The sequence below is a fragment of the Colossoma macropomum genome, unplaced genomic scaffold (genome assembly GCF_904425465.1).
Source record: "Colossoma macropomum unplaced genomic scaffold, Colossoma_macropomum, whole genome shotgun sequence".
Classification (NCBI taxonomy): Eukaryota; Metazoa; Chordata; class Actinopteri; order Characiformes; family Serrasalmidae; genus Colossoma; species Colossoma macropomum.
This window is the reverse complement of record NW_023494798.1, coordinates 4,060,154-4,131,940: the sequence shown is the minus strand read 5'-3', so window position 1 is coordinate 4,131,940 and position 71,787 is coordinate 4,060,154. Positions and strand designations below refer to the sequence as shown.

The window sequence follows — 71,787 nt, the reverse complement described above, 5'->3', positions numbered from 1 at the left end:
CGCGGTAACTGAGTTTATTATGCGTCATTTTTTAGTGAAATTTGATCTGTGAGCGCTGTTACTCTATTATGGCCAATCAAAATCTGCCAAGCTCCGCCTTATTATTATCCTCAACCGTCGCTATTCACAGTTGCCTCAGTAATCATCGCCTGTGATGTGCGTGACTAGCGTTGGGACTCTGAGGTTCGCAGAAGTTTTTGAAGCGTTTTTGAGATTCAGTGTGGGGAAAAAAGTGACGAAACTACCCAATGGACCCTTTTCACAAAGAGTCGCGATTACTTCCGGTTTAAGCGTTAGCAGGGTAAACTCACTTCCGTTCCATATAACTACTGCAGAAGCGATGACAAAATGTTAGAGTAGTGAACTATAATGCTCCAATACTGCGGTACAACAGCTATATTTTAGTTTTCCACTGTCATGACAAACAGTGAGAATAAGAAGTGGATGGAAGCTCTGATTTAACTGTAAACAGAGCTAAAATGCTGTATGTGTGGGACAGCCTTGTTTTTGCTGCAGCTGCTTCACAGCAAGCAGCGTCTGTGTCTTTCTACAACATGCCAGTGATTTCGCTAATATTTCTGTTTTCAAAAGAAAGAAGAACTTATATATGTGGCACGAATTTGATGGACTCCGTTTATATTAAGCTAGCTATGCTGGCTAGAAGCTACTGCTAACAGTAATGTTAGCTATTATCCCAAACTAACGCTAGATTACCCGGCTAACATAAAGCAGCACCACCAGTTCATTTTGCACGTATCTTTCAAAAGCTAACGCAAGCAATAAACCGTCAACGAAATAATTCTTACATGATCAGCTTGGTACGAACAGCTAACGTTAGCTGGCACATTATGTCAGAAACCTTACGTGGCTCTTCCCAGATCACATACTAGCTAACCTGGCTATGTCAGGAAATGGAAATCAAAATGTCACCGCATAACCGCGATGCTAAGATAGACGTTAGCTTAGCTAGGAATCGCGTTTTTGATTGAGCAGTGAAAGGCGGATGTTTTCCGAAGTACTTCTTCAAAAATCGCCATGAAACTAAAATAAAGATGCTGTTTGGCAGATCGCTAACATAGCTAGCCAGCAAGCTTTAAAGTTTGCTACTGATATGAAATTAGTGTTCCTTAAACTGTTAATGGTAGGCTAGCTAATTAGCGCCTGTAGCCTGCTAGCCTACCATGAGCTAAAAGAGAGTTTAAACGAGGTCTGTCAAACAGACTTTACATATAAAAGTTTTGGTTTGCGTTTATAATATTAGAGAAATCGCTGCTTTAAATATGTCACAGAACCTGCTCCACGTTAGCCGGCTGGTGCCAGCAGCTAATGAAAGCTAGCTTCCTTGTTTGGGAATACAGCTACAGTTAGCAGTGGCCTCTAGCGCAGCTAGATAGCTAACTACAGCTAAACGATGTCTAACAAATTCATACTATATATAAAGCTTCTTCTTTCTTTTGAAAACATTACAGAAATATTACAGAAATCACACATACAGATACACACAGTTTAGCTCTGTTTACAGTTAAATCAGTGCTTCCATCCACTTTCTCATTGTTTGTCATGACCGTGCACGAAAACTAAAATACAGCTGTTGTAGCTCAGTGTTCGAGCATTATGGTTCACTACAATAACATTTTGTCATCGCTAATGCAGTAGCTGTATGGAGTGGAAGTTAGTTTTACCCTGCTAACGCGTAAACCGGAAGTAATAGCACTCTCTGTGAAAAGGGCCCATGAGCAGTGTCAGGTTCTCAGCTGACCTCAGAACAGCCGTGGTTCGGCCCTAGATTTAACTGCCCGCTCTGTTTATCTCTGTACATATTGGGCTACGCTGCCCTGAGAACCACAGTAACTTGACTTCTAGAGATGGTCAGGTATTCAGCACACCTCCTATAGGCTAACATACATCATCGCTGTGGTAAAAATGTAACTAGCTAAGAGTTTATGAGCGCAATTAGCACATTAAGGTTGTAAAATGCAAACCCATATTTCCATTTTGTTTTGATTGCTCGTAATGAGCATGCTTTAGCCTAGCTCCAGTAGCTGCCCTGTTTAGGCATAGATATACATACCTAGATGCCGCGTTGTCTGTTGTTCTCTGTCTGAGGCGATACGTCTGCACGTCCGCCATGTTGGAGAGGTCAAGATCCGCTTGTGAACAAATTCAGTTGTATTGAGAGGCGATGAGTCTCAGGATGAAATCAGCCACGACTTTCTTATTTCTCAACCGATTTTCACTAAATTTGTTATAATCCTCAGGCATATGCTAATTAGCCCTCTGGACCAGCAGATATTCAGTCTGCACCTGATGGTGAAAACCGAGTTTAGCGCTGAACTCCAGTAGAAACACAATCTCACACACTTCAGCAAGTCCGTCAATGTGTGAATCACTCCTAATCTTATTACACATAAAAATATCACCCCCCCCAAAAAAGAAACACAGCAAGAAGGACGAATCTAATGTTGGCTTCCTATTCGCCAGCTTTTTGTTCAAGTTTTCCTGTTCCACCTCAAATGGTGCAGCATCCCACTTTCTGAGTGCAATATTCTTGAAATAGTACAATTTTGGACAGTATCTTTCTTAAACTGCTGCTCTGTAATGGTACTGAATGCAGTCCAGCAGCATGTTGACTGCCCTAAAATGGCGGCGCCGTTGACGTGCCTATCTGCACCCAACTGTACAGGCATCTATGTATGTATTTCTATGGTTGGCTCCCACTGACCGAACTGTTAGCTCGCTAAGCTAAAAGCACAGCCTCTCTTAGCTTGAAGCTAAAAACACACCTAGCTTTCCTCCTAAAGAAAACCCCACCACTCCAGTCGTACTAGTGCACTTCAAAAAAAAAATCCGTCTGAACTTAAAACACTCATTTTTTTTAACTGAACTACAGACAGTGGCATGTATTAACATTAATATTAATTACTATTTAATTACTTTAATTATTTTAATTTTTGAGTCAGTACAGGCGAGTCTCAAGTTGAGTCCCAAGTCAGTAGTCCTAATCTTCGAGTCCTAAATAAGTCAGTCTGCATTTTTCAGCTAATTTAAGGCTACAACACTGAATAAAGGTAACAGTAATACAGCCTTTTAATGCCAGCATGTTAGCAGTGTATGGCTGTATATTTGTTAATTTATTAATAAAAAAAAATTAATATATTTATCTGTCCTTTGAACAAAATCCATGGTACACAGATAACCACACTCTTAAAAAGGATGGTTGTTCAATCCTTTTTGAAAACAATTCTATATAGCATCCAAAGGGTCTTCTATTGTTATTCTTTGAGTGTTTATGGTTCTTTTTAGAACTATTTTCTTTACCAAAGAACCTATGAGGAACCATCCTTTTTAAGAGTGCCTGACAGACATACTGGTACACACAGAGTAGTGCACTACACATGAAGAGAATTTTACTATGAAGAAGAAAGTAAACTATAAAGAAGAAAGTATTATTGAACTTTATTAAATATATATATATACATATAAATAAATATAATATATATATTTATAAAATCATCAAAAATTATCCTCAAAACAAAAAAAAAATATATATATATATATATATATATAATTTTTTTTTTTTTGAGGATAATTTTTGATGATTTTTAGGAACACTGGACTAACTAAAAATAACGGCGTTTAAATTGAATTTAAACAACAGCAGAAACCAAAACGACAGAGCTGAACAAAGTTTACAGAACAGACAGCACAATGATAGTAAATCTACAAAGCTAAAGTTGACTTTTTTTCACCAGCAGCTTCTTATGGAGACGATCTTGAACTCTAAACGCTTCGCTTGTCTTCCAAAATAAAATAAGCCGAGAATAAGCACAGTGACAGACATCTGATGACGCTACTGTGTATTCAGTTTTACGGTAGGAAACGAATCCATTCACATGAAAAACAATCGACTGTGTAGAAGTCTTCAGTCAGACTCTTTCCACGTTTCTTCCACTTTCTCGAGTCTTACCAAGTCTTAATGTTGGAAGTCCGAGCCATTGGTGTTGAAGTCAAAGTCGAGACGCAAGTCTTTCTCGATTTCCTTGGACTCCAGTCCGACTCGAGTCACAAATCTGATGACTTTGGACTCGACTCGGACTGGATACCAGGTCATATGACTCAAGTCCACACCTCTATACTGCATGCTGCTTTTCTTAATAATGTTAATATTACTGATGGGACGTCCATTCAAAAGAGCATGTCTGGAAGTCAGGGCTGACTCTTGGCCAGTGACTCTGGGGGGGGGTCAAAATGCTTGGAGTCTTCAACTGTCTTGACTGTTTTAGTTGTGATTGCCTGAAGGGACATTCTGATGGAAGCATGTGTTGAGTTTGAGTAGCGCGAGTTTGTTTACCAGCTTTATGATAATCCAGCGCATTAAATTCTGATGGTAAGTTGTGTTGAAACATTATTCAGCCATAATCTTGTGTCAGTCTACCCAATATTACTTGGTACAGAATATGCATCATATCTCTATAATCTGCAGCTTCTCAAAAAATGGGGAACATTTATTATTTATAATAAAGTTTGGTTATCCAGTACGTATGTTAACTACAGGCTATAATGTATATACCATATATACACCATTACGTAGGGTGTTTTATACACTCATTTGGGGCCTGCAGACATGCGTGCATTTGTGAGAGTTTGCGGGTGGGTTCATACCCCTTTTCCTTTTCAAATGGTTTGTACCAAAACTATTTGAGTGCTACTTCTGCCCTCTGGTGGACAAACTGTTAAACTAAACTACAGATGCATGGATGTACATTTCCTACAATTCTTTAAACATCTAGGCTGTGGTTATATTTTAGAAATCAACAAAAATAAGTTACATCCTTAATTTTTTTTATGTTTTCCTAAAGGAAAACTAATGAAAACCTAAAAATGTAAAAAATATAATACTAAAATGGAATTTGTGAAAAAATATAACAGATTTCATAGGGCCTTAGTATTATCACAGTTTTCTTAAAATGTGCTGAAAATGTTCAGAAAGTACTGATAAACAAACTGAAATAATTTCTTTCATATAGAAAACTACAAATAAAAGTGCAAAAATTAGACAAAATTTGTGTTTTTAGATGCAGAAGTTAAGCTACCTGGTCCCACATTACCATGCATGACACCAGTTGCTTAAATGAGCTTGTAAGGAAGATGTGACTTTCCTGAGTGAGGATGCCAAGGATGCGGTAATTGCATCATTAAGGCAAGAGTCGAGTCTGCTTGTGCATGTTGTTTTCAAAAGGTTTTGGTATAATACACAATTTGTGTGTCATTACAGAATATCACAATAATGCTGAAGAGCCTAAATTAAATAGCAGTGTTTTCGATGGACTCGCGACCTGTCCAGGGTGTTTCCTTCTGACACTGGGATAGGCTACAGCATCCTCCGCGACCAGGAGGATAAGTGACTTAGATGGTAAGTTATAAGTGTTTTCCTATGTTCAGGCAGCCAAGTAGGCACATTGACTCAAGACTTCATAAGAGTTCAGCTATTTACTAAATGTCAGTACAAATAATGCTGTCACATTGTAATAACGCTGGAAAATCCATACAGAAGAAGGAAATAGCCAGGTTGAAACAGTCTTGTTTCAAGAATATGCATATGCAAATGAACACAGAATTCATTCTTAATGGGCATTCAGCTACCTCTGAGGCTGAGGCAAAAAAGTGACAGTGTTCTAACAGTTTATACCACCCCTCGAGTGGTCCTGCTGAGCATGTGTATGTCATTAATATAGTGTAGTAAGTCAGCATTTTAAACATTTTATTGTGTTTTTAATTGTCATCCAGTAACTAATAATTCAGACGTAGCTTAATATTACTACTTACTTCCTAATAAGCTTATTTATGCAGAGAAAATATCCTAATTATTCTTTTCATGTTAGTGACGTTTTCTGATAAGGACATTTGCCAGCTTCTTGCACGGATTTGGTGCAACATTTACATTCTGGCGCCTGAGGCATTCTAATAATAACTGCTACACTATTTAAAGTGGAAGAGGAAAATTAAAAAGAAGCCAACTTCAGATTTGTAGTTGTAATATTAGTAGTGTTATGCTATCACTGGTTTCCTCAGTATTTCTCCTGATACAAAACAAACCCACATTGCGTGCTGCGCATCTCCGTCTGGGACTTTTGCTAACTTTGGTTGATGCTGGGCAGTATTTAATTTGAGTTTTTCAATCAAATCACAGTAATCAAATGGTAATACTAACCTTGGGGAATTTCACTATTGTTTACTATGAAACCGGTAAGCGTTCCATCCATTCGACCCAAGCCGTGTGCCACACTACAGGACAGAGGTGCGACCAGATTGCCAGATCAGGCACTGAGCCAGTCAGAACAATTTCAAGACCTGCCTCATTTTCCTTAGCCTGCCAATCAGTGCTTAGTAATGCTTTTTTAGTAATGCTTTTTTCAGTGTCCGTTTACATTTTGGTCAAGATTTGTGTCTGTGTGACTTTTAAAGGACACCCCATATGATGAAAGGTGACGGGACGCTGTTTTTCCCATATTCAAAGCCAAAAATAAACTATAAAAGACACCAGCTTTGGATTGGTCTGGGTGTTAAACCTGTGTGATTTGCAGACACACTTGTTGCCCTACGTTTGTTAAAAGACAAGAAATTTCACTTTTGTTACAGTCATAATTGGTAACATGAGCTAGTTTGACTGACTAAGAAGCAGTGTGACTCAACATATAAGTTGTTTGGCTGAGACTAACTTCAGTAAGTTAGTATCTATTCATAGTATCTACCCAGTAATTTAACTTTATGGGGTAGATGAAGTAGGCAAACCCATCTCAAGACCAGCAGAGAGAGAGCTGGTATGGCTCTACAACAGGGGTACACAACTCCAGTCGTGAAGGGCCGGTGTCCAGCACGGTTTGGTGATTTACCTGCTCCAACACAACTGATTACACTTGTCTTTTATTTGCCAGGCTTAGTGGGTGTGTTTGAACGGGGGGAACCTCCGAACCGTGCTGGATTTTTCTATCACTCTGTATTATTCCTACTTTTTACATTTTGCTTGCGTTGTTAGGAATCAAACTTCAAGATGTATAGAATTACTTGTTAACACTGAGGTATTTTAAATAACTGCAGATAATAGCACAGCTACAGGTATCCTTGGTCTTAGTGGGCCCTATTTCTGTTTTGTAATGCCAGTATGTTGGCCACATTTTTATGAAGTTTTTTAGGGGAAAATCTTTAATTTTGTCCACCTATTTGGCCATCATATTCTTTTTTGTATTCTTCTCTGGTCTGAGCAGAATGATGTAACACTTTGGGGCAAATATACACAGTAGAAGGCCGTAACTAGAGGCCAGGATGGCAAAGACCTCCACTGCCACAGTGTACTTCCCTGGAGAGCTGACATATGCCGGCACAAAGGCAATCCACACTGCACAGAAGATCAGCATGCTGAAGGTGATGAATTTAGCCTCATTGAAATTATCTGGAAGCTTCCGGGCGAAGAAGGCCAGCAGGAAACAGATGGCAGCCAGCAGACCGATGTAGCCCAACACCAGGGAGAAGCCTATGACTGATCCCACTGCACAGAGTAGCACCACCCGGGCTCCAAGCTCACCTCCTGCACTTTCTGTGGGCAGAGGAGGTGCCAGCACCAGCCACAGCACACAGATTCCCACCTGCACAAGTGTACAGACAAAGATGCCTGCCCTCTGCTGAACAGGGCCAAAGTACCTCATTATGTTTGAGCCAGGCAGAGTCGCCCTGAAGGCAACCAGGACCACCACTGTCTTACTGAGAACACAGGCCAGGCACACCACAAAACTGATCCCAAACAGTGAATGGCGCAGCATGCAGGACCAAGGCGCTGGCTGGCCAATGAAAGCCAGTGCACACAGGAAGCAGAGTTTGAGTGACAGCAGCAGCAGGAAGCTCAGCTCCGAGTTGTTGGCGCGAACCAGGGGCGTATCTCGATGATAGAAGAAGGCAGTGAGGACAGTCCCTGTAAGTGTTGCCCCAGCTACTGACAGCACAGAGAGGATGATGCCCATGTCATCTTGAAAGGAGAGGAATTCAACTAACATTGGGATGCACTCTGTGCGGTCAGTGTTGGACCAGAACCGCTCTGGACATTTGGTGCACTCTGTGGAGTCTGGAGAGAAGCATGGTAAATACAGTTAAATTAATCAGCCACATAAAAATTTTTTTAGCTTTGGAGGTGTTTAGATGAGCCTGCCATATTTTGCATATGTCAAGAAATGTTTATTATTTGATGCTAAATTGTTGGACTGAGCTTTGGCTTGCTAATATTCCTTTACTTCTCACACACTGTTGCATTAAGGAAGGTCATATGAACACTATTATACCAACACTGGTGAGGTGGAGTATTACCACGAAAAAACAAATTTCAAGAAAAAAAGCATTCCAAGCATTGAATAATAAACGTAACTTGTATGCAGCATAGTTGTCAAGTACCACTAGCATTGCTGATCTCCCCTGTTGCACATTGTATACAGTCATAGCAGCAGACAGGTTTTCCTTTCTGCACAGCCTTCCTGGTCCCTGGGGGACAGCTCTCACTGCACACAGACACTGGCACCTGTATGATAGAAAGACAGCTCTCCATATTAACTTTGCAGAGACATTGTAGAGGAAAGGAAAAAGGGACATACTGCATCCTTTACCTTAAAATATGTAAACCAGACTATCTAGCAGTGTAATATAATGAATGTGTTACACAGGCTGGTAACAGAGGCTCATAACACTCAGATGTCTCTCACTCACTACACGGCATTATGGCATTATCTGTCTATTTCCCCCACAGAGATGGGAAGTTCAAACTACTATTTCAGTGCAAATGTTTTGTAATTCCAAATTTGTGCCTTTGTGCTCTCACCTTGTCACTCCAGCTTCCTCCCCACACCACTTTACTAAGGTCCAGTTGAAAGTCTTGCTGTGGTCCTCTTGCTGCATCAAACTGCCCCACTTTGACAAACTCCACTTTCCCCTCAGCCCCCATGTGCCAGTTAATGATGTCGTATGAGGCAGATGGATCACCATTGTTGTTGAAATGTACTAGCTCGCCCACTGGTGTTGTGAACTTTACTGTCTTTAGGTAGTGCAGAAGCTGCCAACAAAAGTAAATGTATTCAAAGTGTCCTTACAATTACACAATGTAACTTAAACACCAGGCTTGAGCCTCCAGAAATCTAATTTTCTTTTGATTGTCCATACTTCATATATGTTAGGAAAAAGAAAAAAGTTTTCAGCCAGTGTTTTTTCTTTACCTGTTCAGGTCTTATGGGGTTGATATCAGGACACTCTCCATCCTTGAAGGGCCCTTTGCCAGGCTGACAGTCCAGCATGTCCTGAATAGCATTTGCAATAGCATACACAGCTTTATATACGTTATACATAACATCGAAGTATGCTTCTCCTTGTACTTCCACTTTTTCCAAGCCTGTGCAGTGTGGTCCAGAATACATTTCCTCCCCAAATTTGCACCCAAACACCTCCTCCCAAACATTCTGTACCAGCTGCTCCTTTGTGTGCTCCTCTGGACTCAGCTGAGTCAGATATGAGCCCAAACCCTGGATATCAACCCTTCGCAGGGCAAAGCCAAGGGTGCCTGCCAAAGAGATGCCGCTCCATGAAGAATAGTGGGTGGAGGTGCTCCAGGCTTCAGTGGCAATCCACTGCCTGTCAGTCACATTCTGCCTCACCACTTCCTTTAGCAAGACTTCCATATCTGGGCTGATGGCGAAGGTCGCCACAATCTGAGCCTTGGAGCTCTGTATTCTCTCCACAATTCGCTTAATTCTGCCCAGTGCATGGGATTTGGGAATGACCTCAATGTAGTCCACGCAAACACCTGATCCTTCCAGTTCCTGTATCAACAGCTGCACGCCACTTTTCCCATATGCATCATCTCCATAAACAACCCCCACCCAGGACCAGTCCATCTGCCGTAGCAGGCGGGCCATGGCTTTAGCCTGGAAGGCATCACTAGGAACTGTGCGTAAGAAGGTGGGGTACCTGGTGCGGTCACTGAGACATGCACAGGAAGCAAAGTAACTAACCTGGAGATGTGGAGCACAGAAATAGAAAGTGAATAATAATGCGAAATTTAACAAATGGGGATTAAACACTACATATATCATTGTTCAAACAGGAGTAGTATTGTTATGGTATGGAAGTCTTACCATGGGGATGCCAAAAACACCCAGTGTATCAGCCACCACTATAGAGGCTGAGGAACGGGCATCGCCAATGATGACGGGCACGTTGGGAGCCTTGGTACACTGTTCTGTCACAGCCTCCTCTTGTCCTGTCACTATCGACAGCGCGGCACTCAGGGTGCTACCCTCACTCAGGCAGGTGTCTGTTGCCAGGTAGCCAAGTGTGAGGTTAGGCAACAGTACTGGGTTCCGGTTGATTTCCTCCACAGTGAAAATCATGGTTTGAAGCCAGCGATATGAGCGCAATTCAACACTGAGACAGAGAGAGAGAGATGTTCAGAGGATTGTTAATGAAACACCAAATAAAACATAATTAAAAGGAAGATAGAAACTCAGGATGTTTTTGTGATATGTTGAAATCAGATATTAGAAATTCACTTTAAATTTTCAGTGAAAATATATTTATAGATTTGTCTGATTTCCAAGACTTCTGCACATTTCTTGCCGTGATGAAAGTTTTATTATACTCACCTTCGACAGCGGCCGGCCTGTATTCGTTGTGTGAATGTGTGGTCAGGTTCAGGGGCTTCAATGTGAACAGGAAATAGACCCCCAATAATCACATCTCCCTCCTTATACAGGCTCCCTGAGATGGACCTGCTCTGGAAAGCACAGTAAAGTCCCAGAGAGCGCACCCAGATTGGCCCAGCCAGGAGCCCCAGTGCCCACAGCCATGCATCTACAGCCATCGGTTGACGAGGAAGGGAGAGAGATAGTGAGTGAATGGAAGAGGACTGCAGGGCCTAACATATGCAGACAGCGAGAGGAGGACCCTGTTTAGTAGAGGTAAAATTGCCCAGAGCAAAAATCATTTGGGGCAATTGAGGGAAGTCCTGGTGGATCTAGAGTAATTTTCTGGCTCACAAAAAAAAGAAAAAACAACTGAACAAAGTGTTATTTTATGTACTCTTACTTTATATAGCAGTGAGTAGCATAAACATCTGTTTAATCATTTTCACAAAGCATTTATTTGCCTTCTTAGTTACGGTGAGTGTATTGAGTTTATAATTATTTGTGCTTCTGTACGTTTCTAGAATGTCAGTTTAATGCATGAATTGCATTATCTCATTAAGAGTTCCACACACCAATATATGGGCTGTGTGTATGTCACTATGTTTTTGTTCAGTGAGAGTGCTCCTTTGTCTGTTGATCCCACAGGGAAAATAGGGACAATTAAACCAAATTAAGCAATTACTGTGACATCAGGGTTAATTGCTGTTTTTCCAGGGAACATTTTTTTTAGCTTTGTTTTTACCTTCAGTTCTTTTGCAGTTTGACTTTGAAGGGCAGTCCAAGGCCAGAGTTTCCCAGTCCTGGATTCTTCCCATTCTGCAATTTTTTTCTAATTTAAATATTGCTTGCATAACCTTATTTAATGTTCAGCATTGATATTATATAATAAAATATGCTTTATTAATGTGTGTAAGAAGCCCTTTGAGAAGATAGAGGTTGTGCTTTTGGTCACAAGTATGTCTTTTATAAATAATCCTAGAATAACCACTGATGATGCTACAAAGTTAAATTTCTCAGTGGTCATCTACTTAATTGTTTGAAGTAATTTTCAGCAATGTAGAAAAGCCAATCAGAAACTCTCAGTAAACTAATCAAAAGAGGGAGTAGTTTGAGCATGTTATAGATGATGGGCCACTGCATTTTTTACCTGCATGTCTGTTGTTAGCACTTTCTAAAGAAAAGTTATATTCTGTGCCAGTTTCTTTACCAGCTTTACCAGTAAGGATTATATAATGTACTTAAAATGAGTGCCAAACCTTTCAACAATATGTTTTGAATGATCAGCATTTTGTTAATGTTACAAAGGATGGAGTATAGGGCGGCACGGTGGCGCAGTGGGTAGCGCTGTCGCCTCACAGCAAGAATGGCCTGGGTTCAATTCCCGGCCGGGTGACCAGGGTCCTTTCTGTGTGGAGTTTTCCTGTTCTCCCCGTGTCTGCGTGGGTTTCCTCCGGGTACTCCAGTTTCCTCCCACAGTCCAAAAACATGCAGTCAGGCCGATTGGACATGCTAGATTGCCCCTAGGTGTGTGTGTGTGTGAATGTGTATGTCTGTCTGTTTGCCCTGTGATGGACTGGCGACCTGTCCAGGGTGTATCCTGCCTTCCGCCCAATGACAGCTGGGATAGGCTCCAGCACCCCACCGCGACCCAGAAGGATAAGCAGTTTAGATGATGGATGGATGGATGGAGTATACTAGCTATACATCATGTGCAGGTCCACAGGCAAGATCTGCAAAAGAGGGAAAAGTTTAAAATTAGAACTTCCAATGCTGGAACAAAGAACACCCTAGAAAGAAAATAGAAAAACACAATTCAGTGCTATACTTACGTAATTTTGCAATACAGAAACACCAGCAGGGCTGTGGTGATGCAACACTGGGGAGCTGGCTTGCCACAGACTTTCCAGCATGGGCATATAGACACTGGGCTGGGGCCTGAGAAGGAAGCTCAGCAGGCTGCAAGGATGGATGCATAGGCCCTGTGAAGCATGATTAGCAGCAAAGCAGGCTGCAGGAGGATCGGGCCAATAGCATTAAAGACAGCAGATGAGTGAAAAACAAGAACTCCAGACATGGTGGTAAGAGGACACGGCAGTATTTGAGGCGGGTGGTGCAGATGGAAAAAAGAATAAAGAAATAAGTGTTGAAACAGAACGGATTCCCAAGTGGGCACTCTTTTAGATCTGTGCAAGACATCTGCAGAGGAGGATTCGACCCTTTCTCACTCGAGAGGCCACCCAGGTGCTAGTTCAGTCTCTTGTCATCCCAAGGCTTGACTACTGCAGCTCGCTCTTGGCTGGTCATTCTATGCAAACCATCAAGCCTCTGCAACTCATCCAGAATGCAGCACCACTGCTTGTCTTCAATCTTCCTGAGTTCAGTCATGTCACTCCACTGCTGCGCTCCCTTCATTGGCTTCCTATAGCTGCACACATCAGATTTAAAACCTTGATGCTTGCTTACAAAGCCAAAAACGGAGCAGTCCTTCCATACCTGATGGCAAAGGTCAAAAGTCGAACTGTACCTTGAGCCCTTTGTGCTTCAAGCACAGCTCCGCTCAACCCGCCATCTTTCAAGATGTGTGGAAGACAAGCATCAAGACTCTTCTCTGTCCTGGCACCCAGGTGGTGGAACGAACTCCCACTAGCTGTCCGTACAGCAGAGACTCTCGTGGTCCTCAAACGCAGACTGAAGACACATCTCTTTATACAGCACTTAAGTGAGCACTGAGTTAAGTATTTATTGTAATGTATTGTACTGCGCTTATTGAAATGTATTTGCAATGTGCTGTGTTTAATTCTGTTCCTTTTTCTCTGGATATCAACAAGGGCTTTTGTTTCTAGCAATATCTGAGCTCTGGACTAGTTTAACCTATTTGTAACTAGCAAAGATACTTTCTCTAGGTAGACAAAGCACTTTTTGTAAGTCCCTCTGGATAAGAGTGTCTGCTGAATGCTATAAATGTAAATGTGTGACTTGGCCAATATTGAATTCCGCCCTTAAGACATACGTTGCTGTTGGTTTTGGTGCATTGAAGAGGCTACAAACCTTGTTAGCAGCACACAGGGGGCTGGAGACACTGGAGCCACCACTAGTAAACAAGTGCTGTTAGATCAGATGACAGTGCTGATAAGGGGCTGGAATAGCTGGGACTGGCAAATGACTTTCCAGTAAGGGAGATAAATGAATGACTTCAGTGTGACAAGGTGATTGAGATTGGACTGGAACAGGCTTTTCCCCAGATTTTGACTCAGAGACTCGATTCAGCTGGCTGGCCTTTGTTTTGCTGCTGTCTTTCCCAGTCCAGGAGCTGAGAGAACAGCTTGAACCATAGCATTGGCATTGCTTACACCCCATTTGTTTAAAAAGTGAAAGTATTCTATCCAATCCAAAGGTGTATTTTCTTGCACACCACATGCAGACCTACTCCTTCTGTGTCAAATCGGCACATTGTTGCATCAGCATTGTAAACAAAAACCCTTCTACTCTGCTGACTGAGCTTTGCTTCTTGATCAGATATCTTTCACACTGAGAGATGGAGGTCCCACTTAAAAATAGGCTTTACTTCATTTTGCATTACTTTCAACTGAATTCTAGAGTGGTTTGTTGGCAGACAAAGCATGTGAATGTTTGGCTGTGACTGGTAAATGTACAAATACTTCCCAGTTTGTATTGTGTGTTGAAAACTGGCCAGTGTTTTTTCAGTTGCAATTCGGAGCCAGTCTGTTTTTGTAGTTCCTTGCTTGTTTCCTTTCTGGTGTTAGGTTAGCTTGTGTCATTATGTTGGTAATCTGCTAAGAATGCAGTGATTTGCATGTCACTGCATTGTGTGTCCTGACTTTGTCATTTGTTCAAAATGTTATTGATTTTGTCTGAAAGCAAATGACGTATATTTAGTTGATATTCATTTAGGAACTGCTTGTAGTGTTGCCTCATCTCATGTTGTAATGTGTGTTTATTGCTATGCAGTGTGTTTTTAGTGGTGTATCTGGAATTATTGGAGTTTGAGTTAGAATGAATACATTATTAACAGGTATGATTAAGCATGCGGCAGCAGTATTGAGTTAACCTAGCTCATCTAAAACTGTGTGAGTGTGACCTTGTCCTAAACGCAGAGTTTGATTATCGCTGGACTGATCATCCTCATAGACTTTACACTGATATTCTAGTGAAGAAAAATAACTGACAAGCTGACATAACCTAGAATAAATGCATTTTGTCTTCTCTCTGTTTGTATTTTTTAATCACTTGTGAACACTTCAAGAAAGAGCTTTTATTTTGGCTGATTTTCTAAGATGAACTGTATAATATCTTAAATCAGTAAACCACAAGAGGTCATGAATTACAATGATACAGTAGTTAACCCCTTAAAACAACTAACATGCAGCGTTGATTGGTTTGTTTCTTTTGCAAAATGGTGACAGATTACAGTGATAATAATAATTACAGTAGATAGGCGTATATTTGATGTTCAGTGTTATTTTTGATATTCAGTGTTATTTTTTTCTTATTAATGAATAAAATAATTCAGTCAGTTTTATTTCGCTAGTAATTGTGTCAAAAGAGATTATATACATGATATGAACTTACAAAAACCACTTTCTAAGAAATACGACAGAAGTTTACATGAAGTTAGGAAATAACTTTTTACCCTTGCATCTGTGCTGAGGGTGAGATTATAAATGTCACACATCACCCACATCAGTGCCGGTGCATTCAATTCTGACTATGAAAATAGCCCGATTAAACTAGCATTATACTAGCCTTTTCACTAAGCTCTGCTTGCACCTCCTCAACAACAGCCTTCTAGGTTTTGTATGTGAACTTTGTAATTGTAAGATCCATTTATTGTAATGGTCATTCTTAGTGGCGTTCACATGTTTATATAAAGTTATGACAATTTATGTATGCGCGCTATTTGCTGTGCATTGTAAAAATGGCTGTGAATTGATACAAGTAAAGTTAGCAATTTTGCCTCTGCAGTAGACCTGTTTTATTGGCCGGCATGTACTTATTTCATTGATGAGACCCAAGTTCGTTACTGGTCTTTGGCCTGGAATTTCTGCGTGCTGATTTGTTGTAACCATAGTAAGAGTCTTTCATGAAGTCAGTTCATGTGAAATCTGTCCTGCAGATGGCAGTGCTAGACCTGGTCTTGCACCGACTATTCATCCAAAGTCTGAATCTGAGACTCACATGAGTCTCTAACTCCTGCAAAATGCTATTGGCAGAAGTGGTGTACTTAATGTACTACAGAAAACATGCACTGCTTTATGTTTTTTTACAGTTGGCAAACTAAATCAAATACAGTATGTAAAGAGATGCACAAAATCTGTCTTGCTTTGAAGCAAATTCTGCATGTGTTTTCCCTGGAGACTTACATGAGCATGAGTCATTTTTTAATGAAATAGCAGCTTTTCGAGCATTAATAGGTGAGTTAGTTGATCAGTTCATCAGAGCCTTCTTTTAAAAGATTTCCCAGTGTAATAGACTGCACAGATATACATAGTGACTATTTTCTATGGCCCGTCCCCCTTGGTTACTGTTGCTGCCACACCAAGCTCTCAAGCCATGGTGGTTTCAGTAGCAAAGGAAGACTGTTTAGCCCAGAAAAGTCTGTTTTGTCGCAGTATATACATTTTTTCACAAAGGACCGACCAGAAGGACTGCAGCATGCTTTTGAAAGCTGTGTACATAATGTGATTTTTTGTTGGCCTAACGACACTAAAAGAGACGCTAAAGAGGGAGGCCAATGGCTAGTCACAGTAAAAAGTCACAGTAAAAAGTAAAAATGTGTAATCATTCACGAAATTCAGAGCTTTGTTTGATACGATACGTCTTGATTCGATGCTTTTTTCGATACAGCAAAAATAACGAGTGGCAAAAAATGTTGATTTGTTAATGTTTCCATTTCCATTTTATTAAGAGTTTACAGTAGATGTTTTATCACGATCTGAAGCTTTAGTCTTAAGCTAATATGTTAGTCCCCAGCTAAAACTCTAGCCACAATCTAGCATGCTAGTCATGATTCAGCGAAACAGTACAACACGCTGCAGTACAATTTGATGCAATCTAAGCTGTATTGTTACATCTGTACTATTTAAATAGGTTATAGTCCTAACCATTGATCGGGGGGTGAAGATGGGGGCTAACAAATTATGTAGAGAAGCAGATAGGCTATATAATTGAGAACAGTAGTCCTGGGGCAACATTCAGAGGCAGAGTGGAGGTCATTAATGATAGAACGTCCTTTTTTAGGGTCTGTTTTTTATGGAATAAAGCCAGTAACCTCAGTGGAAGACCAGTGGATGATTTCTGGCATACCTAGTCTGCAGGTGTGTGCATGTGGGCAGTTTGGTGCACATGATATGCTTGTCAGGACTGTGGAATCTGGACATAAAATAATACTAGTTAAAAAAAACTACTTGAATTGAATAGTATTTACAGTTATATAAAGTTTTTTTTCCTCTTTTTTTAAACCATAAAAACTCTTTTACATACAGTGCCTGAATCTTTAACCATAGATAACAGGATTTAAACTAGCATTGTTAGTCATATACTCTTTACTGATAGCTGATAGTCTATACATGGACTAAATACTTTTTATTTTTCTTTTATTTTCTTTTTATTCTTTTGATAATGCTTCCATAATCTGTTTTCCTTCTATAAACTTTTTCTGTAAAGCTGCTTTGAGACAACACTGGTTGTAAAAAGTGCCTTACAAATAAAGGTGTTTCAGGATATGTTGTTTTGTAAATGCAGGCAATTCAGTCATGAAACATTAGTGTACACACATATGGGTGCTCATTCGACATAACACACACCCCGTGAGGATTTTGCAGGCATGTTCAGAGTCTGCTTTATTCAATGTATAATCCTGCTTCTTCTCATTGTTCATGTAGCTCATTTCTTTCACAGCATGGCAATGTGGAAGTGTTTGGACTATGTTAGTTTAAAACAAACTGTTTAAAACAAATGTTTACTTACTTTCTTACATAATTTGTTACGGTATACATAATAAAGAAAGGTGAACTTGCTTTCTTTTTATTTTTGACATTGCTTTTTTATGATAAAGAATTTTGTTTTCATGCCCATATTGGTTAGAAAACAAATTCAAAGTACTTGATAGCCTTATGTTTTTTTTTTTAAATCATTTTACACAAAAGCACTAAAGAAATTATATATATAATATAACATTCAGAGAAATCCACACTGTAACCCTCTGAGATGCTTTCTGTTTATAAACCTGTGTTTTTATGAAGTCTCTTCAGTAAAGTGTTATGTTTTATTGACCTATTTGGCCATCATATTCTTTTTTGTATTCCTTTCTGGTCGGAGTAAGATTATGTAACACTTTGGGGCAAATATACACAGTAGAAGGCCGTAACTGGAGGCCAGGATGGCAAAGACCTCCACAGCCACAGTGTACTTCCCTGGAGAGCTGATGTATGCTGGCACAAAGGCGATCCACACTGCACAGAAGATCAGCATGCTGAAGGTGATGAATTTGGCCTCATTGAAATTATCTGGAAGCTTCCGTGCGAAGAAGGCCAGCAGGAAACAGATGGCAGCCAGCAGACCGATGTAGCCCAGCACCAGGGAGAAGCCTATGACTGATCCCACTGCACAGAGCAGCACCACCCGAGCTCCACGCTCACCTCCTGCACTTTCTGTGGGCAGAGGAGGTGCCAGCACCAGCCACAGCACACAGATTCCCACCTGCACCAGTGTACAGAAGAAGATACCTGCCCTCTGCTGAACAGGGCCAAAGTACTTCATTACATCTGAGCCAGGCAGAGTCGCCCTGAAGGCAAAAAGGACCACCACTGTCTTACTGAGAACACAGGCCAGGCACACCACAAAAGTAATCCCAAATAGTGTATGGCGCAGCATGCAGGACCAAGGCGCTGGTCGGCCAATGAAAGCCAGTGCGCACAGGAAGCAGAGTTTGAGTGACAGCAGCAGCAGGAAGCTCAGCTCTGAGTTGTTGGCGCGGACGAAGACAGTCCCTGTAAGTGTTGCCCCAGCTACTGACAGCACAGAGAGGATGATGCCCATGTCATCTTGAAAGGAGAGGAATTCAACTAACATTGGGATGCACTCTGTGCGGTCAGTGTTGGACCAGAACCGTTTTGGACACTTAATGCACTCTGTGGAGTCTGAAGAGGAACACAGTAAAAAGAACGAATATCGTTAGTAAGGGAAGCACAGTGACATTTCAGCTTTGCAGATGTTTGGCGTGAGGTCATTTTTTTGTTTTGGTCAGGAGGCAGTTTTTTGGGTTGACATTTAGCTTGCTGTTAAAACAGTATCTATGAATACATTTTGATCATTTGTTCGAATCCCCAAGAAGGATTAAATATTAAAGTAGTGCTGGTGAACAGATTGTTCAGAAAGGGAATGATGCTTGGTGAAGTTCAACATTTTGAGCGTTGAACAATTAATATATTCTGTATTCAGCATGATTATACTGTACCAGTAGCATTGCTGATCTCCCCTGCTGCACATGGTATGCAGTCATAGCAGCAGACAGGCTTTCCTTTTTGCACAGCCTTCCTGGTTCCCAAGGGACAGCTCTCACTGCACACAGACACGGGCACCTGTACAGAAATGTTTAGGGGAAAAGGGAAATGTTGTGTTCTTTTCCTTATACATTAGCCACATATGAGATTTTCTTATTCCTTTTTAAGATAAGTGTAAGATACATAAATGCACACACATGCTTGTAAAACAGCCTTTTAGTCTATTCCCCCCACTTAGTACCTTAAGATACTATTTCCCACAGAGTCAGTAATACGTTTTACAAATTCACACAAAGTACCAGTTCAGTATAAACCCTTCTTTTGTTATATTAGTTGCTGTTAGGCCCTCTTCATGACCATCCATAGCACAGCTCTGTGTTTATTGTCTACGAAAAATGTGTCTGGATAAATATTAGGCAAGAAAGACTAAGTGACATCATTGAGGTCCCAAGCATTTTTGTCACTTTATCTCATCTTTAAAGGGAAATGTATCACACCGATTCAGCCAGACCATTCTTACCTTGTCACCCCAGCCTCCTCCCCAGATCACTTTCTTTAGGTCCAACTGCAAGTCTTGGTCTGGTGCTCTTGCTTCGTCAAACTGCCCCACTTTTACAAAATCTAATTTTCCTTCAGATCCTATATGCCAGTTAATGATGTCATATGAGGCGGGTGGATCCCCGTTTTTGTCGAAGTAGACAAGCTCACCTACTGGTGTTGTGAACTGTACTGCCTTTAGGTAGTGCAGAAGCTGAAAACAAAATACAGTTACACAGTGTAACCTTAAAATTAATTAAATCCGTAGAAAAACATTTTTTTCTTTGCCTATATATGTATTTTAGTATGAAAACAAAAAAGTGTTTTGCCCTGTCTGTGGAGCTTTTCTTTACCTGTTCAGGATTTATTGGCTTGATATCAGGACACCTTCCATCCTTGAAGGGCCCTTTTCCAGGCTGACAGTCCAGCATGTCCTGAATAGCATTTGCAATAGCATACACAGCTTTATACACATTGTACATGCCATCAAACATGGCCTCCTGTACTTGTATCTGCATTTTCTCCAAGCCTGTGCATTGTGGTTGTGGAGGTCCTGACTGGATTTCCTCTCCAAATCTGCACCCAAACAGTTCCTCCCAAACGTTCTGTACCAGCTGCTCCTTTGGGAGCTCCTCTGGGCTCAGCTGCATTAGATAAGAGCTCAAACCTTTGACTTCAATGCTTCGTAGAGCTAAGCCAATGGTGCCTGCTAAGGAGTGGCCACTCCATAGAGAGAAGTAACCCGACGTGCTCCAGGCTGTTGTGGCAATCCACTGCCTATTTGTTACATTTTGCTTCACCACTTCCCTCAGTAAGACCTCCGTATCTGGGCTGATGGCAAAGATCACCACCACCTGAGCCTTGGAGATCTGTATTCTCTCTACAATTCGCCTGATCCTGCTTAGTGTGTAGGATTTGGGAATGACCTCTAAGTAGTCTATGCACACATCTGAGCCCTCCAATTCCTGCTGCAACAGCTGCACACTACTTTCCCCATAGGCGTCATCTCCATAGACAACTCCCACCCAGGACCACCCCATGAGGCGTAGCAGGCGTGCCATGACTTTAGCTTGGAAGGCATTGCTGGGAACTGTGCGCAAGAAAGTGGGGAATCTTTTACGGTCACTGAGACATGCACAGGAAGCATAGTAGCTGACCTGGTTGCAAAGAACACAGAGAATCATGAGAGCAGAGTCCTAGAAATCACATTTTATCAGTTAGTATTAATATCTTTTCCTTTTAACATCATTTTGTGGTAAATAGTGTATTGTTACAGATAATATTATTGAATAAATTTAAGAAATAAACCCTTTACCATGGGGATACCAAAAACTCCCAGTGTATCAGCTACCACTATGGAAGCAGAGGAACGGGCATCACCAATAATGACAGGCACAGTGGGGGCCCTGGAACACTGTTCTCCAGAAATGGCCTCCTCCTGCCCCGACACTAGTGACAGTGCAGTACTCAGGGTGGTCCCCTCACTCAGGCAGGTGTCTGCTGCCAGGTAGCCGAGTGTGAAGTTGGGCAAAAGGACCGGGTCCCGATTGATTTCCTCCACAGTGAAGATCATGGTCTGAAGCCAGTGATATGAGCGTAGATCAACACTGAGACAGAGATTGAGATGTTTGTAGTAGTGTTTATGGTCGGGGAAAACTTGGGTAAACTCAGCAAATAAAAGTGGAACAAAAGAGAAAAAAAAGGAAAATCTCACACATTTTTTGTGACATGTTGGAATCCATTATTCTCCACAATTGCAAAACTGTAGAATCACCCAAAAGATAAAACAAATACATACAATTTTTTGATTCTTACACATATTTTGCCTTAAGAGAAGTCATACTATACTCACCTTTGACAACGACCTCTTTGTCTTTGAGTGAATACATAATCGGGTGCAGGAGCTATAGTGTGAACAGGAAACAGACCTCCAAGAATCACATCTCCTTCCTTATACAGGCTCCCTGAGATGGACCTGCTCTGAAGAGTACATGAGAGTCCCAGAGAGTGCACCCAGACAGGCCCAGCCAAGAGTCCCAGTGCCCACAGCCATGCATCCACAGCCATTACCTGAAAGGAGAGAGACAGAGAGAGAGACAGAGGGAGTGAAAAGAGGCAGAAAGCAGGACCTCACATATGCACAGAGAGAGAGAGAGAGAGGAGGACCCTGTTTAATAGAGGTAATTTTGCCGCGAGCGAAAAGCATTTGTGGTAATTGGGAAACTCCTGGTGGATCTAGAGCAATTTTCTGGCCCACAAAAAAAACAACTAAATAAAGTGTTATTTAATATGCTCTAATGTCAAACAAGGGTTAGTGAACATATGTACACCGATCAGGCATAACATTATGACCACCTCCTTGTTTCTATGCTCATTGTCCATTTTGATCACCTCTTACTATATAGGTGCACTTTGTAGTTCTACAGTTACAGACTGTAGTCCATCTGTTTCTCTGCATACTTTGTTAGCCCTCTTTTACCTTGTTCTTCCGTGGTCAAGACCCCTGTGGACCCTCACAGAGCAGGTACTATTTGGGTGGTGGGCTATTCTCAGCACTGCAGTAATACTGATGTGGTGGTGTGTTAGTGTGTGTTGCGCTGGTCTGAGTGGATCAGACACAGCAGTGCTGCTGGAGTTTTTAAACACTGTGTCCACTCACTGTCCACTCTATTAGACACTCCTACCTTGTCAGTCCACCTTGTAGATGTAAAGTCAGAGACGATAGCTCATCTGCTGCTGCACAGTTTGTGCTGGTCATCCTCTAGTCCTTCATCAGTGGTCACAGGACGCTGTTGGCTGGATATTTTTGGATCTGTGTCTGACTGTTGTGTGTTTAAAAACTAAATAGATAATAAATAAATAAATAAATAAATACTGATACACAAACTGAAATTTGTTTCACCAACTTTTATATTAACACAAATAGAATTGGCAGCAATATGCACTTTTTGTTTGCATAAACATTAAAAAAATATAGTCAATACATTTGCAATACTACTTTTGTATTACTTATAATACTCTGTAAACAAAAGAATAACAAATGTATTATTATTACTGTTATTACTATTATTATTATTATTATTATTATTACGGTTGTAAATTATTATTATTATTATTATTATTGTTGTAGTTGTTATTATTACCATTATTATTATTATTATTATTATTAATTACAATAATTAGGGATTTCCCTGCATAGAGAATTAAATCTCGACCAACTCTGAGGTGGGTCTTAATGGAAAATTACTACTTCTAAGAAGTGCTGCACTCGGGGGATTTCTGTCCGAACTGTAATTGCAGCATTATTGTGCCGTTGTGGCGCTGAACCCCTAATCAACACAGTGCACCAGGAAAAACAGCCAAAATCACAGAGGAACTGCGTGACCGCGCTGTGAGCTGCAGACAGTGTAGAACTCACACAGCGTGTCTTCACCTGTGGAGCTGCTTCTCTAAAAGCATTTTAAAACTAAAACATAACTTAAAATTAACATGCATCTCAGCTGTGGCAGCAACACTCCTACAGTTTAATCTCTGAAACTCTGCTTTTCCTAAAAGCAGCACACATCGTTTACTCGCGAGGTCCTGTCTCAAAGCACACTATCTTCCCTATGTAGTGCACTTAGTGGATCATGAAATAGCAAATCCTTCACCCAAAGAGTGCAGGAAACGTTCGACTAAGTCATCTATAATCAACATTAACAACAGGTTACAAAGTCCCTATTTAAAACTCAACTGCTTGTTAATGATGGTCATGTTTGTTTGAACAGTAGCGCACTATGTAGGGGACACTGAGTGATTTGAGACGGTGTTATTCTCTTCTCAGAAAGTAAACACTACAAGCGAGACGAGAAAGGGGAGCTGTGCAGATTGAACTTTTGCAGCGTCTCGTTCCAGAGCTTGTGTGACTGTTAACTAAGAGCTCATTTTGGAGACTCTGCTCCACAGAAATATGTGTTAAAAGCTTTAGTTTCGATTCACAGTTGATTCACCGATTGTTTGACGCTAAAAGCTTCATTTTATATTATTAATGAACCATAAGCATAAGTTAAACCACACAAACCATGACATTTCTTCTATTTTGAAGTCCCCACAGACTTCTCCGTTAAAGTTAACCTTGCATTCTCTAAAAAGTAGCGGGTGGTGGTTGCGAAGATGACTCGTAAGGTTTGATGTGTTGCCCCCTTTCACCGCTATTTTCTTTTCGCCTGTTCTGCAGACAGGGTGGTCATCTTCAATTAACTTTCCTTCTGCATTCTTATAAAACCCGAAATATGACCAAACGTCAGACTTGGTCTTCTTAGAAGGCTGAAATATGTCCACATCTCTGTCACTACATTCCGCCATGTTCTCCCTTCTCTCCCTCTCACTCTCTCCTCCCCCCCCTCCCCTCTACACACACACAGAGCTGCATCTGAGAGATGATTCTGCCTTTGTTTGACTCTGTACAGCGAGTTTTTCACACTGCGGTAATCAACCGCGGTTTTAACGATACTTTAAAGTTCAAACGGTACAACTAACCGTCATTAATTTTACCGCGGTTTACCATGAAACCGGTCACTGTTTCATCTCTAATATATGTGTATATATATATATATAATATAGATATATATATATATATATATATATATTTACGATGTTTATACAGTATATACAGTGGACTTGACCAAAAGGACTGCAGCATACTTTTGAAAGCTGTGTACATAATGTGATTTTTTGTTGGCCGAACGACACTAAAAGAGATGCTAAAGAGGGAGGCCAATTAGGGCTGAGCGACTAATTGAAAAGTAATCAAAACCAACATTCAGAACCTCTAACTGATGTAATTTTGCCCATGTGGGTTATTTTGATTTTTTTTTAGTTCTGTTAATGCTTTCTCCACTCTGTGTGTTCATGAACTGTCCCCTTAAAAACTTACTACTGCGTGTGTGTTCACGTGACTCCACCACGTCCAGTCTGCTACATGGAAGCTAAGGCTACGTTCACACAGCAGATAAAAAGTGCCCCAAATCTAATTTTCTTACCATAAAAAGGGCTCGGTCACTTCTTTGGTTCGTGTCCTCAGATTCTTGTAACTTTGCTTTCAGACTTTTAACTGTTCTTTGACGCTGCAGCCTCGTTCTCCTACGGCTGCGTTCGGCCATTTCTTTCAAAATCTCTTCAAACACAGAGGTTTTTTGGATAATTCTCCAGTAAGTTTTGTACAGAAATATCACCCCAAATGGTTATTAGGTCTCAGCAGCGTGAAATTATGACGAATCTCGCGTTGGATTGACGTAAAAGCCGCGTGAATTCCGATCTGGCTGTTTACATTAAGATATGCAGAGCATATTTACCGTACAGACCTTGTCAGTTAACTGTAAAGGCAAAATAACAAACAAAAAAAAACACAAACAAATTAATTGTTTATTAATCATAAGCGAGGTAAAACATTTAATTAATCGTGATATTGATTTGAGGTCATATCGCCCAGCACTAAGGCCAATGGCTAGTCACAGTAAAAAGTCTCATCAAGTAGCTTTCTGACCAATGCTAAAAAAAAAAAGCAAAGTTCCTTCACTGCAAGGTGCAGTTGATTCTGTGCATTTTAGCTCATTTTCCCCACATTTTTTCCCTGTGATTAATGTTCATAAGTGTACTGACTGCAACATATTTAATAGATGTGTAATCATTTACAAAATTCAGAGCTTTGTTTGATACGATACGTCTTGATTCAATGCATTTTTCGATACAGCAAAAATAATGAGTGACAGAAAATATTTATTTGTAAACGTTTTCATTTTCATTTTATTAGAGTTTACAATAGATGCTTTATCCTGATGTGAAGCTTTAGTCACATGCTTATATGTTAGGCCCCAGCTAGGATGCTAGTCATAATTCAGTGATACAGTACGACACGCTGCAATGCAATTTGTTGCAGTCTAAACTGTATTGTTACATCCCTACTGTTTAAATAGGTTATAGTCCTAACCATTGATGGGGGGTGAAGATGGGGCTTACAAATTAGGTTGAGAAGCATATAGTGGAGGACATATGAATGGTCATTAATGATAGAATCCATGATCTGTTGTTCATGGAATTAAGCCAGTGACCTCAGTGGAAGACCAGTGGATGCTTTCTGGCATGCCTAGTCCGCAGGTGTGTGCATGTGGGCATTTTGGTGCACATGATATGCTTGTCAGGACTGTGGAATCTGGACATAAAATAATACTAGTTAATTGACTAATTTGAATTAAATAATATTCATAGTTATATCAAGTTTTTTTTTTCTTTTTTAAACCATAAAAACTCATTATTAATGAAAGCAAATTGTGGAATCCAAAATGTAACTGGATATATGTCCCTATACATACAGTGCCTGAAGCTTTAACCATAGATAACAGGAGTTAAACAAGCATTGTTAGTCGTATACTCTTTACTGATAGCTGATAGTGCTAAGTAAGGGGAAAATGTCTCAGGATATGTTGTTTTGTAAATGCAGACATTTCATTCATGAAACAGTGTACACACATATGGGTGCTCATCCGTCATAACACACACCCCGTGAGGATTTTGCAGGCATGCTCTGCTCTGCTTTATGTAGTGCATAATCCTGCTTCTTCTCATTGTTAATCTCTCTCATTTCTTTCACAGCATGGCAATGTGGAAGTGTTTGGACTATGTTAGTTTAAAACTAATTGTTTAAAACAAATGGTCGCTCACTTTCTTACATTATTTGTTGTGATTTACGTAATAAAGAAAGGTGAACTTGCTTTTTTTATTTTTGACATTGTTTTTATGATGGAGAACCTGCCTATATTGGTTAGAAAACAAATTCAAAGTACTTGATAGCCTTGTGTTTGTTTTTTAAATAATTTCACACAAAAGCACTAAAGAAATTATATATATAATATAACATTTAGATAAATCCACACTGTAATCCCTCTGAGATGCTTTCAGTTTATAGGCCTGTGTTTTTATGAAGTCTTTTCAGTAAAGTGTTATGTTTTATTGACCTATTTGGCCATCATGTTCTTTTTTGTATTCCTTTCTGGTCGGAGTAAGATTATGTAACACTTTGGGGCAAATATACACAGTAGGAGGCCGTAACTGGAGGCCAAGATGGCAAAGACCTCCACAGCCACAGTGTACTTCCCTGGAGAGCTGATGTATGCTGGCACAAAAGTGATCCACACTGCACAGAAGATCAGCATGCTGAAGGTGATGAATTTGGCCTCATTGAAATTATCTGGAAGCTTCCGGGCAAAGAAGGCCAGCAGGAAACAGATGGCAGCCAGCAGACCGATGTAGCCCAGCACCAGGGAGAAGCCTATGACTGAGCCTACTGCACAGAGTAGCACCACCCGGGCTCCAAGCTCACCTCCTGCACTTTCTGTGGGCAGAGGAGGTGCCAGCACCAGCCACAGCACACAGATTCCCACCTGCACCAGTGTACAGAAGAAGATACCTGCCCTCTGCTGAACAGGGCCAAAGTACTTCATTACATCTGAGCCAGGCAGAGTCGCCCTGAAGGCAAAAAGGACCACCACTGTCTTACTGAGAACACAGGCCAGGCACACCACAAAAGTGATCCCAAATAGTGTATGGCGCAGCATGCAGGACCAAGGCGCTGGTCGGCCAATGAAAGCCAGTGCACACAGGAAGCAGAGTTTGAGTGACAGCAGCAGCAGGAAGCTCAGCTCTGAGTTGTTGGCGCGGACCAGGGGTGTATCTCGATGATGGAAGAAGGCGATGAAGACAGTCCCTGTAAGTGTTGCTCCAGCTACTGACAGCACAGAGAGGATGATGCCCATGTTATCTTGAAAGGAGAGGAATTCAACTAACATTGGGATGCACTCTGTCCGGTCAGTGTTGGACCAGAACCGTTCTGGGCACTTAATGCACTCTGTGGAGTCTGGAGAGGAACACAGTAAAAAGATAAATTTTGATCATTTGTTTGAATCCTGTTTAACTTTTTCCAAGAAATTAAAATGGGAACCAAATGTAGATTAAATATAAAATTAGTGCTGGTGAACATATTGTTTAGAAAGAGATTGATGCAGGGTGAAGCTCAACTATTCTGTATTCAGCATGATTATACTGTACCAGTAGCATTGCTGATCTCCCCTGCTGCACATGGTATGCAGTCATAGCAGCAGACAGGCTTTCCTTTTTGCACAGCCTTCCGGGTTCCCAAGGGACAGCTCTCACTGCACACAGACACGGGCACCTGTGCAGAAATGTTTAGGGGAAAGGGGAAGAGGGAAACATGTTCTTTTCCTTATACATTAGCAACATATTAGATTTTCTTATTCTTATATATGTGTAAGTTGCATAAATATGCACTTACATGCTTGTAAAACAGCCTTTTACTTAACCCCGACTACATTAGGATGCTATTTCCCACCGAGTAATACATAGTAATACATAGGTTCTACAAATTCACACAAACTAGGAGTTTAGTATAAACCATTATTTTTGTTATATTGGTTGCTGTTTACCCTCTCCATGACCATCCATAGCACAGCTCTGTGTTTTTTTGTCTAAGAAAAACTGGATAAATACTGGGCAAGACCATTCTTACCTTGTCACCCCAGCCTCCTCCCCAGATCACTTTCTTTAGGTCTAACTGCAAGTCTTGGTCTGGTTCTCTTGCTGCATCAAACTGCCCCACTTTTACAAAATCTAATTTTCCTTCAGATCCTATATGCCAGTTAATGATGTCATATGAGGCGGGTGGATCCCCGTTTTTGTCAAAATAAACAAGGTCGCCCACTGGTGTTGTGAACGTTACTGCCTTTAGGTAGTGCAGGAGCTGACAACAGAATATAGTTACATAGCGTAACCTAAAAATTAATTAAACTCATGGAAATGCATTTTCTTTTTTTGTTACCTATGTATATATTTAAGTAGGAAAACAAAAAAAGTGTTTTGCCCTGTCTGTGGAGCTTTTCTTTACCTGTTCAGGATTTATTGGCTTGATATCAGGACACCTTCCACCCTTGAAGGGCCCTTTTCCAGGCTGACAGTCCAGCATGTCCTGAATAGCATTTGCAATAGCATACACAGCTTTATACACATTGTACATGCCATCAAACATGGCCTCCTGTACTTGTATCTGCATTTTCTCCAAGCCTGTGCATTGTGGTTGTGGAGGTTCTGACTGGATTTCCTCTCCAAATCTGCACCCAAACAGTTCCTCCCAAACGTTCTGTACCAGCTGCTCCTTTGGGAGCTCCTCTGGGCTCAGCTGCATTAGATAAGAGCTCAAACCTTTGACTTCAATGCTTCGTAGAGCTAAGCCAATGGTGCCTGCTAAGGAGTGGCCACTCCATAGAGAGAAGTAACCTGACGTGCTCCAGGCTGTTGTGGCAATCCACTGCCTATTTGTTACATTCTGCTTCACCACTTCCCTCAGCAAGACCTCCGTATCTGGGCCGATGGCAAAGATCACCACCACCTGAGGCTTGGAGATCTGTATTCTCTCTACAATTCGCCTGATCCTGCTTAGTGTGTAGGATTTGGGAATGACTTCTAAGTAGTCTATGCACACATCTGAGCCCTCCAATTCCTGCTGCAACAGCTGCACACTACTTTCCCCATAGGCGTCATCTCCATAGACAACTCCCACCCAGGACCAGCCCATGAGGCGTAGCAGGCGTGCCATGACTTTAGCTTGGAAGGCATTGCTGGGAACTGTGCGCAAGAAAGTGGGGAATCTTTTACGATCACTGAGACATGCACAGGAAGCATAGTAGCTGACCTGGTTGCAAAGAACACAGAGAATCATGAGAGCAGAGTCCTAGAAATCACATTTTATCAGTTAGTATTAATATCTTTTCCTTTTAACATCATTTTGTGGTAAATAGTGTATTGTTACAGATAATGTCATTGAATAAATTTAAGAAATAAACCCTTTACCATGGGGATACCAAAAACTCCCAGTGTATCAGCTACCACTATGGAAGCAGAGGAACGGGCATCACCAATAATGACAGGCACAGTGGGGGCCCTGGAACACTGTTCTCCAGAAATGGCCTCCTCCTGCCCCGACACTAGTGACAGTGCAGTACTCAGGGTGGTCCCCTCACTCAGGCAGGTGTCTGCTGCCAGGTAGCCGAGTGTGAAGTTGGGCAAAAGGACCGGGTCCCGATTGATTTCCTCCACAGTGAAGATCATGGTCTGAAGCCAGTGATATGAGCGTAGATCAACACTGAGACAGAGATTGAGATGTTTGTAGTAGTGTTTATGGTCAGGGGAAAACTTGGGTAAACTCAGCAAATAAAAGTGGAACAAAAGAGGAAAAAAAGGAAAATCTCACACATTTTTTGTGACATGTTAGAATCCATTATTCTCCACAATTGCAAAACTGTACAATTTCCCATAAGATAAAATATTTAAATACACATTTTTGACTCTTACACATATTTTGCCTTAAGAGAAGTCATACTGTACTCACCTTTGACAACGACCTGTTTGTCTTTGAATGAATACATAATCGGGTGCAGGAGCTATACTGTGAATGGGAAACAGACCTCCAAGAATCACATCTCCCTCCTTATACAGGCTCCCTGAGATGGACCCACTCTGAAGAGTACATGAGAGTCCCAGAGAGTGCACCCAGACAGGGCCCAGCCAAGAGTCCCAGTGCCCACAGCCATGCATCCACAGCCATTACCTGAAAAGAGAGGGAGAGAGAGAGAGAGACAGAGGGAGTGAAAAGAAGAGGAAAGCAGGACCTCACATATGCACAGAGAGAGAGGAGGACTCTGTTTAATAGAGGTAATTTTGCCGCGAGCGAAAAGCATTTGTGGTAATTGGGAAACTCCTGGTGGATCTAGAGCAATTTTCTGGCCCACAAAAAAACAACTAAATAAAGTGTTATTTAATATGCTCTAACGTCAAACAAGGGTTAGTGAACATAAACAACAGATTAATGCTGTTGTGTTCTTGGGGCCGTGGTCTTTGTTTCTTTATGTGTATACAGGGACATTCACTCAAAAGAGGCCCCGAATATTCTTTTGTAACTCCCATTAGGATGAAGCAGACTGAAGCAAAAAAATACGCTACATACCTTGCACTGCTCAATACTGTACACCACCATCCTGCTGAGAAGTTGAGTGAATGAGTGAAGGGGTACAGGGGTATGTACCCGGAAGTTGCAAACGGAAGTTCAGCTTGTTTCGTCCTAGCGAGGGTTATTACAGAATATTCGGGGCCTCTTTCGAGTGAATCTCCCTATAGAATATATGTATACGACAAATTGAAAGACAAACCATCATAAAGTGTTTGGAATGGTGTTGAGCCATCACAGGCTGCCAGAACAACTTCAGTAAGCCTTGCCTGTAGATTCTGTATGTGTCTGGAACTGTGCTGGAAGAGTGGTGTAGGTGTTCAGTTTGGCTATTAAGGCCATTCATGTACATCATTTTCAAACCATTCAGTGACCCCTCATGCCCTATGGATGGGGGAGTTGTTATCCTGAAAGATCTTATCCCACAGGAAAATAGGACAATTAAGCCAAATTAAAGAATCATGATGGCATCAATGTTAATTGTTGCATTTACAGTGTGTCTTTGAATGCACTGCATATTTAGAAGACTTTACATATATTTTGTATACCTTATAGAAGAAATACTGTTGACATTGTGTAAGTTTTATTAATATATGCAAGATGCTTTTTCACTGGTTCATAGGAACAGAACTTAACCATCTAGTAAACTAGGATGTGTTTTTGGTCAACAGTAACCCTTAATCTTTAAACAGCTGCTGATGGTTTTCCATTGTTTTTTTTTCACAACACAGCTAACTTAAATGGCTGTTTGGAGATAAGTTAGGTCCACATGTTAGACACGTATTACAACCATGCAGAATTACACTACTCACCACCATAAGTATACATTTTCTTGAAAAGCCAATGATATTTTTGAAACTAATTAGTTTAGTAATTAGTAAAAATAATTAGTTGAAGAGGTTGTTTGAGCATGTTAGTTATCGTAGGCTACAGCATCTCATACTTGTCTATTGATAGTGTTTCCCTGAACCTGTACTGAAGGAAGATTTTTGCCCTGAAATGTTATATTACTTTAGATGAATACAAGAAGAAATTTCTAATGGAGAAGACTTCCTCATCAGTAATGAAACGAGACGTGGCTCCGTCTGCATTTTTTATTCTTCCAGTTCTCATTAGGTCACTAGTAATCATGCATGAAACACATAAATAATTTAAGAGAGAGTTTCTAAGTGGTATTAAATTTAAGTGTGCATATTTTTATGCTTTATGAATTTGTGTGTTACGTTTTCTCTATGTAATGTTCACTTGGTGAATCACTGACAGTTTCTGTGATGAAATGAAACTTAAATTAACCACAATTAAAGAGATGTTACATCTCTGTTCAATACTGTACAATCCAAATATTTATCATACAAGAATACATACAACTTCCACTGTACAGTGCCCCAATGTTTTAGACACACACAGGTATCACCTCTTCCCAAGGGAAGTGTTTACATGTGAGCGTGCAGAGCAAGACACAGATACTGAGAAAGAGCTTTTTAAGTTTGTTTAGCAGTCCCTGATAATTATGGACTGTGCATAAAAACAATGCTAACAGTGAAAGTGAGGGGTGTCACTGAACATTAGTTGTTGCAGGCAATTCAGTCCTGAAATATCCAGATGTTGCATTGCAAGCAAGATACAGAAATGTGATGATGTGCAGTCAACATTTTACTTCTGAGAGCTGGTAAGAGGTATTAGAATAAATTCTACCTGGCAAAACGTGCTGCACCAAACCACTTCCCAAGACGCTGGTGTTAGCCTGTGGCTTTCTCTGAGCTGACTACTGCTTCCTGCTAGTTCCCTTGTATTTGGTGAAGTTTGTAACACTGTATTCTGGGTTAAACAGAACACAGTATTACAAACTCGTTACACTTTTGGATGAGTCTTGAAAGCTTAGCGAACATTACATAAGTTGTCGACCACATATTGTTCTTCTGGAATTCGGTCTGGGGCCGTAACAAGTTGGCAACTAGTGTGCTCCGGGTCTGCATGTATTTGTGTCCTTTTTTTACCTTTTGGGACATAAATCACCTGTTTTTGAGAACACCACCTCCCTGTTGAACAGCAGCATATGAGATACCCAAGGCCTCACTGGTAAACCACTGCCTGGCAGTCATGTTCCTAAGAGTTACTTCATTCATGAGCAGCAATAATTTGGCCTCAGTGAAATTCACTGCCACCATTTTGCTTCTGCAGGCTATAATTACATCCCTGCATTGTTATCTCCAGTGTTAGTGGTAACGTGGTACAGAGTAAAGTTACAGTAATGTTACAGTAAAGTTTGTAATATGTTTTACCTTTGATGAAATGGTGTAATAGGCAATATTAATTACATTTGATACATTTAAATCATAAATTTTTTCTACATTAATTATCTGTGTCTATGTATGTAATTTACATGCTAGATGCGACAGCTGACTGTGCAACTTTGATTGCGACTTTGTACTTATGACTAGCTCAGCCCAAATCTCCATAAACTCAATCTGTCAATCTGTCAAAGTATCTAATCCTGCTAATATGAAGCTGATGAATCAAGATTCACAGGCTAAAGAAGAGAGAGGGCCAACCTACATAGGCCAAACTGGGTTTGCGTTAAGGAACTGCTCTATATACAACCCTATTTCCAAAATAGTTGGGATGCTGTGCAGGATGTAAATAAAAATAGAATGCAATGATATGCAAATCATGTAAACCATATTTTTAAAAGAAAATACTACGAAGACAACATTTTTAATGTTGAAACTGAGAAATTTTATTGTTTTTTGAAAAATACATGCCCATTTTGAATTTGATGCCAACAACACGTTCCCAAAAAGTTGGTCATGTTTACCACTGTGTTTCATCACCTCTTCTTTTAACAACACTCTGTAAGCGTTTGGGAACTGAGGAGACACTGCTGTAGTTGTGAAAGTGAAATGTTTTCCCATTCTTGTTTGAAACAGGATTTCAGCTGCTTAACAGTTCGGGGTCTCTTTTGTTGTATTTTTAATTTCATAATGCACCAAATATTTCGGTGGGTGACAGATCTGGACTGCAGGCAGGCTAGTTTAGCACTCGGACTCTTGTAATACAGAGCAGTGCTGTTGTAATACATGCAGAATGTGGTTTTTGACATTGTCTTTTTGAAATAATCAAGGCCTTCCCTGAAAAAGATGTCGTGTGGATGGCAGCAGTTGTTGCCAAAACATGTATATATCGTTCAGCATTAATGGTGCCTTCACAGATGTGCATGTCATCCATGCCATGTGCACTAAGGCACCCCTATACCATCATGAATACTGGCTTTTGGACTGTACACTGATAACAAGCCGAGTGGTCTTTAGCCCGGAAGACACAGTGTCCTTGATTTCCAAAAAGAATTTCAAATGTTGATTTGTCAGACCACAGGACACTTTTCCACTTCACCTCAGTCCATTTTAAATGAGCTTGGGCCCAGAGAAGGTGGCAGCATTTCTGGATCCTGTTTATATATGGTTTCTTCTTTGCATTTTAGAGTTTTAACTTGCATTTGTGGAGGCTGCGACAAACTGTTTTAACAGACAGTGGTTTTCAGAAGTGTTTCTGAGCCCTACAGTAATTTCCTTTACAGAATGATGTCTTTTTTAATGCAGTGCCACCTGAGGGCCCAAAGATCACGGCCAGCAAATACCGGTTTATGGCCTTGTCCCTTGCATACAGAGATTTCTACAGATTCTCTGAATCTTTTAATGATGTTATGTTCCGTAGATGATGAAAAGCAGAAGTTCTTTGCTATTTTACATTGGGAAATGTTATTCTTGAATTGTTGCACTATTTGATTGTGCTGTCTTTCACAGAGTGGTGAACTCCTCATCTTTACTTGAAAGACTCAGCCTCTCTGGGATGCTTTTTTATACCCAATCATGTTACTGACCTGTTGGCAATTAACCACCAGGTGTTTTTTTTAGCATTACACATTTTACCAGCCTTTATTTGCCCCGGTCCCAACTTTTTTGGAATGTGTTGCTGGCATCAAATTCAATATGGGCAAATATTTTTTAAAAAACAAAAACATGTCTCACTTTCAACATTTGATGTGTTGTCTTTGTACTATTTTCAATAAAATATACGGTTAAAATGATTTGCACATCATTGCATTTTGTTTTTATTTACATTTTGCACAGTGTCCCAACTTTTTTGCAGATGGGGTTGTAGTTGTATAAGCTTTACATTTTATTCATAGAGATTTTATTTTATGGCAGATATTTTTTAACTGTTTCTGCCAGTTTCCTGGTTTCAAAGAACATCCATTCATCATTTTTATCAAGAAAGGTGTCTGTGTCTTGTTCTAACTGTATATTCACACTAGCAGGCAACAAAACGCCAGGCGCCAGTCATTTCCTATGGCAGCACGAGATTTGTAGCTGAGATTTCGTGACAAGCGTCAAGTAACAAGGCGGCAGAGTTGACATTTTCTCAACTTTATGCAAATGAACTATGATATGGTGAAGTTTCGAACTAGGCCACACAGCTTAAAGGGCACTGGGCTATTGTTTTACACAGCAGGTGAGGTCATCGAGGCCTCTGTGTCGATAATGGCATTGTTGGTTTTGTGGGGTCTCTTTGTTTTTCTCACTTTTCGTTTCTGTTTCTTGTATGAAATATTTGTAATTGTAAGACTGAGAATTGATAGTGCGAATTCTTCAACAAGACAATATTATAGACATCGCCCAGGCCTAACTACTGTATGCTTTTTTATGTTTTTTAATAAATATAATGAACCAGATCTATTACTAGGCTTGCTCTCCAATGTTTCAGCCTGCTGTTTCATTTGGATTACTGTGGATTTCAGGCCATACACAGTGAGAAATATCCTCCCGCAAATCCTCTTTATCTCCCTGTGGCCCTAGCTGTCTCTCTCTCAGTCTGTCTTTCTGCCTCTCTTCCCCTTTCTGTCCTCTACTAATCAGGGAATGAATTACAAACCCAGTACCTGTGATATCTGGGGTAGTCCTGCAGATGGCAGTGGTAGACCTGGCAATGCAAGACCATTCACTTGTGCACATTAAATTTTATTTCACGTGACAGTTTTACTTTAATAGCTTGAACAAGAGCACAGACTGATTTTTGTAGGGGAGAAAAACTAAGCAAAGACAAGAAAACTGGCTTTGCCTTTACCCTGTTTGTTCCTCCTTCAGATTATCTCTCCTGTTCCCTTACTTTCTCTCCTGTTTCTTTCTCTATTTCTCTCTGTCTCTCTGTACTACTAACTCTTAGTTCTTGCTTTTTTCTCCCTCCCCCTACATATCTGCCTCATACATACAGACCTGCAGCTAATTTTTGATGTTATTGTTTAATTGAGTGTGGAGGTGTTTAGTCTGTGTTAGCCAAGACTAATGAGACAAGAGAATCAACTTTCACACAGTGATTTGCTAAAATGTTATTGTTCTTGAATTCCTCTGTCGTCTGAGGGGATTGTATTTGTACATTGATCAGACAGAGTGAGTTTAAAAAAAGATTTGTAACTGTAAAAAAGTCATTCAATTCCCAATTCCCTTGTTATTTATTATGGGATAAATCATAAAAAGATGAAGTTGCTTGCCGTACATTTTTACTGGTAATCTCTTGATATTGTAAATCATTGTGCAGAATAGTATATGGACAGGAAACCTTGGTGTTAGTGGACTTTCTTCTTGTGTGAATAAAAGTATGACAGTCAGAAGTCATGTTAGAGGAGGATCTATACTGTAACTCTGTCATGCTTTTGGTTTGTGCCTACATACAAGTCCCTTGTGTAAAATCTTCCAAAAGTCTTTCATTTGGTTCACCTATTTGGCATATTCTTTTTTGTATTCCTCTCTGTTCTGAACAGGATTATGTAACACTTTGGGGCAAAGATACATAGTAGAAGGCCATTACTGGAGGCTAGGATGGCAAAAACCTCCACATCCACAGGGGACAAAAGATGCACGGAAGATCAGCATGCTGAAGGTGATGAATCAGAATCAGAATCAAAGTTTATTTGCCAGATGTGCTTACACATACAAAGAAATTGGTTTTGGTTACAGGAGCTCACAGTGCACAGTATCTGAAAAACATTTACATGTAGTAAATAAAATAAAGTAAAATAAAACGTGTACTCCTACCATCACTCACTCACACACACACACACACACACCCAGTCATACCTGTAAACCTTACATTGTGCAAAGTGTTTGTCTTATATTAAAGTGCTGAGTGCAGCAGCAGTTAAAGGGTGTATAGTGGCAAAGAAAGGGATAAGTGAAGTAATAAGGCAGGTAAGATGCTAGAAGAAACACTGGTCTTTGGTAGTTTCAGAGGATGGAATGTTGAGTGTGATACTATATACCAGTATCTTTAGAAGTCCGGTTTAGAAGTCGAAATATTGTGCGTGTGGAATAATTAACTGTTCAAGAGAGTGATGACTTGTGGGAAGAAGCTTCCAGTAGCCTGATTGTCCTGATCATTATTTGGCTGAAGCGCCGCTGAGTCAGCGGAGATTTTCTCTGCACGCTTCCTGGTTCTGGAGGCATGCAATTCCAGCAATGTGGGCAGCTTAATGCCAGTTGTCCTCTCTGCAGACCTGATGACGCGCTGCAGTCTGTGGAGGTCATGCTTGGTGGGTGAGCTACAGCTGTCCTCAACTGACACAGGAAGTTCATCCTCTGCTGGGCTCTCTTGATGATGGAGCTGATGTTGCTGTCCCATCTCAGGTCCCTGGTGATTGTTATGCCCAGGAACTTGCAGGACTCCACTGCCATCACAGTTCTGTTCAGGATGGTGAGTGCTGGCAGGGTTGGAGGGCTCCTCCTGAAGTCTGCTATCACACTTTAAGTCTACTATCATCTATAATGAATTTGGTCTTCTGGGCGAACAAGGCCAGCAGGAAACAGATGGCAGCCAGCACCAGGGAGACTGCTGCCACTAAATCCACCATAGAGAGCAGTACCACCCAAACTCCGCTTTAATGAATTCCACTTTTCCCTCTGAAGTGCCAGTTAATGATGTCGAATGAGTGTTAAAATGGATAAGCTCTCCCAATGATGTTGTGAATTTTACTGCCTTTAATGGCAGTAACTGATGGCAAAGATCACTACCACTTGAGCCTTGGAGATCTGGATTCTCTCTACAGTTCGCCTGAGCCTGCTTTGTGCATGGGATTTGGAGATAACATCCATGCAGTCCACACACACGCCTGAACCATCCAGTTTAGTCTGCAACAGTTGAAGGTTACTTTCCTGGGCTATGGCCTTAGTTTGGAAGGCATTGCTGGGGACGATGCATAAGAAGATTGGGAACCTCTTATGGTTTGGATAGAGAGAAAAAGATAGCAGAAACCTTGAAATCGCATAATTTCAGTCAGAATTCCCTTCTGGAATTAATTATCTGTACAGAGAAGAAATGAATGAAAAAAATTAAATGGACAAAAAAATCACTGAACAGCGTTAGCATTGTAGCAGAAACCTTACCATGGGGATACCAAAACACCCAGTGTAATAGCCACCACTATAGAAGCAAATGAGCGAGCATCACCAATAATGACTGCCACATTGAGAGCCCCGGTACACTATTCTCGAGGCATTGCCTCATCATGCCCCGTAACTAGCGACAGCACAGCGTTTGGGGTGCTGCCCTTAGTCAGGCAGGTGTCAGCAGCCATGCAGCCCAGTTGATTTCCTCCACAGTGGAAATCATGGCCTGAAGCCATTGGTATGAGTGCAGTTCAGCACTATAACAGATGGAGAAATGTTTACAAGAATATTGAAGGTTGGAGAAAGTTTAGTACAGCCAACTGGTTAAAGAAGTGATTAAAAAGATGATAAAAGAAGCGAGAATCCAACAGGAACAGAAGTGTGTTTTTGTGGTATGTTGGAGTTTGGAATCTGTTGGAATAGTGCCAATCTAAAATTTCTCAGTCCTTTTCTCAAATATATTTCTAGATGAAATCCTTTTGCTGTCTCATTTACAAGAAACATTTTTGCGGATTTGAGGAAAGTCACACTCATCTTCAACAGCAGCCTGCCTGTACTTTTTGAGTGAATGTGTGGTCAGGTTCAGGGGCTTCAGTGTGAACAATAAACATAGCCCCAGTAATCACATCTCCCTCTTTATACATCCCAGAGATCCCAGATCCCGGATCCCAGAGACAGCCTGGCTCTGCAGAGTACAGGTGAGTCCCAGAGAGTGACATAGACGGGCCCAGCAAGAAGCACTAGCGCCCACAGCCATCACTTGACGAGAACGTGAGAGCGATAGAGTGAGGCAAAGGAAAAACAGTGCCTGGCCTCACATATGCAGTGAAACAGGAGGATCCTATTTAGTAGCGGTAAATTTGTCCCAAGCAAAAATCCTTTGGAGTAATTTGGAGAACTTCTTATAGATCTAAAGTAAATGAGCAAATTGAGTGTGAAAAATTGAGTAAATGAAAATAAATGAGCAAAGTGTTACTTTTTTGCCTTAATCATTTAAAACTTTTAGTTACTAACCACCTTTAGGCAGCCTGTATCTGTTTAAGTTGAATTTAACCTATTCTTTTCTCATTATTATTTCTTTTTTTATTTGTATTTTATTGTATCTCACATTTTTATTGCAATTGTTTTATTTGATGTTAATTTATTTACTGTTGTATTGTAGTAAATAATTAGATTTTTCTAAAATTTGTAGTTTTTGTTTGCTTATTATCTTAGTTGGTTCTAATCCTGCTAATATGAAACTGATGAATCAAGATTTTATTTTATTGCTATTTTATGCCTGTTTAATTCATCAGTCACATTTTTATAGTGTTCTAAACACAACATTGGTAGTTGCTACCACTACCACCAATGGACAAAGAAACTCTGTGTTGTGTTTAATGAGTATTTTATTCTGATAGCAGAAATAATACAGCCCTTTAGTACTGGTTAGCAGGCCCCCAACGTCTTCTCTCCTATCCTCATCTCCTCATGGGAGACAAAAGTCAAAGGGGCAACAAAGCTTGTATCAAAGATAACAATATAACTTACGATAATTATAATGTAAAAGCAACAGCTGATTAATGATAAAAATTACTTGGCTTTGTTTACAGACAAGACAGTCTCAAACAGTAATGACATCACGTTAGCATAACCTTAGTGCTTAAGAGAATATAACATAATTTACTTTAAAATGTACCATGAGCAAAATAAGATATGGTATATTTGCTGATAATGAGCCCAGGAATGTGTCAATATATATATATATATATATATATATATATATATATATATATATATATATATATATATATACAATCTGATACCTACCTCCACATATGAGGCAAAAGTAGGAGGCAGGGGAAGGGGAGGAGATTTAAGAGAGTAAAAAGAGGAAGGGGGTGTCCCAACATACAATGCCCAGCACCAATACAGGCTATATTATGGAGAAGAATTTTGTGTTAAAACATATATAGATTTTTAACTTTGTGACATAAACATAAATGTATGAGTTATACATAATCCTTTATTATTATCATTTAATAATAGTGTTCCTTATTCCACAGAGAAAATAGAGACCACCAGATAAATCCCTTAAATGACCAGGACCCACTGGTGGATCTGAACTTTTATTGCATTTCCATAGCCTAAGAACAGCTCAGCCCTTGCTATTATATTCCAAATAGTACTTGAATAATAAGTGAGCGCTATGTGCACTTCACCAGTGCATTTACATTGCATCTTTGAAAGGCAAGACCAGAGTTCCAATCCTGGAGTACCTCTGAACTGCATATTAAAAGTTGTGCTTATGCTCAACAGTAACCTTCCTGTAAATACTTGTAGAACAGCTGCTAATATTTCCAGAATCCAGCTAACTTGACTGTTTAGAAAGAAGTTAGACTCACAAGTCAGATTACAAAATATAGTTACAATCAAGCAGCGTAAAATCATTAAAATGTCATTTGATTAACATTTTGGCAACTTTCAGCAATCCAGAAAAGCTTACTCGTGTATTTAGAATCTCTCATAGATTTTAGGTGGGTACTGTAGGCACTTGTAGCTACTTAATATTGCTTAGTCTGCACAAGACATTAGCAAAAGGTATAGGGTGCAGGATGAGCAGAGGGGGAATGGCTCCCCTTGGGACATCAGTTGATACTGTTGGTTTTGGTGCAGCAAGGAGGATTCTGGTGCTGTGTCAGCATCACATGGAGTGCTGGAGGTACTGGAGCCACCAGGATTTCATGGGTGACAGAGGCTATCGGAGCAGGCGAAAATGCATATTCAGAAATAGTTGCCACTTACATGGAGAGAGAGTAGTGTAACCAGTCAGTCAGTGTTACAGTAGTCTAATCTAGAATTTATCAAAACATGAACTACTTCCTCAGCATCTTTTAGAGTTGGCATGTGGGTCATTCCATGCCAACCTAGCGAGGGGCTGCCTTGTCACATCATGAAGTGTGGTCATCTGTCATAACACACCTCACGAGGATTTTGCAGACATGTGCTCGTCCTGCTTTTTCTGGTCTTTTTTTTGTGTATGAAATAAGTTTGTATGAAATAAGTCTGTCTAAGGGAATGGGGTAAGTTTAAATTAAAATATTTATTTGCATTATGGCAAAGATCATTAAAAATAAAGGATAAAATTATGAGACACAAAACATCTTTATATGAACCTTTTTGTTGATTATGATGTAATATTTTAATCTCATGGTCACTTTGCAAAGTATTTGCAGGTGGTATTTTAAATCATTGCGCAGAATAGTACTAAAGAAACTAAAGCTAGCTACAGGAAACCTTAGTCTTAGTGAACCTTTTTCTTGTATAGATTAAAGTTTGTGATAGTCAGGAGATATAAAATGGATCACATTGCAACTCTCCTGCCAAAATCTTTCATTTTGTTCACCTATTTGGCCATCATGTTCTTTTTTGTATTCCTCTCTGGTCTGAGCAGAATAATGTAACACTTCGGGGCAAATATACACACTAAAAGGCCATAACTGGAGGCCAGGATGGCAAAGATCTCCACAGCCACAGTATACTTCCCTGGAGAGCTGACGTATGCTGGCACAAAGGCGATCCACACTGCACAGAAGATCAGCATGCTGAAGGTGATGAATTTGGCCTCGTTGAAATTGTCTGGAAGCTTCCGGGCAAAGAAGGCCAGCAGGAAACAGATAGCGGCCAGCAGACCAATGTAGCCCAGAACCAGGGAGAATGCTGCCATTGAGCCCACTGCACAGAGCAGCACCACTCGAGCTCCAAGCTCACCTCCTGCATTTTCTGTAGGTAAAGGTGGTGCAAGTGTCACCCACAGCACGCAAATCCCCACTTGTACCAGTGTACAGAAGAAAATACCTGCCCTCTGTTGAACAGGGTTAAAGTATCTCATTATGTTTGAGCCAGGCAGAGTCGCCCTGAAGGCAACCAGGACCACCACTGTCTTACTGAGAACACAGGCCAGGCACACCACAAAACTAATCCCAAACAGCGTATGGCGCAGCATGCAGGACCAAGGCGCCGGCCGGCCAATGAAAGCCAGTGCACACAGGAAGCAGAGTTTGAGTGACAGCAGCAGTAGGAAGCTCAGCTCTGAATTATTGGCACGGACCAGAGGCGTATCTCGAAAACGGAAGAAAGCAGCAAGGACAGTCCCGGTAAGTGCTGCCCCTGCAACAGACAGCACAGAGAGGATGATGCCCATGTTATCTTGAAAGGAGAGGAATTCAACTAACATTGGGACGCACACTGTCTGGTCAGTGTTGGGCCACAACCGTTCTGGACACTTGGTGCACTCTGAGGAGTCTGTGGAACACAGTAAAAAGAATGGATTTCATTAATGGGAGAGACAACTGTTTTACATGTGGCAGGAGACACTAATTGTTTTTCACATTCCCTTTCTTTGTAAACAGTGTTAACTAAAAATGATTTGTTTAAATACTGTTTATCTCTGCATAGTAAAGTCTCAGCTGGACACAAATGTACACTAAAAGGTAAAACAAAAAAGTGAATATCATATTTAGAGAGGGAATAATATCAGTTAAACTTACAATTTTTGGCATTAAGCAGTAAAGATATACTGTATAAAGCATGGTTATACCGTACCAGTAGCATTACTGATCTCCCCTTTTGCACATGGTATACAGTCATAGCAGCAGATTGGCTTTCCTTTTTGCAGAGCCTTTCTGGTGCCTGGGGGACAGCTCTCACTGCACACAGACACCGGTACCTGAATAACAGATAGACAAGTCTCCACTTTGATAAACTGTTAATGACAATGGAAGTGTCAACTAAATGTTATGAGAAAAAAGAAAGACTGGGTTCTAGATCTTAAAGTGTTAGAGCCAGAGAATGCAGGATGAGATCGCCACACATTCAGTGAGCATTTTACATTGGGATGCTGTCTATTTCCTATCACAGAGATGATAAATAGATTCTGCAGCTACCAGTTAAATACATACGCTTTTTTTGATTGCTGATATGTTGCCCCCACCCTGATTGAACCATAGCACACCTTTGCTTATCTCTTAGAGAAAATGTAACTGGATAAATACTAAATACTTTTCAAAAAATATGAGCAGACGTTCTAGTCTCTTTTTGTGCCATTTTATCTTATCTTTAAATGCATAACACAGAACCAGCCACCACATTCTTACCTTGTCACCCCAGCCTCCTCCCCAGACTATATTTTTCAGGTCCAACTGCAAGTCTTGCTCTGGTCCTCTTGCTGCATCAAAGTACCCCACTTTAACAAACTCCATCTTTCCTTCAGATCCTATGTGCCAGTTAATGATGTCATATGAGGCAGATGGATCCCCATTATTGTCAAAATTGACCTGTTCACCGACTGGTGTTGTGAACTCAACTGCCTTTAAGTAATGCAGAAGCTGCCAGTGAAATATATTGTTATATACTAAAAGCTAAAAACCAGGCTTAAGGCCATTTTTAAGTATATATCTGTTCAAGTTTTTTTTTTTTACCTGTTTAGGTTGTATTGGTTTGATCTCGGGACATTCTCCGTTCTCAAATGGCCCTTTTCCAGGCTGACAGTCCAGCATGTTCTGAATAGCATGTGCAATAGCATACACAGCCTTATACACATTGTAATTGACATCAGATTCAGCCAGTACTTCCACCTTCTCTAAGCCCGTGCACTGTGGTTTCAGAGGTTCCGACTGATTTTCATCTCCAAATTTGCACCCAAACACCTCCTCCCAAACTCTCTGTACCAACGGCTCCTTTGGGTGCTTCTCTGGGCTCAGCTGGTTTAGATAGGAGCTCAGTCCTTGGATATCAGCGCTCCGAAGGGCTAAGCCAATGGTGCCTGCTAAGGTGATGCCACTCCATGTGGTGTAATAGCTCGATGTGCTCCAGGCTGTTGTGGCAATCCACTGCCTGTCTGTCACATTCTGCCTCACCACTTCCCTCAGCAAGACCTCTGTATCTGGGCTGATGGAAAAGGTCACAACCACCCGGGCCTTTGAGCTCTGTATCCTCTCTACAATTCGCCTGATTCGGCTCAGTGCATAGGATTTGGGGATTGCCTCAATGTAGTCCACGCACACACCTGAGCCTTCCAGTTCCTTCAGCAGCAGCTGCATGCCACTTTCCCCGTAGGCGTCATCTCCGTAGACAATCCCCACCCAGGACCATCCCATCATTCGCAACAGGCGAGCCATGGCTTTTGCCTGAAAAGCATTACTTGGAACTGTGCGCAAGAAGGTGGGGTACCTGGTGTGGTCACTGAGACATGCACAGGATGCAAAGTAACTAACCTGGAGACATAGAGCACAGGGGAACAAGAGCAGAGAAACTACAGTTTCAATCAGTGTTTTTGTGTTTTGCTTCTTGAGAAATAAAAGATCTATACAAACAGAAAACAGAAAGTGAGCAAAAAAGGTAAATGAGAAAAGGAAAAATCCACAAATCATCACATAAACATTAACATTGTAGTAAAATGGTGAAAATATGCATTATTTCCCATTTACCAGTGGAATGTCAAAAATGCCCAATGTATCAGCCACCACTATAGAGGCAGACGAACGGGCGTCACCAATAATGACAGGCACTTTGGGAGCCCTGGCACACTCTTCTCCAGACACTGCTTCTTCCCGCCCTGATACTAGTGACAGCGCAGCACTTAGAGCACTGCCATCAGCAAGGCAGGTGTCTGCAGCAAGAAAACCTAGTGTAAGGTTGGGCAACAGGGCTGGATCCCGGTTGATTTCTTCCACAGTAAAGATCATTGTCTGCAGCCAGCGGTACGAGCGCAGTTCAACACTAAGACCGAAAGGAAGATGTTTGGCGGAACATTAAAGGTTAGGAAAAGCTGCTTTAATCTCACTCTAAATTAAACATGAATTTTTGTGACATGCTGGAATCAGTTTATCCAAAATGCCCACAGAGGCATATCATTTCAGAATGTCCTTTGTTAAATATATGTCTGTATAAAGTCTTCCATTTCCAGTACTTTTATAATTTTTTTTTACTTCCTGTTAAGAAAGTTGCACTGTACTCACCCTCGACAGTGGCCTGCCTGTACTCTTTGTGTGAATGCGTGGTCGGGCTCAGGAGGTTCAAGATGAACAGGAAACAGACCCCCAATAATCACATCTCCCTCTTTATACAAGCTTTCAGAAACAGACCTGCTCTGCAGAGTACAATAGAGTCCAAGAGAGCGTACCCAAAACAGCCCAGCCAGGAGTCCCAGTGTCCACAGCCATGCATCTACAGCCATCACCTGATGAAGAAGAAGAGAGACAGAGTGAGTGAAAGGAAGAGGAGTGCAAGGACTCACATGTGCAGGGAGAAAGAGGAGGACCCTCTTTAGTAGAGGTAAATTTGCCCAGAGCAAAAATCATTTGTGGTAATTGAGGGAAGTCCTGGTGGATAAAGAGTAATTTTCTGGTTTACAATAACAACTTATTTAATGTGGCAACCTTTATACAGGAGTGACTGAACATATGAAACATTTCAGTTATGAAGCTGTTGTTTTTCATAAGGCTCGGGCCTTTATGCTTGTGTATAAGTATAATTTCCACATGTCCACATTTATACAGATAATTAGTTGAATGTATGATTTACATTACTTTCAGAACACAAACATTTATACATATGTATGTTTTTGCAGTGATAGTGCTCCTTGATCTTAAACCACTGGGAAAAGAAGGACAATTAAACCAAATCAGTGATCACAGATGACATCAGTGTTAATCACTCTGTTTTTCCAGAGTTGTAAGTAAATGTCTTCATTTATGATTTGTCTTGAACAATTTTTCCTGTTTTTGATACATGCAAAGAAGAGCTGACAAGAAATCATGGTATGCATGGTCTTGTCTTATTATTGAGCAATCTGTGAGATAAAGAGACTTTCTTATAAATTGTACAGCATAACCCAGCTAAACCAGTATTTTCCTACTTAGAGTTCCTGTACACTGCACATGTTAACATATTAGTTAATGTATCATGTACATACCCTTATGAAACACTGAACATAGCTGTTGTAAAATACTGTTATCAAGGCTGTATTAACATTCGTGAAATGTTTTTTTTCACTGGTTCAATTGAGCAAAAATTAGCCAGCTAGCAAGCCAGGAGTGGTTTTCAGAAACAGACCTGCTTTGCAGACCTAGTTTTGTGTGACCCCACAGGTCAGATTACAGTTATCACAACCATCCAAAGTTTAACTGATCAAATCATCTTGAGAATCTTTTTAGCACATTCTCATTGCACAGAAGCCAACACTTATATACTAACTTTAATCAAAATAAGAAGATTAACATATTAAGAAGCTTGTCTGCCGATGGCTTGCTGACTTCACGCCAACAACACCTTTCAATTAAATGAAAATGCATGGGCAGTGTCAAATGATTAAATGTGAGGGAAAAATTAAGATAAATAATAAAAAATTATAATTTTAGACATATTTTTTGTGTTGTTTATTTGTTTATGTAATACTTTTTGATCATTGAATAATTCTGCATGAGTCATTTAAATTTTTTGGTGCCCTCCTGTCATTCTTCAATATAGAAAAAGTAAAAATAAGGAAAATCTGTTCATGAATAGATGCATTCAAACTTTTGACTGATACTTTTGATAAAGTCCAGATCAATGCTTGCATAGAAATGAGCGTATAACAAAAAGAATAAAACCTAACATAAATCAACACCACTGTATATAAATTATACAATGAACAACGCAAGTGCTACAAAAGAAAACAAATAATAATATTCAATTAATAAATAAATTAAAAAAAACAAAACCAAAGGCAAGAATTTAATCATACGTCAGATAAGCCATGTCTAATTAATCTAATTCTTATTCATTTAGGGTATTTGATGAATTTCTTGAAAAGAGTTCCATCATGCATAGACCACATCTTGGAGCAGGCAAAAACCAAAACCTAGGAGAACCTAAGACTGTAATAAAGGTATTCACAGGAAACAGGCAAAACAGCATACTTGGCTCAATGGTGCAGGTGGTACATTCACAAAATGTCACACCTGAATGTGAGCCTCAGGAGAGAGTCGGCCAAAAATGAATGACAAACGAGTAACTTGTACTTAAAGCCCATTTTGACTGGAAATTAAACAAATGAAGTGTGGTCCCAGTACTGCACAGTACTGTATGTAACACTGTATGCACAAATGCATCAAAAAAGTAGCAAGTGTATCACTGGCGCCTTGCACTTTCACCTTCAACTCCTGTTTGGTGATGTGCAGTGACAGAAACAGTAATAAAAACAACACTGACACTATTTATCACTCCTGAATATCTCTGTAGTTTCTTCTAGACAACGAGAACAGATGTAAAGACAACCCATATGGAAAAAAAAACATATATATTCCAAATATACAGGGTGATTCAAAAAGATTCATCCGATTTCAAAGTGCCATATTTTTACAACCATGAGGCGCCTAGGAACCAATCACATACCAATTGAAAGAGAGTTTCTGACTGTCACTGGAAGGCTCCCTTCAGTCTGCGAGGAGATGACAACCCCTGAGCAGAAAGCCTTTTGCGTTCTGCACTTCAGTAAGAGTGAATCGTCATAACTGTGCAATTTGTTAAATACATTTTAAATGTATTTAGTTATATTTGTTTTTTGTAGTTTTTCAGTTTCATGTAGTTTCAATAAAGGTTACAGATATAGCTATATCTACATAAATAAAATGAAAGGTACTGCATTTACTGTTGTACGTATGTGGTAAGACTGCGCTCACACAAAATGTATTTTAAATAAACAAGTCACCTACAACACTTGCCTTTGCCATGTTATGTTCATTTACTAATACTTAAAATTAAGATACTGGAATACAAATTCATATCAGAAGGTATTCTAAACAGTAAACAGCATTAAACAAGTATTTTGGCTATTTTCATACATTTTCAAATGTATTTGATAAACATTTATGTACATTTATTTTTGTATGATATGTTTCTATGTGTAAATTATGTACTTGGTTAAGGCAGTATATTCTGAAATGCATTTTAATGTTTGGAATGTATTTTGATGGACTACAATGTATTTGACACATATTTCAAATATAAAAAAATATATGTTCATATATTTTTTTCCGTATGGGAAAGGAGACAGGAAGGGAGATTTCTCAAAAGATTGGCAAAATATTCCTGTAATGTCATGTGTTTATCTTGAGTTTTAGGAGACATCTTGAAAGTCACACTTATTTAAGTACTTATATTCAAAGATAATAACACTCATGTGTATCTGCGTCTGAACAAAACACAGGAACCAATTCCCATGAGACTAAGAGCCCTCTCAATTTTGATAATGTGAGCAATTGTTATTATTTTTATGTGAGCCAGATGTATCTCATATTTCTTTTTGTCCAGTGCTATTTCTCCTAGGAATCTCTATTAAGATTAGGGTTCCATCAGGTTCATTTGAGCGCACACAGCTGCTGCGAGTGTTTGTCTCTCAAAAGAACTTACTAAGGTGCAAAGCCACTGTCTCTGTTTATTAAGTATTCGTGCATTAGAAGCTGTTTAGTTCTGAGGAAAATCTTGTGAAAAAGAATGTTTGGTGCTTAAGAGCCTCGATGACACGCTTGTTAGTAGTAAGATCCAGTATTATGTGGAAACCTCACATTAAACTTCGTCCATCAGTACTTACTATTCCCGGACCTCATCATTTACAAATGAAGCCCTGGAGGGTCCATGCCGAGGAAAGCAAAGGGAAATTCTTGTGACGTGCAGTGAGCACATACCTTGGCAAGCTGGAAGTATTCTTGTAAAATGACATAAGCCCATGTGCCTCTTTATAGAGCTTGGTCTGAACATTTTAGTGGTCTAGAGAGCATGCCATCTTGACATAAAATTGATTTCTCAGGGAAAAAGAATTGCGGTGGGACACTTTTGTTTAGATCAGCCCCTGTATATTTTGATAACCCACCTTTAAAAGCTGGGTAATATACTCTCTTCCCCCTTTTTGCTTTTCTAACATGCATTAATTGATTATATGTGCTAAACTTGATTTAGTGAAATCTGGTCTGTACATTTTATATGCAGTTCTAAGCCACTTTGCAAAACACTATTTCTTTATATTTTTCCTGTGTGGTGGTAGCTTATATTGTAAAATCGACAATCTATTAAAATTCTTACATATTTGTATCCTGCTGTCATGTGTCTAGACCTGAAAAATTAAACTATTGTCAAGTATGCCATTTATATTCATTTCTCTCAAAATGTAACAGGTTTTCTGGAAAACAAGCCTATGGTAAATTAACGAATTTCTTGCAAGAGCTTCTTACAATGCTGCCTCATCTCTAAATAGCTGTGTACATGCAATTCAGTCATAGTATATGAGATTAGTTTATGGTGCAATGGTGTCTCTTTGTATTTATATGTGATTCATTATATATGCTTTAAGTACTTCTTCATGTCAGGTCAAATTTCGTGAGAGATTTAAATTTATTGTATATAGTTTGGATGAAATCAGCACCTTAGAACAACAATTTCAAGCTGATAACAGATCAAATAAATAAAATAATAGACACTTTGCAAACTAGGCTTTATTTTACTCGGAACAGAAGGACTATATTTACAAAATGTCTGAGACAAAGAGGTGAATATATCTTTACACAAGATTTTGTGCACATATACAACTATTTTATAATAAATACTCTATAGCTATTTCTTTTGTGTTGCTCGACCCATGATGGCTTGTTTGGTGTTCCTTTCAGGACGCAAGAGGATGATGTAGCACTTCGGGGCAAATATTGCCACCAGCAGGCCAAAACTAGAGGCCAAAATAGCAAAAACCTCTATAGCCACTGAATACTTCCCTGGGGAGCTGATGTATGCAGGAACGAAAGTGATCCACACAGCGCAAAAGATTAGCATGCTGAAGGTGATGAATTTGGCCTCATTGAAGTTATCTGGAAGGTTCCTTGCCAAAAATGCCAGCAAGAAGCTCATAGCAGCCAGCAGACCAATGTAGCCCAACAGAGTTGCAAACCATACCACCGAACCCACAGCGCACTCATATACTATCTTAGAGCTGACGTAGCGAGTGTTTTTATAGGGTGTGGGAGATGCTGTAGCCAGCCAGGCTGTACATATGGCCACCTGGAAGGCTGTGAGGACCAACACTGTCCCTCTCTGCTGGGCCACTCCAAACCACTTCATGGCACTTTGGCCTCCTGGCCGGGACGACTTAAATACAGCCACCACCACCATGGTCTTGACCAGGATGCTGGAGACACTCAGAACGAAGCTGATGCCAAATGCCACATGCCTCAGCTGGCATGTCCATAGCTGTGGCTGGCCAATGAACAGAAGTGCACACATGAAGCACAATTTGAGTGACAGTAGCAGCAGAAAGCTTAACTCTGAGTTGTTGGCCCGAACAACAGGGGTGTGTTGGTGACGTACAAATATGCCCAGAACCCCTGCACAGAAGCAGGAGCCGAAAAGGGAGGCCGTTGTCAAGGATATACCAAGCGGTTCCTCGTAGGACAGGAACTCCACCTCTTTAGGGATACAGCGGTCCTTCTCTGGGCTGGACCAGAACTCCTCAGGGCATGCTGTACACTCAGTAGAATCTGAGAAAGAAAGAGAGGCCGAGAGAAGACCTTCATTGACCCATCTGGGTTTGGTGAGTGCAAATTTACTACCAATACTATGCTGTATACTTTTGCTATCAAGGAGCACAGGTTCACCTGTTACGTTGCTGATTTCTCCATCTGCACAGGGCAGACAATCAAAACAGCAGATGGGCAGGCCTTTCCTTCTGGCTCTTCTGGTGCCAGGGGGGCAGATTTCACTGCACACCGACCTGGGCACCTGAAGAGAGGGAAGAATAGGTTAATAGGTTTCGTAAAACAAAGTATTGCCACTGCAATATTTATTGTCTGTGCTATGTGCAAAGAGAGTTTGCCAAGTGCTTTCAGTGTTTGCTTAAAGGTTGAAAAAAATCACTAAGAAAATAATGTAAATAAAAAGTGAAAATTACCAGTGTTAATACAAGTGCATTCTAACATACAGATACAAGGCTGCTTTGGAAGTGCAGAGCATATACTGGCACATGCCCTGCTCCAGTATATGCTCTGCACCTAAATTTGGAATGCAGTTTCATGCTGAAAAGTGATTTACTTTGTGTGAATCGAAGTTCCAGAACAGTGCATCCTCATCTAGTGTGAGGACATAATCTGCTTGTGCGGCCTCATCCACCATGCCGACCGTATGGACCTTGATTGACCCTTCTGGGTTTGGCTGCCAGTTCATGACATCGTAGATAGCCAGAGCATTACCATCTTTGTCAAATGATACATGGTCTCCAAAGCCAGTAGTGAAGTTCACTTTCTGTAGGTAATCGACAACCTGCACAAGAGACAATCAGAGAGGACAGGTGTTAGACATGTGTGGTTGACATGAATGTTGTAAATACATTATGAACTCATGTCATTGTACAAGAATGGTCACCTAGGGGCGCACTATTAAAACAATTTAAAGATTAAAAAAAGATCCTATTCTGTTAAGAATCTTTCATTATAAACATTGCAGTTGGACTTAATCTGTGATAGGGAGACTGACATAAGGGTAGTGTAAATGCTGGGACAACAGTAGCTTTTAAATATATTGAATAATAAGCTTTCCCTATATTGGTAAATACAGAGGTAGAACAAGGGTGGCCATGGATCTGCTTTTATTTGTTTTTCAAAATTGTATTTTTTTAAGCATTTACTATATAACATTTATTAAAATACATTTTTAAAAATTTGATACCTACCTTCTTTAACTTCTTTAATTATATATAGCTTTGAATTTATGGCCCTGGCCCACCACAAAAATGTTTAGGGAGCCCTGATAAAAAACTATACATAACTGTCTCACCTGCCAGGGCTGTATGTTGCCTAAGCTGGCACAGATATGTCCACTGAAAGGCCCTTTTCCGTCTTCGCATGTCGTCAAGTCATGCAGGGCATGCGCCAGAGCATAAACAGCCTTATACACATTATAGGAAGCCCTTAGCTCAGATATATCTGTGTATGCTGTGTCTGTGTTTCTGAGGTTTTCTTCTCCTGTGCACACTTTTTTCTCCCCTTCTCCATCAGCCTGTATACCTCCAGAATCAAATGTACATCCAAACATTTCCTCCCAGAAGTTCCGTACCATGTTGTTTTTTGGATGCCTGTCTGGTTGAAGGCGAAGCAGGAAGTCCCGTAGTCCCTGGATCTCCCCACGGCGGATGGCGATACCAAGTGTGCCACCAAGGTATGGCAGCAGACGTGGGGTGAGGAAGACTGGTGAGGTGGCCCAGGCCTCGCTGGCAATCCACTGCCTGCCAGTTACGTTCCTAAGAGCCACTTCATCCATGAGTGGCAACAGATAAGCCTCAGTGGAGATGACCACCACTACCCTTGCTGTGGAGGCTTTAATCGCTTCGACAATACGCCCCACGTCCTTGCGGTTGTTGTCTCGTGGCAGCATTTCAGAGTAAGCTACACAGCCACTGAGCTGCCCCTGCACGTCCTGGTGGAAGGCGTGGGCAGCATGGATACCATAGTCATCGTCACTGTAGACCAGGCCCACCCAGGTCCAGCCGAATCGCTTCAGGATCTGGACAATGGCATACACTTGGAAGGCGTCACTGGGAATGGTCCTGAAGAAGGAGGGGTACTGACGCCGGTCACTGAGACAGGAGCAGGTGGCGAAGTAGCTAACCTGATGGAGGGAGAGAGAGAAGGAGAGTTAATACAGTGAGAGAATGGAAGACAACATGACAGAACAAGCATATAAAATGGCATGGAGGAAAATGATTTGCTAATAATTACAATATTCTGTTCTCACAAAAGTCCACAGTTCTCAATTTCCTACACATGAATAGCAAACCAAACTTTCTCTGAATCTGTACCATGGGTACTCGAAACAACCCCAGCACACTAGAGATAGCGATAGAGTGTGTGGATCCCGGGTCCCCCACTATCCCAATCACTGGGGGAGAACCAGTGCAGTCCACACTGGAAGCAGCTTCATCTGTCCCACTGAGCAGGGCCATAGCTGCCCGGAATGCAACCGCAAGCTTCACGCAGTTATCGTACATGTGGTAGCCTAGAGTGATATTGGGCAGTAGTTTGGGATTTCTGTTGATCTCATCAATAGCAAAAGCCATGGTCTGTGCCTGCTGGAAACTTGCCATGTCAAACCTGAAGCACAATCAGAGAGAAGGAGACTGAGCGAAACAAGTAACGATACACAAGTAACAATGGGCACATTCACTAAATTGCATAATACAATTGTGCTGTTAAATGTTTTATCTTCGGCAACCAGAGCTACTACATGCTTTTCAGAGTTGCATTATGCTTTGACCTACCATATAGCAAGCACAGTATATCGCTGTTGTTAGAAGAAAACCTTGTATTTTCCAAGTCATTTTGGGTCATTTTGTTTAGTCCATTCATCATGAAATTTACACACAATGTAAAGGGCAACAGACATTTTCGAATTATGTCAAAAACTGAAAAACGTAAAAAAATGGAAATACAAGGGTTTTTTTCTGACAACAGTGATATATACATTATATACCTTAAAGTAAACGTAGGACAGTGCACTGTAAATTACTTCTGTCATTACAGAAGTAGTCAAACAATTGCAAATCGCAAGTACATGCCTATAATCATGATCATTTGTTTTTCCTATGAATAAATTAACAGTTTACTGTTCTTCTTTTGAACCATCTCTCTGTCGTTTATTTGGAGCACAGTAGCACTCCTCTGTTGAGCCCATTCAGTGGCCACTCACTGTTCACAATAGGGCTGTTCCGGTTCACTGGTGAAGCTAAGCTCTGGGAACACAGTGAGAAAGTGGACCTCAAACAGGCCCCCCAGAATCAGGTCTCCATCCTGGTACATTCCATTAAGTTTGAAGTGCCCCCGCAGCTGGCAGGAGCCTGACCCCGAGCCTGAGCCTGGGGTCGGGGATGCAGAACGGGAGAGGGAGGCTGAAGAACTCCAAATCACGCACAGATACAGATATGAAACAGTGCACATCTTTCTCTCTCAACTTCAGAATGTCTTCCTGTCTTGCTCTTCAGCCTCTCTCACACACCTGTCTTCTTCCCTGGTTTGTGGTAAACATGGGGGTGACTGTTGTTTTATACAGCAGATGGGGTCATGTGGGCCTCTGAGGAGATGATGGCATTGTTCCGCTTTTGTTTTTTGTTTTTCCATTTTGCACTTCCAAGTTGTGTATGTTATTTTTGTAACTGTAAAATCCATTCATTATCATGGTCATATTTAGTGGAGTTTGCTAGTTTACTTTGTTTTTCTGCTATAATTTTAATGTGTAGACCTAGGGGTCGACAATGTTATGATGTGTATTAGTATCATGATAAATTGTCACATTATGTTGCAATATGTGGGTATTATCAGAACGTAAAGAACACTGAACACTAACCAGCTGTATGTTTCATTACGTAGAGAATATAATTAGGTCTGGTTAGTTGGATTTAGTTCAGGCAAGAATGTGAAAAATTCCATACATCCGTAAAATAAGTAAATAAATTAATGTGTATCGTGAAACTGTGTATCATGATGGTACATTTTTATGTGGCCACCTCTATCTAATAATGGCTGATAACATGACATATGATAATTAATATGATAATGCCTGATAATACGAGACAGAGTTAAAAAAAAAATATATATATATATATATATATATATATATATATATATATATCGCTGCTGTCAGAACAAAACCTTGCACCTCCATTTTTGTCATTTTTCAGCTTTTGACATAATTTGAAAATACCCATAGTCCTTTGTATTGTGTGTATATTGCATGATGAATGGACCAAAAGAAATGAGATAAAACTATTTGGAAAAATGTCTGGTTCCATTGACTTGCATTAAAAGTAGAGTATGTTTTTACCTTCTCCTGTAAAGTTATTTATATATATATATATATATATATATATATATATATTCACATAAGTGATCATCTATTTTTTACTTTCTGCCTAATTACTGAACTGCAAGGAGGCCTGTCAGTAGTTCCTGTTAGTTCTACCATGTCCTGCAGATGGCAGTGTTACACTTTGCATCGGCTGCACGCCTGTTTAACAAGAAAAGTCTGAATCTGAGACTCACCCAGTGTTGCCCATACAACACTGCATTTTCCCTCTACAACCTACACACATACATACACATTCATAAGTGGAATTACTTGTCAAGTTTTATAACATTGAATGAACAATATATATTTAAATATATTAATCTATACTAGAGGTATCGTTTAGATGTTTCTTTCAATTTTTATTTTGTTTATATCAAAACATTATTCAGTCCTAAATATGTTACTGTAATTTTATCTTTACAATTAGTTGTCAAATGGTCTGCTTCCAGATTTGATCACCATTTTTTGTATATGTGAGGCATTCTGCTCATTACTTTTATTATATCTTCATTCTCACTGTTGTATAGATATTTTAGAATCATTTACAGCTCTAGATCTTTCTCAAAACATCTGAACTTTCTAACATTTTTACAGCTGGAAATTGTTTGAACACTAAATTTAGTTCTAGCATCATGCTGTACTAGCAAACTAGTGTCACTGTGTCTGCAACCAAACTTCTTTCTTTCTTTCTTTCTGCATTAATACACTGGTCTATTGTTTACACTTTTGGGCCTGGGGTTAGAGTGGAATGCCAATTTCTGTATTATAAATGGTTAAGATGCAAACAAAGTCATTCACAGGGGTGGTAAAAAGTACATGACTTCTGAAAAGTTTAATGTCTCATTAAATTCAACCGCTTCCTCACAGAAACATATTACATGAAATGGATATGAATGCAGTGCCTCATGCCTGAGACATTGTTTTACAATAGTCACTATAACACATGAAATCTCAGGCAATGTGTGGGTTCACTGGTGTTTGGATAGCAGATAAAATGGCTATATTTGTGGCATTAAGACATTGTAACTTCTGGTTTTTTGTTACCACCACTGTAAAGAAATATGTTTGTATGTTTCTTTACAATTTACTATTTCACATAAAACCACTCTGAATGACTTTGTTTATACCTCAGCCACTGTGTTATGCAGAAATTTAGAAAAAATGGTGAAATTTCCCTTTTGTTGAAGTGTTTGAAGGTGCTGCGTTAAACGTCTTCCTATCGGGCCTAAAATAATATACTAGGGAAATAGACGACTCATACTTCTGTTAAATCGCTCGTTTGTTCCAGGCATGCTTAATGCTCAACCCACTTCAGGATTGCTTTTCCCGGCCTCCTTTGCCTCTCATTGGCCAGTCTCGCCATCAATAAGCTGTGTCACCAGATGACATGACTGTTGTGTCTTTTATAAGGGAGAGTCTTCCAGTTTGCCATACACTTTAGATGGGGTCATCTGTGCCCATGGTCTTATTCAGGAGCCTCTGTGATGCCTGGAAAGATGCCAGTCTGTGAGCTGGTACTGCTGGCCCATTTTTTGTTCCTTTTGCCCAGGGTTGAATCTTCTGAGTCAGTTAGTGCATGTCGGAGGCTGGGGGAATTTGTTCCTCAGGTGCTGGAGGTTGATGGTGATGTTATTCTTGGAGGACTTTTCCCTCTGCACTACATGGCCCCAGAACCTGACCACATTTTTACAGACCGAGCACAGTTTAAGAGGTGTAGTGGGTGAGTGACACTGTGCTGACTGTGAACAGGCTTTGGAAGAAGGGATTCCGCATGAAAGGAGCAAGATACGGTATCTAATGGAGACAGGATGGCTTCAGTGCAAAGTGCCTGGAGGTCCCAGAGATCTCTAGTTAAATAACAGGAACTGCTTTTGTCTAGGATGAACCTGTGGCTGTTCTTTCTAGATGGAAAATAGATGACTGAAAGCACCTCTTTGCTATGTTACATGCTGTAAAGTCTCATGTTTTCTCTTTGTGTTAACAATGTCAGTATTGGTTTTTCACTTTGACTTGATTAATTATCGACTTTGTGCATCAGTCTAGGCTTTCTCCCACACTCCCTTATGCAGCTCTCTCTCTCTTTCTCTTTCTCTCTCTCCAGGTTTGATCTGAGGGCCTTTCGCTGGGCCCAGACTATGGTGTTTGCAATTGAGGAGATAAACAGGAACCCTGTCCTTTTGCCAGGGGTAACGCTTGGTTATCGGATTCTGGATAGCTGCGATCATGTCCATACCAGTCTGCAGAGTGTTCTCTCCCTTGTAAATGGTTCCTCTGCCCTTGAAATAGAGGAGCTTGCAGCCAGTAGCCCTCATAGCACTCACTGCCTCTCCAGAGCTCCGGTTCCTGCTGTCATAGGCCTGGCATCGTCTACACCAACCCGAGCAGTAGCCAACATTTTAGGGCCCTTTGATATCCCCCTGGTGAGCTTGGGCTTGGGCTTGGACTGACCAAACCCTTTCTAAGATGTAGATATGTACATCTGTAATCAGTTGAAAAAACAAGCATTCAAAAATATGTTTGTTATAAAAGTACTTCTGGGGGGTAGAATAGCCAATCCTAGTGGCAAATAGCCACAATTAAAATAAAACCTGGCTGATTAGTCTTTGTGGCACTTTAATCTTGTTGGTCAGTGAATGTTTTGAATAATTGTATCTGCCATTTTACTGTAATAATCTTCCTCTTCTGCATGACTGCCAGTCAATGTTTGTCTTGTTTCCCTTATCAAGACCTGACATTGCTACTTAAAATACCTAAGAATGTACAGTCTTAGTTTAAATTTATTTTTGCGTATCTGCAATGATGCCAAATAGCAGATGCTCATACTGTGTTTTAATACTTCTTTTTTCAGCCAAAAATGTGAGCTTTATATATTTTTAAATGCCTAAGCACAGCTTGAATTGAAATACATGTCTTTAAAATAGTTACTTACAGGAGGAGGCAAACATTTTGATGAAATTCTCTAACATTGTAAAAGAAAGCTGCTGTGTTCGATTGATGTGGAAAAATTAAAATTGAAATGGAGATACTTTTTCTTGTTTTTTGGACAGTGATGATATGCTACAATCCTACAATCATTTCATACAGTATTATTCCTCATTTGACAGTCTCAGTTTTTTTTTTTTATTTCACTTGTGATCTTAAATCTTTGTAGATGAAAAAAGTAATCACATCCAGACTTATTCAGCTAACCTCCCTTCCCTTCCCCACTTTCGCTTCATCTCTGTCTTTGTACTCCTAGATCAGCTACTTTGCCACCTGCACATGTTTGACCGATAAGCGGGTGTACCCCTCTTTTCTGCGCACTGTTCCCAGTGATGTCTTTCAGGTGCGAGCTCTGGTGCAGCTGATGGCCCATTTTGGCTGGCGCTGGGTGGGCACAATAGGCACCGATGAGGACTACAGCCACTATGGAATCCAGGCCTTCACTGAGCAGCTGGAGGAATGGGGCGGCTGCGTAGCTTTCCACCGCACCATCCCCAAGGTGCCTACTCCGGCACAGATCTGTGCCATTGTTGATGCCCTGGAGGCCTCCACCGCTCGGGTTGTTGTAGTGTTTGCCACAGAAGGCCAGCTGCTGGAGCTGCTTTCAGAGGTAGCACGGAGGAACCTGACAGGCTGGCAGTGGGTGGCCAGTGAGGCCTGGGTGACTGCTAAAATTCTCACAGCACCAGAGTTCCAGCATGTGCTGGCTGGGGCACTAGGGTTTTCCTTCAGAGGTGCCAACATCTCTGGGCTGAGTGAATTTCTCCTGCGTGTGCGGCCCTCACCTGGCTCCAGGTCTGTCTTCACTAACCAGTTCTGGGAGGAGCAGTTTGGCTGCAAGCTGACTTATGGAGACAGTGAGGTCATGGATAGGCCACTCTGTACTGGTATGGAGGATCTGGGGCTGGTTGAAAGCAGCTATACAAGTGCTTCTCCAGCACGGGTGTCCTATAACGTGTATAAGGCAGTATATGCCATCGCCCATGCTCTGCATAGCCTGCTACAGTGCACACCTGTGGGGTCAGATCAGAAAGGCTGTAATACTGGGTCAGAGTTCACACCAGGACAGGTACTAGAACCTGTTAGGATAGAATATTAGTTTACTTGACTTTTTCATAGCATTGATGCAACTATGCCACAAACATGTCATGGCAGATATCATATGCAGTCATGATTTATTATTTTAATTTTAATTTCATTTTCTACTAATATTATACTAAAATATAAACATTCAAGCTCTTACAATTTTAATCCTAATAGTTGCTTCACCACCTAAAGAGAGTAAACTTCACCAGCCAATTTGGGGAAAAAGTGTATTTTGACGAAAATGGTGAGCCTGTTCCCCTGTATGACATCATTAACTGGCAGAGAGATGGCAGAGGTAAAATCCAGTTTCAGAGAGTGGGCAGCTACGATGGTTCAGCCCCTCGTGGGCAGCAACTTGAAATGGACAAGAATTCAATAGAGTGGACAGGAGGGCAAAACCAGGTGAATCTGAACAGCATCTTTGTATTGTTCTTTTTACAGGGGTATGAGAAAATCTGGTCTTTAGGAAAATGAGGGGCAATAAACTTTCATAAAATGATTTTTTACATGTTTTAATAAGCTTTATTTGAGATGCTTGGTGATTTCCCTCTTAAAGTTGTACAATATAGTTGCAGTGTTTTCTCTCTGCAGGCACCTGTGTCACTGTGCACGTCACCATGTCCTCCTGGGACTAGGCAGGCCACAAGGCCAGGAAAACCTGTCTGCTGTTTTGACTGCCTGCCCTGTGCTGAGGGAGAGTTCACAAACACATCAGGTAGACATCAAGTAGACTTTGTACAAAGCTGTAAAGGAATATGTACAATTTCTGTGTAATTCAAAGGGAGGTATACAAAATCATTAAGGGTTTTTTTTTATGTGAAATACAAGAATTGCACAGAGCCATAATTGTTCATTTAATGCTTCTATAAGCTCCATCACAAAAAGCTGTATTAAATAATTATGAATACAATGCCTGATGTCTAAGCTGTTTTTTGCAATATTTTTTTTTTAAAACATGCCGGGTGGAAAGGTACATGCAGGGCATTTTAAGGCAAACCCAAAGAAAATTATTTTACCTACACTATTTTACCATTATCAATATTACAGATAAAGTCTGAAGATAGGTGTAGGTCCATTGGTAGTTGGAGAGCAAATAAAATGGCTTTATTTGCAATGTAGACAATGTGATCACAATCACTATAGTCATTAAGTTTCTCTACAGTGCACAATTTCTCATCAAACCCCTCTGAATTACTTAGTTTACGTCTCATTTACTGACATCTTCTATGGTTAGATAATTCTATTTTAATTTGAAAAATATTTTTATTCAGATTTTGTAACATACAGTTTAGTTTAATATTCTTTCAATTCATTTTGTAGTTTGCATTACTCCAAGAAAGTGTGTGTTTTGCTCAGGATCCATGGAGTGCATCAAGTGTCCTATGTACTACTGGTCTAACGCTGAGCGGGTGGGATGTGTGGCTGGCATTGAGGAGTTCCTTTCCTTTCAGGAGATCATGGGTATCATCCTTGTTGCTTTGTCCCTCCTTGGAGTTGGTGCGGCAACCGCTGTCTCAGTAATCTTCTTCCTCTTTCGAGCCACACCTATAGTCAAAGCCAACAACTCTGAACTGAGTTTCCTGCTCTTGCTGTCACTCAAACTCTGTTTTCTCTGCTCACTGGTGTTTATGGGTCGGCCTTCACTGTGGTCCTGCCAGGCCCGGCAAGCAGCTTTTGGCATCAGCTTTGTCCTCTGTATCTCCTGCATCCTGGTCAAGACCATAGTAGTGCTGCTGGCCTTCAGGTCCACCATGCCTGGGTCTACCTCCCTCAAACGCTTTGGTCCTCCTCAGCAGAGAGCCTTCATTGTTGCTTGTACTGCAGGACAGGCCATCCTTTGTATGGGCTGGCTGGCACTTGCGCCTCCTGTCCCCTATAAGAACACTTCCTACCAGGGAGGCAGGATTGTGTTGGAGTGTAAGGATGTTTGGCCTCTAGGCTTCTACATGGTGCTGGGTTATATTGGTCTTCTCTCGTGTGTTTGCTTTGTTCTGGCCTTTTTGGGACGGAAGCTTCCAGGTACTTTTAATGAGGCCAAGCTAATCACTTTCAGTATGTTGATATTTTTTGCTGTGTGGATCTCATTCATACCAGCATACAACAGTACCCCAGGAAAATACACAGTGGCAGTGGAGATATTTGCCATCCTGGCCTCTGCTTTTGGGCTGCTGTTCTGTATTTTTGCTCCAAAATGTTACATTATTCTGCTGAGACCTGAACTCAATACCAAAAAAGGGATGACTGGGAAAACATCAAAATGAACCACTGATTCAAGATATCCTCCTATTAGCAGTACATCTATGAAACATTTCATTACATTGTCTCCATAAAATGATGAGTCACCTCACTTTCATGTGGTAAAAACGAGAACATCTGCAGGCAGAAGCTGCATTTCTAATAGAGCTATATTGGACTTGGACTACTGAAATTGTAATAGTAATGATGTTTATGTAATTTATGTATGTTAATGAGCAATAAAGTTTATTTTGTGAACAGTAATGTCAGACCTTCAACATTAATACTTGTTTATTCTTTCATGTTGCTTGTTTAGTAACCCAGTAAAATACTCATAAATCAGATTTTAAATGTTTTTAATTTACAGTGTTTCATTTCTAAATATATGCCAAAATATTACAGGAAGGTTTTCATAAAATGGTATATACATATGCACCCATTCAGATAAGAAAGACTCAATATGAGAAAAAAAAACACATAAATACAGTACTGTGCAAAAGTCAGAAAGACTTCATTTACATAACTTCCAGTCAAAACAGCCTTTAAGTACCTTCAAGTACATTAAGGTGTTTTTGGACAAAAACATGGACGTTGGGGCAGGGACAAAAACGATAAGTGGGACAGAGACAAAGACAATAGGCACAAATACAGAAGACGTGATGGGGATGAAGTGCCATATGACAACGGGCACACTCAAAGTGACAGGGATAAGGGAGGAGGGCTGGGCAGGGAACGGGTAGGATGGTCAGGCAAGGTAATGGCAGGGTGACCCAGGCAGGGAACTGGTAGGACGGCTGGGGAGGGAACAGGACAGCAGGATGTGCCTGAGGCTGGACAGTTGGCTAGCAGAAGGCTGAGCTGCTGGCCTTCTCTGCAGCACTGGGCAACACCTTGAGGGCAGGCGCCAGCTTGCTGGTTGTCTATGGAGCACTGAGTGTCATCTTAAGGGCAGGTGTTGGTCAATAGTACTTTTTGGAGCATTAGGCAGCATCTTGAGGGTAGGCTGGCTCAGAGACTGGCAAAAAAAAAAGAAATCTGATAAAGAGTGCTAGATTTACTGGCTCAGTAATCTGGTTTTTCAGTGCAACCACACTGATTTGTTTTGGTTTTCTCAGTCTGCGCATGTATGAAAACAGACTGCTGTACCAGAAACAGCAAGTAGCGTTTGACACAACACCCATGAGATGGCAACAAAACACTTTTGGAGCGATGCCGAAACCAAGTACATGCTTGACGAAATTAAGAATTTGAATGTTCTTCATCTTCTAGATGATACATATTCATATTTTCCTCTAAAGTGACGTTTCATGTTATGTTTATGTCACGTCTTCTTCTCTAGTTTATTCACTAACAAAGTCTGATGTTCTGCAGTTAATAGATTATTAAGTGTGTATAAATGCATTCAGTGATGTTGAGGTCTTGGCTCTGTGGTGGACAGTCCATAGTTCTGAGAATCCCAGCAGTTTCTTTGTGTTTTGCAATATTTCTTTCAAACTCCAGTTTTGGAAACTTCTGTTTGTCCACTTTTTTCTTGACTATCTGCAAGATTTTCTTATGTCGAATCTCCTTAGAAATATCCTGAGAAATGAATAGCTTGTACCTAATGGCTGTTTTGACTGGAAAAGAGATATCGAATGCTCTCAACTGAGACAAAAACAGCACATATTTACTGGTCATAAATATCTGAGTAAATATAGAAAGTGAGGATTATAATTATGTGGTGTCAGAGCGCACTTTGGTTCTAATGATGCTTTACCAGGCAGTTGCATTTTCAAGTATGTGATGTTATTGTTTACAGGTTATACAAACGCTGGAACAATTGGGGTAGATACTGTGCGTGAGAATGTTAGCTACTGTCACCCAAGTTTCGATCCTGATTCATAACACCTGGTGGGATTCTAAAGCAGGCTATGGCTGTGCTACACATTAGAAAAGCATATTTCCTCCCTCTTTCGGTCGGTCAAGGAGCGTCTGGTCCAGGCGGGATTCCAGCAACAGCTTTGTAGATCATAGCGGAACTATGACCTGCAGGTCAAGGTCTGGGAGTTTTAGCCAGGGGAGAGAGTCTGGATGTTTAATCCGTGCTGCCGGAAAGGTAGCTCTGTCAAGCTGAATGGTGAATGGATGGGACCCTGCTCTATAATGGAAAGGCTCCCAGACATGGTGTAGCAGGTGCGTACCAAAACCTGATGCCATGTGGTGTTGCACCGGGACCACCTGGCTTCATATTTGGAGGATCAGGGAGGCACCCTAGTTCTCGAGGCCCTCCAGGACAATGCCCCCCAGAACCCAAACAATGTTTTCCCTAGTCACTTCCAAGAAACCCCTCCATGCTCCCTGGCATGCTGCGCATGCTCCCCTGCAGCTTTGGAAGTCCCTCAACACCCACCAAGAGGATCATGACACCCCAACGGCATCAGTGGAAAACCCACAGGCTAAGCCTGAGATAATGCTAGGAACCCCTCCTGGCTGGGAGCCCTCAAAACAATGAACTCCCAGATGATTGAAAGACTTTGTCTGGTGGGACTGGTAAGCAACGGGGTTGCTACCCTTGGACAAGGTGGAAGCAATGTGGTATCAGAGCACCCTTTGGTTCACAAAAGGCTTTGTTCATACTTAGCCAGGCCTAAAACAGTAAGTAAAGTTTTTTGTTGCATTTTCAAATATGTGACATTCATGTTTACAGGTTATGTGAAGGCTGGAGCAGTTTGGGTAGGTACTGCATTAGCTAGTCATCCAGGTTTGGGCTCTGATGCATAACCCCCGTCAGGATTCTGTAGCAGGCTATGGCCGTACTAGAAGTTTAAAGAGCATATTTTCCGCTTCCAGAAATAAGAGTGATTTTCTTCTCTTGTACGCTGGCTGCCAAGTCAGTTCTAAATAAGGATGTGTTGTGGGCACGAACCTCAAGTTTTCTGCGCTGTTGTTTTTCAACCCTGGTCTTGGAGGCCCACTCTCCTGCACATTTTAATGTTTTGATTGCTTCAACTCAGTAAGGGGTTGTTAAACAGATTTCTGTTTAAATCAAGTGTGTTGGGAGCAGAGAAATCACTAAAATGTGCAGAGTATTAGGCCTCGGGGACCATGGTTGAAAAAAACTGGTCTTCGCTTCTTCTGTGTACCCTCAATGCCACAGGTTTTAAAATGCAGATTATTTGAGGTTTCCATGTTAATGAAGGACATTAACCTAAATTGCTTTAATGCAGTCATTAAAAAATCAGTTTAATCAGGATTATACATTATTTTTATGCTGGGCATGTGGAAAAGTTCACAAAGGTTAACAGAATACATATATAAATATAACAACACCAAGTGTTTTGCTGAAGCTAATATAGTATATATAAACCGAATTATTTTTTAGCTCATTTTATATAAGATGCTGCACATTAATGCTATTTTACTATTTGTGTGAGAATCTCAAGAAGATTTGCAGGGTACTTTAGCCATAAGGTGTTTCTTGTTATTCTGCTCTGGCCTAAAAATAATTATAAAACATTTGGGAGCAAAAATACAAATAATCAAACCAAAGCTTGAGGCCAGAATCGCAAATATTTCTACAGCTACAGTGAACTTTCCAGGAGAGCTGACATAAGCTGGGATAAAGGTAACCCACACTGCACAGAATATGAGCATGCTGAATGTGATGAACTTGGCTTCATTAAAGTTATCAGGCAGCTTCCGTGCTAGAAAAGCCAAAATAAAACACAAAAGAGCCAGAAATCCTATATAACCCAGCACAGCCCAGAAACCTATAGCTGAACCTAAGCGACATTCCAAAATGATCCTTTCCTTGTAGTGCTTTAAATTTTTGAAAGGAAAAGGAGGTGCAGTTGTCAACCAAAGCACACAAATAAGGACCTGTACAAGAGTGAAGGCGAGAACACTGAGCCTCTGCTGTGGAGGCCCAAACCATTTCATGACATTACTGCCTGGAAGTGTAGCTCTGAAGGCCATTAACACCACTATTGTTTTCCCCAGAACACAGGAGATGCAGAGGACGAAGGTGATCCCAAACGCTGTGTGACGCAGCATACAGGACCACTCAGAGGGCCGACCAATGAAAGTGAGTGAACAGAGGAAACACAGAGCCAATGAAAACAACAGCAGGAAGCTCAGCTCAGAGTTGTTAGCTCGAACAATAGGAGAAGTTCTGTGTTTGTAGAAGACAGCAGCCACAGACACGGCCACGAAGGCCCCAGCAATGGAGAACACTATTAAGATGATACTCAGCGTATCGTCCCAGGACAGGAACTCCACAGGCTTGGGGAGGCAGCTGTCTCGCTTTGTGTTGGGCCAGAACTCAGAAGGGCATTGCACACAATCCAGAGAGTCTAAGAGATTAAAAAAGCAAAGTGAAGGCTGAAACAGATCCCCATAATTAGGCCTCACATTATAGAGCACATTATAGTAGCACAAGGGAATCAGAAAATGATGCTGCTTTCAGAAAAAGTGCAGTATTTCTTGAAGTTTTTAGGCACTGTGAATTGCCCCATTTTACTCCAAGGAACTGTGTCTGGTTCCAGACTTCCATTCCTCACTGTAATGTCTACATAATGTATTTACTAGTTTCATATTAGCTAATCAGTAATTCATAGGAATGACTGAATAATTGGCTTAGTTTATTGTATAACTCAGATCTTTTGGGCTTTACTGCATAAACAAATAAACAGCCTCCCCAAACATTACTGTAAAAAAAATGGATACTTTTAAGATTGCATTTGACCGACAGCCGATTTGGTCAGACTCTGAAGATGAGACTACACTAAATTCCCATACTGTCATCACCACTGAGCAGCTTTTCAGTCGGCAGCTGTGACAGAAGAACACCTAAACAACCTGTAATTAGGCAAAAATGAACCGAATACCATTCGCCAAACAAAGTGGGCTGTAAAATGCTTTACAGACTGGCTCGAACAAAACAATATTAATATTGATCTGCAAAAATTGACAAAACTTGATATTGCAGCAGTTTTATGGCTCAGTCTGTACTTCAAAAGGCGAGGCTTACTCTGACATAGCAACAAGCTGCTTGTTAAGGAACTATAATTTGGCAGAAAGAACTGCTAACATTAAAATATACTAAATGCCACGTTCACGGCACAGTTTATTTCTATTTTATTTATTTAAATGTTGTATAGAAGCAATAGAACACTTGAGGTTGTGTATTATCGCAAATAACACACTCCCTCTCGTATTCAATTGCTTAAATATAAAGTACTACTCACCAAATAAAAAGGTTACAAACATTCCTGAGAATCCTTCCTGGGCAACATACATATTTTGATAAAATACATATTTTAATATATATTTTTGAAAATAATCATCTAAACCTTTTAAAAGAATTTAGAGTTAGAAATAATAAAATCAGGACTGTTTATGTAGTGTTCATTAAAGCATACTGGTGATATGTTGTTAAGTGTCTTTGTGTCAGTACCTATAATGAGCCTATTAAAGGTTTTAGGAAGCCCAGTGCGATCAACCCCCCTCATCTCCAACCACAGTATTGTATGGTTACGCTACTGGACGAGTAAAAGTAAGCTTATTTTTGGTGACTTGACCTTAGTAACATAAGATGTGGATACAAGTGAGTATTGCTTTCCTGTTACTTTGCATGAAATAAGAATGGTAGCATATCCAGTCATGCGTTTTGCCATGAGCTATGCAGTAAGCTCTCACAGTGTTTTTTTTTATTTTTTTTTTATGCAAAGACCAGTGTTTCTCAACCCTGGTCCTGGAGGCCCACTGCCTTGTACTTCTTAGTGTTTTCCCTGCTCACAACACACCTGATGCAACAAATTAACTTATTAACAGTCCATAAAACACTAAAATGTGCAGGACACTGGGCCTCAAAGACAAGGACTGAGGAACAGTGGTATAGACTGACAGCCATGGCAAAAAAATGTGGAAGGTAGAATATTCATCCAGAATTATGTATTATGGAACCCAACCTGTCTTATTACTGATCTCTCCTTCTGCGCATGTTATACAGTCATAGCAGCAGACTGGCTTTCCTTTCTGCACAGCCTTCCTGGTGCCTGGGGGACAGCTCTCACTGCACACAGACACTGGAACCTACAAAAGGGAAATGCAATGAACAAAATCAAGGCTGTGGAAACAGTTTCTCAATTACCTGGGGAAATGTGTTTTATGCTGTACTTCAGTCTGTTCTCCCAGCCAGCTGATGGCTCTGCTTATACTGAACTCCTGGCCTCTAGGCTTAGACGAGTCATAACGGCCGACTGTGACAAAATCCAAAGTCCCATCTGTCTTAACCTGCCAGTTTATGAGCTCATAAGTAGCCATAGGATCTCCACTGGCATCGAACGCGACCTGAAATCCATTCTTCGTTGTGAAGTTCACTGTCTTGAGCTGGTTGAGTATCTGCAGTAGACATCATTTTATGAGAAGTTGCATAAATGTGTGAATTCGTCTACTACATTAATTAATGAACAATGATTTATGGTTTAAACTGATTTTAAAGGAAACGTTTTTTTTTACCTGCCATGGTGCGAATTTTGCGCTCTTGTCGCACTGAGTGTCATTACAGATAACACCGTGGATGGCATGCGCTATGGCATACGTAGCTTTGTACACCATGTTAGTGATGCGCAGCTGGGACGTGTCAATATATGGGTTTTGCAGCGCGCGGATATCCTCGCTGCCGTCACATTCCCGTGCGCTCTCTGAGAAGCCTGTCAGCTCTTTTAGTCTACAGCTGAACGAGCTCTCCCAAAACTCCGTTAGCAGAGGTGATTTCAGTGCTTGTTCTGGAGAGAGATCCAGAAGAAACTCACGAAGACCTGGAATCACTGAGCGGGGGACCCCAAAACCTATCGCCCCCGCGCACATGTTAAAGCGCAGAAACTCTGGATCGGTGATCCACGTCTCGCTGCCGATCCACTGAAGTGGAGGTGGCGGCTGTTTTGTCAGTTCCTCCAGAAGAAACCTCATGTCGCCTGAAGCAAGAAACGCTACTATTACCCGGGCTGTTGATTTGCGGATGACGTTTGCCACTCTCTCCAGTTTACTGCGCGGTTGTGTTCTGTAGTAGGACTCGGAGTACTCCACACAGATGCCCTCCTCCTGCGCAGCCTTTAGAAACGACGCCATTCCATTATTACCATAGTCTGAGTCGCTCCGCACTGCCCCAATCCATGTCCAGCCAAAATGCTTGACCATTCTTGCTAGTGCAGCTGCTTGGTGGTGGTCACTTGGTATTGTCCTGAAGAAGGCTGGATACTGCCGCTTATCGCTCAGACATGCGCAGGTTGAGTAGTGACTCACCTGCACTCAAAAATAACTTGTATCAGTTTGATTATGCCACACATTTCCATTCAATAAAATAGAAAATACACAGACTTCATTACTTCAACATGAGGTTCAACTGTTGACTGAAGAAAATTGGAACATTTCAGTGGAATTTGTTTAGGTTTCATTGGAATGAAATTGTATTTGGATTCAAATAAATAGTTTCCATTCACTGAAATGCCCAATTTACTTAATGCAATCACTTAAAGACAACATAATAATTTAATATTAATGTAGTTTCAGTTTGCAAGTCCAAGTAACTGAAAATATGTTGATTCATTTTTGGGTGTGTTATTAGTCAGCGAAAGAAAAGAAGCGTTAGTAATCCCTGTTTAACTTATTTTGGAATATAGGTCTGCAGTTATTATATTACTGGGGTGTGAAATACTATTTCCAAGTTTTTATGCTTAATTACTATATCTACATATTATTTAGGAAGACTTTCACTTTACTAAAGTTGAATACTTTTACGCAATTACATTTTTAAATTTACATCTTAACTTATTATTCTTCTTAAAACATCCAGCCTAATTCATAGCAATGTAATATAACCATAACTGTGCAATATCTGTTCACAGCTAGGCTGTGCAAATTTGTCTTTGGAGAAGGACTGAAATACACCTAAACACCCATATTTTCATTGACTTTTTTCACCTCTGCACATCACACCTACAAAGAAGTAGCATACATAACTAACAACAGGCTAAAATCTGTGGGACCATTTATGCATCATTATTCAGAAGCTGCATCGTTCTGAAAAATGGACTGACTTTCGTGATACGACACAATGGTTTAGCCTACTGCATTCACCTGTGGAATTCCAAAGAGACCCAGCATTCTGGCCATACTAATTGAAGGTGTGGAGCCAGACTCTCCTATGACAGCAGATACAGCAGCGGCCGCGTATTTTAAACAGGAATCAGTGTCGTTGAAAACTGACTCCACATCGTTCGCTAATTGAAATGCAGCTTTGATTGCCATCGGTACTGCAGCGCACGAGTCGTGGATCTGGTATCCTAACGTGATTCCCGGCAGGAGATCTGTTCTGTTGTTGATCTCGTGAATGGCGAACTCCATGGCACGGGCGAAGCGCAGTTCCCTAAAATCCATACTGTTTAGAGACATTAAAACAGATAAAAATGTAAAAACGTTTCTAAAGTCTAGCTTGGAGGTTTTCATGTACCATCAATAAATACAGCAAATATGTAACTGCAAAATGCTTGATGAAGCAATAAAAGTCATTATAAGGATGAAAAGAATTTCCCAAATAATTCTAACGAAATGCCCCCCCCCCCAACACACACACACACACACACACACACACACACACACACACACACACACAAAGACAAACAGACCTCCCAGAGCACTGTGGCTGCGGTGGCTGTCTGGTGTAGGTGTTCTGCTCTGATCTCATGTAACTATGAATGGAGAAAATCCCCCCAATCACAAAGTCTCCATTCATAGAAAGACCAGACAACTGAGACTGAGCCCACAGTCTGCAGCTGCCTGAGTCAGCTTTACATCCTGCAGGGCTGAACACAGTTATCCACAGCATTGATACAAACCACATCAGACTTAAACTGAGCTGCATGACTTGCTTAGTGGCTCCCAGCACTCTCTGAAAGCCAGGATGACTGTCTCCCAGTGCTTTAAATACCCACCTTAGTATTATGTCCAAGTAACTGGGGGTGTGAACTTGGCACAGGAGGCGTGGTTATGGTGTTAATTGCAATGGATGGCTTATTGTTGTATGTTTTATTCACACGAATAGGGTGAACCTGCTGTAACTGTATGCCTTACTATGAAATAACAGAACATGAAACAATATTTATGCTCATTTTCATTTATACTGATTGTAATCTACTTTTACTTTCACTACTGATCTAGATCATTATTTCACAGTAAATCAGTATTTTAAGTATTATATAGCCCTGTGTGTTTTCTAATCATTATTTATGTTATTATTTTCATTTCTTGGATTCATGATAGAGATTTTTCATGATGAAAGAAACACAAAAACATGTTTTCAAACAAAACTACAGCTAAATATATAAACTTCAATGTCAAAAATCAATACACAGTGCCATCCTTAAAAATCTAGACAAGTGTGATTCAAAAGTATGTATGTTGTAAGCATATCCATTTTCCTAGAGTGGCCTAAGGGAAAGCCAAAGACAAACCCTGGGTCAACAGGTGATTAAGGCAATCATTATTGCGTTCCATTCAGGAGGCAGCTGCCCAACTAGTCACTGCTTTTAAAGGTTCCTCTCTTGTTGGGCAGCATTTTAACCGAAAAGAAACATTAACAGGCATCGCATTAGGGACACTTTACAGAACTATCATACATTATAGGTATCCCTGCCCTGTACATGTGATATCTCGCAGTCACTCGTTAGTTTATGCTCACCTCCAACTTTAAAGGTGGAATACCACCTCAGCTGTTTTCCTTGCATTGACAGTGTTGTGGGAATTTATTGTGCATGAAGAACAGGCCACTTTAAGGAGTCGTATCTGCTGTCATATACTTGACTTGATGTCCCAAATAAATACAGATAATTGTGATTACTAGTTTGTGAATCATTTCAAGTCAATCACTGTCCTTATCCACCTGCTTTATTTCTAACACACAAAGGATAACAACTTTTTTTTACTAATTCCTAATATTGTACAAAATACACATAGAAAAATGCATCACACACAATCTATTAAGCCAGATAATATGCATTTTATTTATTTTATTATTACTTGCCACAGCACTTTCATGGCTTCTCTTTAGCCAGGTTTTGTCTTGCCAGCTTCTGTCTTGTCAGCTTCTCTGCTGTTGAGCATCAGCAATCTGGCTCCACCATCAAGCCCTGCTGCATCCAGATCTGCTATCAAGTCTCGCTATGCCACATCTGCCATCGAACTTTATCCATTGGGAACAGCGGGAAAGGTACCCTCTAGCCATAGAACTCCTCTCTATGCTATACACAAACAAGGTGAGAACTACAGAAGTAACGACAAAGTAACCTCTT

The 71,787-nt window shown here is 40.6% G+C and overlaps 4 protein-coding genes and 1 pseudogene across 4 annotated transcripts; 1 reads left to right on the top strand and 4 right to left on the bottom strand.

Moving 5' to 3' along the window:
* Nucleotides 1-7,217: 7,217 nt before the first annotated feature.
* LOC118817761 (extracellular calcium-sensing receptor-like) lies at nt 7,218-10,891 on the bottom strand. Its single transcript, XM_036584667.1, has 6 exons — nt 10,674-10,891; nt 10,167-10,455; nt 9,252-10,043; nt 8,861-9,091; nt 8,440-8,563; nt 7,218-8,116 (listed from the first exon to the last, which is right to left on the bottom strand). The coding sequence occupies exons 1-6, from the start codon at nt 10,889-10,891 to the stop codon at nt 7,218-7,220; spliced, it is 2,553 nt and encodes an 850-aa protein (XP_036440560.1).
* Nucleotides 10,892-18,008: 7,117 nt separating this feature from the next.
* On the bottom strand, nt 18,009-29,929 carry LOC118818467 (extracellular calcium-sensing receptor-like). Its single transcript, XM_036585727.1, has 11 exons — nt 29,672-29,929; nt 28,710-29,513; nt 28,335-28,565; nt 27,857-27,980; nt 26,776-27,665; nt 21,627-21,844; nt 21,090-21,381; nt 20,128-20,931; nt 19,758-19,988; nt 19,192-19,315; nt 18,009-18,874 (listed from the first exon to the last, which is right to left on the bottom strand). Exons 1-11 carry the CDS (start codon nt 29,927-29,929, stop codon nt 18,009-18,011), a joined length of 4,842 nt encoding a protein of 1,613 aa, XP_036441620.1.
* An 11,716-nt stretch (nt 29,930-41,645) lies between these two features.
* On the bottom strand, nt 41,646-54,111 carry LOC118817759 (vomeronasal type-2 receptor 1-like). Its single transcript, XM_036584665.1, has 10 exons — nt 54,002-54,111; nt 53,115-53,406; nt 52,094-52,924; nt 51,353-51,580; nt 50,920-51,043; nt 50,609-50,802; nt 43,720-44,514; nt 43,396-43,626; nt 42,845-42,968; nt 41,646-42,544 (listed from the first exon to the last, which is right to left on the bottom strand). Exons 1-10 carry the CDS (start codon nt 54,109-54,111, stop codon nt 41,646-41,648), a joined length of 3,828 nt encoding a protein of 1,275 aa, XP_036440558.1.
* A 2,529-nt stretch (nt 54,112-56,640) lies between these two features.
* LOC118817760 (extracellular calcium-sensing receptor-like) lies at nt 56,641-61,485 on the top strand. Its single transcript, XM_036584666.1, has 6 exons — nt 56,641-56,876; nt 57,258-57,576; nt 58,395-59,207; nt 59,399-59,626; nt 59,816-59,939; nt 60,581-61,485. The coding sequence occupies exons 1-6, from the start codon at nt 56,641-56,643 to the stop codon at nt 61,483-61,485; spliced, it is 2,625 nt and encodes an 874-aa protein (XP_036440559.1).
* A 3,641-nt stretch (nt 61,486-65,126) lies between these two features.
* Nucleotides 65,127-70,325, bottom strand: LOC118818466 (annotated as a pseudogene).
* Nucleotides 70,326-71,787: the final 1,462 nt, after the last annotated feature.

Bases quoted from the DNA above. Each gene is read 5' to 3' on its own strand.
- LOC118818467 (XM_036585727.1), bottom strand. From the start codon at position 29,929: ATGATCTTCACTGTGGAGGAAATCAATCGGGACCCGGTCCTTTTGCCC. The intron at 28,566-28,709 runs GTAAAGAAAAGC...TTCTGTTGTCAG, and splicing joins AGCCAATAAATCCTGAACAG to CTCCTGCACTACCTAAAGGC. The intron at 20,932-21,089 runs GTAAAGGGTTTA...CTTTGCAACCAG, and splicing joins GAGTTTTTGGTATCCCCATG to GTCAGCTACTATGCTTCCTG.
- LOC118817761 (XM_036584667.1), bottom strand. From the start codon at position 10,891: ATGGCTGTAGATGCATGGCTGTGGGCACTGGGGCTCCTGGCTGGGCCA. The intron at 9,092-9,251 runs GTAAAGAAAAAA...TTTTGTTGGCAG, and splicing joins ACCCCATAAGACCTGAACAG to CTTCTGCACTACCTAAAGAC. The intron at 8,117-8,439 runs GTACTTGACAAC...GCTTCTCTCCAG, and splicing joins GGAGATCAGCAATGCTAGTG to ACTCCACAGAGTGCACCAAA.
- LOC118817759 (XM_036584665.1), bottom strand. From the start codon at position 54,111: ATGTACCAGGATGGAGACCTGATTCTGGGGGGCCTGTTTGAGGTCCAC. The intron at 51,044-51,352 runs GTAAATCACTTT...CCCTCTCTTCAG, and splicing joins GGAACTTCGATTCACACAAA to GTGCCCAGGTCGGTGTGCAG. The intron at 42,545-42,844 runs GTACGGTATAAC...TGTGTTCCACAG, and splicing joins GGAGATCAGTAATGCTACTG to ACTCCTCAGAGTGCACCAAG.
- LOC118817760 (XM_036584666.1), top strand. From the start codon at position 56,641: ATGCCTGGAAAGATGCCAGTCTGTGAGCTGGTACTGCTGGCCCATTTT. The intron at 59,208-59,398 runs GTACTAGAACCT...TAATCCTAATAG, and splicing joins CAGAGTTCACACCAGGACAG to TTGCTTCACCACCTAAAGAG. The intron at 59,940-60,580 runs GTAGACATCAAG...TGTTTTGCTCAG, and splicing joins AGAGTTCACAAACACATCAG to GATCCATGGAGTGCATCAAG.